Source organism: Podarcis melisellensis, assembly GCF_964234715.1.
Source record: "Podarcis melisellensis genome assembly, chromosome: 15".
In the NCBI taxonomy this organism is placed as follows: domain Eukaryota; kingdom Metazoa; phylum Chordata; class Lepidosauria; order Squamata; family Lacertidae; genus Podarcis; species Podarcis melisellensis.
The window spans coordinates 37,709,108-37,780,487 of NC_138532.1; the positions used below are offsets into that span (position 1 = coordinate 37,709,108).

Genomic DNA, 71,380 nt, shown 5'->3' on the forward strand with positions numbered 1-71,380 from the left:
AAATATGGGGGGAGGGGTGGCACCAAATTTGGCCTTGCTCAGGGAACCAGATTACCAAAATCGGAAGATACCTCTGCATGATGCCCTGGGAAACCACTGCCAGTAAGGACAATTGTGGAACCTTCAATGTGGGGTTCCCTAGGGCTCAATCCTATCCCGTAGGTTGTTTAACATCTACATGAAACCACTGGGTGGGGTTATCCAGAGGTTTGGAGTACATTGTCAGCAGTATGCTGATGACACTCGGCTCTGTTTCTGCTTTACATCTGCAGTGGAAGCGCTGGACCAGTGTCTTGCCTTGGTAATGGACTGGATGGGAGCCAACAAACTGAAACTCAATCCAGAAAGACTGAAGCCCCGTTCCTGGATGGTTCCCTAGATTGGATGGGTGGGAGATTGCCTGCTCTTGATAGGGTTACACTTCCTCTGAAGGAGCAGGTTCGTAGCTTGCAGGTACTCCTGGATCCTTTGCTGTTTGCTCGAAGCTCAGGCGGCCTCAGTGGCCTGGAGTGCCTTTCATTAGCTTCGGCTGGTGGCCCAGCTGCGCCCCTTTCTGGACAGGGATAGCCTAACTTTTGTTGTCTTTGCTCTGGCAACCTCAAGGTTAGATTACTGCAGTGCATTATACGTAGGGCTGCCTCTGGAGACGGTTTGGAAACTTCAGCTAGTGAAGACCGCACTGGATACCAATTAGCTTCCGGGTCCAATTCAAAGTGCTGGTTTTGACCTATAAAGCCTTAAATGGCTCCGGACCACAATACCTCAAGGACTTCTTTTCATATGAACCTACCTTAGATCCTATCTTCTGAGGCCCTTCTTCGTGTGCCAGAGGGTGCAACATGAGAACAGGGCCTTCTCTGCAGTGGCTCCCCCTCTGTGGAATGTTCTCCCCAGGGAAGTTCGCCTGGCACCTTCATTATACACCTTTAGGTACCAGGCAAAAATGTTCCTTTTTAACCAGGTCTTTGGTTGATTTGATTGACATCCTATGCCCTTTTAAAATGTGGGCGGGATATTTTGGTGGGGGTGATTGGGTTGTTTTATTTTGATTATGTCTTTCGTGGGTTTATATTTCGATTTTATTCTGTGAACCACCCTGAGACCTGCCTCTATAGGGTGGTATATTATATTATATTATATTATATATTATGAATTAGTTCTGTTCCTATTAACAGGCAGCCTGTAGTCAAGAGGACAGGAAGGGGCTTACTTTTAACGATGGAGGGAACATTTCTCTGTAGTTAAAAGTGCAGCTTTGCATCTCCAGGCATCCTGGGAAAGCATCCTTGCCTGAAATTCTGGAAAGTTGCTCCCAGCTCTAGGCAAGAGCCAGGTCTGCTGTGTGCCTCTGCAAGAGCAACTGAGCGATCCAATCCCGTGCGCCACAGAGGGGGGGTCCAGAGTTCCATGCCTCTAGAGCAAGAAATGGGAGAGCCACCCATTTTTCTGAGAGGCAGCAGGCTACCTCTTCTGTGGGTACACAGATTTCCAATATTTATTTCATGCCATTCACCTCCAGTGCTCCCCGCAGCACGTTCAGCAGGCAGGAATGATGGCACATCGCCACACTGCAGCCCGAGACGCAACGGGATTCCAATCTGCATGCTCTGCGAGTGCCTGAAGAGTTCTTGGAAAGAAAAAGGGCCTGTTTGAAAAGGGCCTACCATTGTTGGAATCAAGTACTATGTGTAGGCTGCTCCAATAGAAAGCAGGCATTTGCTCAGAAATTTAAAAGCATAAACAGAGTGACTTATGAAGGAACAATGGTGGGTGGATGGGGAAATGGCCCTGACAGACCTTAAAAGAAAAAAACAAGAAAAAACCAGGATGGAATCTAAGGAGCAGTTGTTTTAATTCATAGCACATTCCTATATTCCTAAGTTGGAAGCAGAGGTAGAAGAGTAAGAATGCAAGCAAATGTGGACTTGGTTTTAAAACTTGTTTTTTCTAAGACCCGAAAGCAACTTCCACTGAAATCCACACACAATATATGCATCTTAGCATTCATGTGTGCACACATGCACAAGGCTTGGCCCAGGTTTTGAAGGAACCCACACAAATGCCCTCCTTGCTACATCAGTGTGCCTCTGGTCTTTTCTTAGAATGCAGGCAAGATGTAGCAGCAAGTTAGTGGGGCAGTTTTAAAATTCACAACAATGCCCTGAGCAATGCTATGCTATGCTGGTTCTTAGGGGAAATTTACCAGATCACTGTTTAAAGGACAGCTCAGGGGAAGCATCAGTCTTGAAGCTGCCTGGGGAGGCAGAGTAGTCTTGTCTGCTTTCCAGCAGACAGCGGTACAATCATTGTCTTACCTTCTGGCTCATGTTCCAAGATAACTGTCACAAAATGCAGCTGCACCACTGAGCAGCTGCAGCATACTTCTTTGCAATTGGAAAGTATCATCTTGTCTACACCACTTTAAAGTGGTGCCTTCCCAGAAACTTCCCTGCAAGTAGGAAGGCTAGCACATCAGGGTTAAAGGTTGTGGTTCAGCCTGCTCTGCTGCGAAAGCAAGTTATTTGCGGTATTTCCGTAGGTTCATACATTCCTCCCAATGTTGAAAAAGTTCTCAGCATATCTTGTTGATTCTAACAAACTGCCCTTAAAAAAACACCCCTCCTGTTCCGAAAATGGTTTCCATATGTGCCGTTGGAGACCCATTGAGGAACATGTTTGCTTGGGGTGCAAGAAACTGGTTGTGATGTTAGGGGCAGTGACGACCATCTGATTTGCAGACACACCCCTGCTTCAGTTGCCAGTATCTCTAAGATGGGGAGAGAAGCCTGCCTTCAATCCTGGCGAGCCAAACAATACTGAGCTACATGGGCCATTGGTCTGACCTCAGTGTAAGGCAGCTTTCTGCAGTCATGGGTTCTTTGGATCCTTGAATCAGAATTCAGGGTGCAAGCAATGTTACAGAACATCGCACTCTTTTCAGAACTAAGGTCAGGTGTCCCTGCATTGCACTCAGTTCCTCAGCAGTGCAGCTATTAAATTGGCATGGAGCCCGTATGTTAAGCAAGAACCAAGGGGGAGTAATTCATCCAGTACACACGTGCAGAAGTCACTAGAAATTAAGCCATTTCTCATTTTTGCAGGAGTCATGGCTTGCAAAGAGTGAAAAAGGATTGCCAGAAAGGATGATTTAGCACCATGGGAATGTGAACGCGATCTCAAGAGTCCAATGGCACAGCTCATTAAGAGCAGTTTTAGAGCATTTTTCCAAATCTTTGAGTTGTGCTCCTATTCAAAATATGTTGTTTTAGGGCCCCAGTGATTTTTACTTAATTCAGTTGCTGTACTATTTTCAACGGACTAGTTCCACAAGCTAAATGACCATAGCTGGGGAAGAGGAAGTATTTGGTCCTTGTTTGTGACATGGATGAAATTCTGGTGCATTGCACTGTCCTTTAAGAAATGCTTTAAATACAGTTATTTCGGACCTCCAATACATGGGCCTTATGACCCAGAGTTGCAAAGGAAATCAAGAGCCACAAGTATGGTAGTAATGGAAGTAAATTCAACTTTTATAAATGCTTCAGATCACAAGATTTATGAGTTGCGAGGGGGCATAGAAAACAAGAACTGGACATGGATTTTAGGAGTCCTGTGTTCAAGTCCTGTCTCTGCCAAATTCTGTATGTGACCTCTGACCAAGTATTTGTATTCAGTAGGTTCAGCAGTATGCTGAATTTCCCTTGCCTTACTTGAGTGTGTGCATGTCTGGAATGGTGGACATGCATAACAAGTTGCACCCTGTCAGGCAAGGAGCACAAGGTTGTGACTAGTTGAGTCTGAGTACATTGGAGTGCCTGGGTGCTGAGAGATCTGGTGTTGCTTATGTCGTTTGTATGCTGCTTACTGGCTACAGAGATGGCTCTTGAACAAAAATGCCAGCAGCCATTGGCAATTTGAGGTCTCTATGAAAATGCTAATGCCAACTACATTCGAAAATCACCATGGGCCAGTCAAAAAAGGCCAATCTGCACCCACCCCATTTTGAGAGGAATCGCATCCAGCAGGGTTCAACAGTCCTCAGTCGCTGCAATGCCTAATGCCCTCTTCCCCTTTGGTGGATATGGACTCCAGGAAACACAATGGCAGTGATGCTGAAGGAATTCTATGCTAAAGCTTGCCAGGCCGTGATCCAGCAAACAAAAACGGGTCTCCTCCTCTCCCGTGCACTGCTGAACTGTTCTGCAAGGGCCTGAAAACATTCAAGGAGGAAAAGGGTTGTCTTTTGGATAGGCAAGCCTCTAGGAATCCTCTCCTGGCTCCAAGTTCAAATCATCCACCAGCAGGGCTCCAAGTCTGCATGCCTCAGTCATCTGTTAACAGAAACGATATGCAAACTAATTGCAGCCAGAGAGTTCACGTTTCATTTCCTGGTTTTACCAATTTATTTTTTTCTACATTTTTCTGAGCAGCAAGCAGAAAACAGAATCAAAGAGATTACCAAAAAGCAACACACATTTTAAAAAGCAAGAGGGCAATCCTGGAGTCCATTTAACTCTAGCGCACACAATTTTATTCTCTGAACTGAAAAAGGGGCAGATTATACACTAACATTTAATGCACTTAAAAAGCTAATGTAACCATGTTGGTTCGTAAAAACCAGTTCAGCCATACCTTTATTGGCACCTATGAAAATGTGGCAGAAGCGAGGCTTTTGAGCTCTCCTGACGAAGAGTCTTGGACATCTTGAAAGCTTGTCACATTTTTGCAGGTCCCAATAAAAAGCATTGCTCAACCGCGGATTCTGAAGTTTCGTGCTGGGGGGGCGGCGACACCTGTGGCCCTCCAGATGTTGGACTTCAGATCCCACCAGCCCCAGCCGGCATGGGTCAGGAATGGGAGTTGCAGCCATGGCAACATCTGGAGGGTCACAGGTCTTCTCCACCTCAAGTTTAACAAACTGCTTCACAAGCCTGTTAAAACCTTCCCACTGCACCCTTCCCACACTTTCCAACTGCAGCAACCAAAGGATTACTTGCCCAACCCAGGTGCCAATCACATTGCTGATACTAGTCAAATCTCTGTCCCTCTTTCCTTTCTCCTGATGCCCTCTAGAGCCCCAGCCTCCCAAATACTTGCACAGCTGTTAGTTGCAGTAGCCCTGGCTATAAGCTCCGCAGGCACTGGGTGGAGGCAGCTCAGAGACCAGGGGCGGCAGGAGTAGCTGCCCGGAGAACTCCCAAGGAGAGGGGAGAGAGGAGGCTAAGGGGTGACATAACTGGGCTCCTGGGCCCCACAAGGGTGCTACAGAAAGAATGTAGTTGCTTAAGAGAGCCGTGAACTCAGAAAGTTTGAAAACCTCTGACTTATGACCAAAGGTCTTCACAAGGATATTCTGTGGTCAGGATCTGGCAAATAATCTGACACTGCAACCCCCTGGTTGTACCAGATGCAATTATGCATGTCGCTGAGAGGTTCATCCGCGGCCATTGGAGTGGTATTATATACTCCCGTTTATACTCTTTGAACTATTTATTTATTTATTTTACCATCAGGTTCCAGGGTGGATGAAAATTTAAAATACAATGCAAGTTCTGCTTGCATTAATAAGACTCTGTCTCCTACCCATGCTCACCCCAAAATCTGCTAGTCTCTCCCAGCCCCCTGGAGATTTTGAGGCTGAACAGGCTGCTCAGCGGAGGAAAAGTTAAGCTGCAAAGGCAGAACGGCAGCATTGGATTTAACTGAAAGGCGTTTCCTTTCCATCCTACGTAAATGAAAATTCTGATCGCTACCTACGAATTACTGCTTCTGACAACTGGGCCCTTTGTCACCCCACATGTGCAGACACATTACTGCAAGAGATAAGTTTCTGGAGGGCAGGTGGGATTCAGGCAAGAGCTGAACTTGAAGTATACCCTCCTACAGAGTGCAAGGGCTCTATGCAAGTGTTTTAGCTGGCTAAATTAACTGATTAAGTGTGCAGAATTGTATTCCTTAAACCAGGAATAACCGATAAGGTGCCCTTCAGTTGTGGGGATCCACTTCCCATCAGCCCCAGCTAACATGGTCAGAAGAAAGGGATAATGGAGTAGGCCAGCAACTTCTGGAAGGCTAGGAGCTCCCCATTCCTGTTTTACTTGGCTGCAAGGCCCCCAACTGCTAATCCCAACTATATACATACATTCAGGAGCATTAACCTTTTTATTTTTTGCTTCCAAGTAGTTTCTTGAGAAAAGTGTAGATTCTCTAGTAGTGAATCATGAGAAGTAGCTCCAATAATGGCTAAGAGAAGCCAGAGGCTTCCCCCTACCACAGTATCACTTTGTTTTCCACGAAGCAACTTGATCATATGCCAATTATTGAAGGATCATGTGCCAATTATTGAAGGCTATAATTTGCATTATTATGCAGCAAGTGCCGTACTCTAGGGTGTTTGATCCAGCACCAGAAACCTTATGAGGCTGACAATCTTTTGCCTCAAGCTAAGACCCAGGTGTTTTATTATGCAAAGGCAAGTCACATGTTAATTACAGGTCTGGCTCCCCCCCCCCCCGATGAATATTTACCTTTTTCCTTTGTCTTGTTTGTGCCTTTTTAGCCATTACTAAACAAGCGTAGACCTTTTATCATTAGAATCCTGTTTACCTCAGCAAGGCTCAAAGTCTCATCATGCAGCAGTTACCCAAGAAGCTATTTTCAGTTTACATTTCTGAGGAAGCTCACTGTCCCTCAGTCATTACAGTTCAAGAGGACTTTACTGGACTTTGAAAAAGCAGCTGTGATTCACAGGGCCTCCCCAGCACCAGTGAAGGCAAAAACCTAAGCCCTGCAAATAGGGCACTCCCTCTCCCTCAATAGCTGTGAGGAAGGTGGAGATACTGACTGGCCCTGACCCAGTAAACTCTATGGCTAAGAGATCTGAACCCAGCCTTTCAGGATCCAATCTTCATCCAATGAGCTACACAATTAAACAGGGGTGAAGAACCACACAAAGGATCCAGTGTCATTCCAGGGCCCTTTGTGTTTGCCTGCTGAAAGGTAACTTTCAGCATTTGATGCATGGCCAAAGAACTTGTTTATACCCTCAGAACTCCCAAGAGACTGGTGCTTATTCTACCTTAAATGGCTTCATCACAATGTAGCCTATCGGATGATTTTGCTGGCACTATTCCTGCCACACTAGTTAGTATGAACTAGCTGCAAGCACTACATCTTAAGGCACACAGCTTTATAGCAGCTGACGTAGCAAGTACTGGACAACAATAAGGACATCCTCATCACTTCCAGATTAGCAGGAACCAGAGATTGTGTGGTTCACATTGTAACACAATGGCTCTTCCTCACCTTACTTAAAAATGCACCCCCTACTCAAGTCAGCTAATCAGACTTTTATAGCTGTTAGGTTGCAATACCTTAGTTTTTGAGCATGTGTGTGGAGCGATGGGTGCATCGCTTTACTTGCATACAGGATGTGTCAAGAGGGATGAGAAGTGCTGCCTAGCACAGGGGACGGGTGCTACAGCCCACCACATTTGGAACTGGACTTAATGGCCAGCAAAGTGCAGGGTTGACCGTGTTGAGCCTGGGAGACCAGGATCCATGAGGTGGCCTCAGGCAGATGCTGCCATTTATCTTTCAGGAAAGTACTTTCTCTGGATTAACTTTTAACCCACAAGTGTGGCCTTTCAAGAGCTCTGAAGTAGGAAGGTAAGGCAATGGAACAGTGAGTCAGCCCACAGGCAGTTCACATTCCAAGGTCTATTTACACGAAACTAAAGCACTGGCTTGATAAACTTGTCTTGCCCAATACAGAAGTCAAATAGTCTTACCTTGTTCTCCAAAATCTGCACTCACCAACAGTTGTGAGAGCCCTTGAACAATGTTTTCTATCACACTAGAGGAGCAGACTATTTTGCTTGAACTCCAGCTGCATGACCAAGTAGGATCCACGATGCTCAACTTCCAAGAGGGGTCAAACTCAACCCTCTTCACGGCTCACCACTGTTCCCATGGGGTGACAGGGATCCAATGCAAACAAACGGGCCACAAATACCCATTCAGTTCCCAGGCCAAGGACAGAGGAGCTTAAAGGCTGAATTCATTCATCATGGCACAAGACAATGTAAGAGGGCATTATTTAATACAACAGAACCACCATGCACTTTTTTATAAAATTTTATTTTGTCAAAAGAAAAAAAAAGGCAATAGCCAATTGAAAACCTACTTAATCTTAAGACTCCAATTTCTTTGTCTTTAAATTTAGATAAATGACTTATTGGTTTAACGTTTTTAAACAAACCCCCCTTTTCCCGTTTAACATTTACCATCTACTCGTGCTGAATCCTTCCAAGGAGAATGCTCCAGCGTACCTCTCCAGGTCCTTGCTTTGCTCCTTTTACCAAAAAATGAAAACTCCATCGTGCATCTTAAGGGCTCCAATCGTCAAAAATAGGAAAAATCTTTGGAATAGCCAATTGAGTTGAATAAAAATCCACACGAATGCGGTTTGGTTGGGGCAGGAATCCACTCCTATGTTCCTGGTAATTTGATCCCGCTCCATGAATCCTTGCAATTGATCCTCCCTATCCTATCCACATTATGATTTGAATCCAATGATCCAGCTCCAAGGATTGGGATCCAGTGAGCCCTCTCCAATCCAAACCTTTATAACCAGCAAAACCAAAAAAAAGGAGGCAAAAAGTTAGATACTGTAATGAAAAATAGGATTTAGGAGAATGATAAGTTATGTCTGCTATTGAATAATAAAGATTGGCATTCATAACTATCAATTCCCCAAGACAAGCTTTTGAATTGTGAAGCTTAGATTTTAGCAATGTTAATTATCTGGAGGAAACATTCTAGTATTTACACAGGGTAACTGATAATGCCAACATATCAATTCCTATATGGCGCTTTACAGGTTTGGTGGTTGAAAAAAGTTTTCTATGAAGTTGCAAAAACTTGCTGCTAAAGCTATCCACCTACTGCATATCTAAACTAAAAGCTCATTATTGTACTATCTGGGAGGTAACAAATTTAATTGATGCAAGTCAACTCTCGACTTATCCTGAAGGGGAAGACGTGGATTTAAAAAGAATCCCCCATGTTTAAAAAACCCTCCTATAATTGCTTTCATTCTGTTACTTTTAAGATGAAACAGCAATGCTATATCAGTCACACAGAGGACATGCAGATTTTAGCAGTATTGAGGTTATACTTACAGGTTTGAAACAACCTGTACTTTACAGGTGCACTAATGGTTTGCACCTGCAATCAAATGATACATTGCAGTCACTCAGCATACGCCCCCCACCCCCAGAGACTGGAAGAGTTACATGGGTACATTTAGCATTCATTGCATCATGGAAGTTAGAAGATTACAGCTAACTAATGGAACAATGGAGGTGTTGTGTACTAGGCTAGTTTCAGTATAAGGTCAATACTGCCAATTTAATCTGTGACAATAGCACTTGGAGTCATACCATTGCCTCCATTATTGATCTGATCCTCCTCAATCCTCCTTTTGACAATCCTAAAATGATTGACATGTGTTCCACAATCCTTTAATCCAAAGCATTCTTAATCCATCTCTTCAGATATGTCTACAGAAAGACACATGAAAAGGCAAGATAAAAATGTAAACTCCCCCAGAAGAGACAAGTTAAACCACAATTTCCCCCCAACATTCCCAGCTTGTAGAAACCATAGTTGAACAAAGACATTTTATACAGCAATACCATATTGGAAGAGAATATGGGCAGCAAACTACCTAACTAGAGAGAACCCTGCCTAGGACATGGTAAAATACAATTCATCAAAGACATGAGGGAATGTTGATGTTAAGGAGCAAATACTCACTAGGGATATTATACAAGAATGCAATTCAACACTTTAACCAATTTTGAGTAAAACAGCTTGAATTTTTTTTAAAAAAAGAAAGACTGTACTGAGTAAAGGAAAACTGCGTACAACATGGAGGGGTTTTCTACAAAAAGGAGCACCATTAAAGATCATTTATGTACGGGAACGTGATCTGCTGTGACGGGGAGAGTAGCGTGGAGATCCTCTGCTTCTTCTCGGGGAATAACTGCGACTTCTGCTGTTGCTTCGGCTACGGCTTCTGCTACGACTACGGCTGCGAGAGCGAGATCTTCCGTAACTCGGACTTCTTGGGCCATCAACTTTAACACGGATGTAGGCAGTTTCTCCCTATCAAATAGACACAACTTTCGATTGAAAGGTCTACGCTTTTGAGCTGTCTTTGCAGGCATGCTGACAGACTGAAGGTCTTTTTACAAGAACCAAGAGGAGTTTCATCACATCTCCCTGCACACCATTCTTAACATGGGATGTCCCAACATGTTTTCAGTATTTGTTAACGCTGCAAACAGAGACTGCGCCTCCTTACCTTCCATCCTATTGCATCCAACTGTAACCCTGTGCATCCAATTCTGGTCAAAACATTAAGTGGAAAACCTACCTCATGAGATCTAAACTTAGTGTTATCCAGTTTTCGTACTGCGTAGGTCATATCTTCTTTCCGTACAAACTCCACGACACCAGTTCCATCTCGGAAAACATCAGCATAACATACATCACCTGCTTCACGCATGTGATCCTTTAAATCCTGCCAGCTTCCACTGGGAGGTAGTCCTGAACAAGAGACAGTTACTTTCAGTTAAATGCTATTAAGCAGAGATTGATGCCATCAGACCTTCATATACTCAAGAAAGAACTGTCTTTGGAGAGGGTCACAAGTACATACATCCAGGTTTCAGGATTTTTGGAAAGTACAAAGGCTTATTGTTGTTTTGAAAAGGCAATAGAAACAGGAAGCTCTATAAGGCATTAGGGCCCCAAATAACCATTGCAAGCTTGCTTTTGATTTTTTTTTAACAAGACCAAACAACCACTTTAAGAAAAGAAAATGAAAACTAAGCTTTGCAGCATGCCAAATTCTCAGAACTCACTAAATACCTGCCCAAAGTTGCAAGCAGAAATACATCTGATACATGCATATGTGGATGATCAAGCTGTATTTGAACAAAGAAAGCTGCTTTTCCCAAGTGCACAAATGACTTACCTGATACTATCACTCTGTACTCTGATCGCCTGGATGGGGGTCCATATCTGCCCCTTGGGGCCCCACCACCTCCACCGCCTCCTCCTCCCCTGCCAGTGCCCCGTCCACTTCGAGGAAACTCCACACGTAGACGATACCCATCATAATCATATCCATCCCGTCCGTAGACTGCATCCTCCGCATCCCTGCAAAAATGGAAGAGGACCACACTGAAGATAGATCAAAGGTTCCTGAGAGCTGGCAGCGCATTGTGCGTTTGTTACTGGGCAGCATGTCACTGCCCCTCCCTTGTTAAGCAAATGACACTAGAAGCACAGGTCACTATCCTATATAGGCTTGCAGTTGCAAGGGGAGAAACCAACAGTCCTGAGTGACAAAACTTTTCACCTGAGCACAAGTTAGGTTGTAATGGTGTAGCACTAGATCAGTGTTTCCCAAACTTTTGCCTCCAGCTGTTTGGACCACAACTCCCATCATCCCTAGCTACCAGGACCAGTGGCCTGGGATGATGGGAGTTGTACACCAAAAACAGATGGAGACCCAAGTTTGGAAAACCCTGAGCTAGAACTGGGGAACAAGTAACAGAGCTGTACCCTGTGTCATGTCAAGCATGGAATTTGACCCACCTGTGGGGGTTTGGGAGGGAAAAGCAAAGCAAAGATAGGTGGAACGAGGAAGCAACTCATACAAGGGATCCCGGCCTAAACACACAGTGGTATATAGAAAGCTAGAGGGAAAGGCTGGATAAAATCAATATCATAGAATTGGAAGAGACCACAAGGGCCATCGAGTCCAACCCTCTGCCAAGCAGGAAACACCATCAGAGCACTCCTGACATATGGTTGTCAAGCCTCTGCTTAAAGACCTCCAAAGAAGGAGACTCCACCACATTCCTTGGCAGCAAATTCCTCTGTCAAACAGCTCTTACTGTCAGGAAGTTCTTCCTAATGTTTAGGTGGAATCTTCTTTCTTGTAGTTTGGATCCATTGCTCCGTGTCCGCTTCTCTGGAGCAGCAGAAAACAACCTTTCTCCCTCCTCTATGTGACATCCTTTTATATATTTGAACATGGCTATCATATCACCCCTTAACCTCCTCTAGTGCCTGAGTTTGTGCATTGTGGAGCCTTTTATATTTGCATGTGCTACGCCAATGCATGAAGGAACCAGACCACCACAACAGAACAGGAACAAAAACCTTGTTAATTACTTAAAAGAATGTTACTTTTATGTAAAACAAAGACATGATTTTAAGTCATTAACAATATTTTAGTAACATGTACTGAGCTGTATCCCAACTAAATCACTGTGAACTTTTCCTTCCCTCCCTCCCTGCCCCCTTCTCTGGCACAGTCCCAAATCTGCTCTGAATCATTAGGGGAAGCCACAGAGCAGATGGGAGAGCATGTGGGGTGAGAAAATGGGAGGGGAGGTTTGTCCACAATGATTAGTTGAATACTAGCCACTACTTTTATACGAAAACTACTTGCCATTTATGCATGCTCTTGTTAAAAAACCAGAACAGTACAAAAAATAATAAATGAACTTTTGAAGTTCTGCAACTCTATGTACACTTACAAGTTAGTAAACTGAACTCCACAGTCCTACATACACAGAATGAACTGAAAGAATTCTGAGCTGACCACTAGACTTCAAGTGAGGTATATACAGAGACTGCTTATAGTTAAAGTAGCACCTCAGGAAGATGGTCACTCTAATCCTCTCTTCAGTGTTAAAGATAATTCAAGTTGTGGTATGAAATGCTAGTTTGGAATTCTTCTACTGCATTGTGCACAACTTGTAGATCAGCTCTCTCTGTCTTACGATTCTGCTGTATAGCCATGTTGGGATGTGTGTACAAAAGCCTTGAGTTGTGGGATTCCATGTAGAAAAATCAACAAAACTATAAAAGTTCTCGAGTCTCAAGAGAGAGGCAGTAAATGATGTCTGCCTACACCAGGACCCAGGGCTTGCACCACTCTTGGGGAATTTCCAGGTCCCTCCCCTAAATTTTTATTCATAAGAAAAATATTTTACCCCTTTACACATAGAGATGCACAGGAAAGCATGCAAATGGTTTTTTTTTTTACCAAACTGCTCACAAATATGTAATATGTTGTAATCTTCTATGCATTCAAAAGCATTGGGACAATTGATAAAAACAGGAGAAAACAGAGGCAATGAAGAACAGCCCCACAAATTCTGAAAAGTTGTGAAAGTGGAAATTTCCACAGGCATAGTTTCTCCCAAATAAAATCTCATTTTATACACACAAAGTGCAGTATAGAGGTTCTGTCTGCCCTTGAGACATAAGAAGCAATACAAAATTGATTTTAAAAATGGGTGGGCCCTACTTTTAAGTTGTAGTTTGTGTCTTTAGCAAAAATCTACTCTGCATTTCAGCAGAAGCTTCTAAGGTGGCTAGCAATAAAGTTTAAGAATAATTGTGATGACATTTGGCTGTAAGCCAACACAAGCTTTTGTAACATTGTTTTAAAAAGAGCAATTAATTAACACAATGCTACACATACACAGTGAAGCATGAAATTTCATCCACTAAAAGCCTGGGAGTTAAACATGAATTTTGGGGCAAAAAGGCTTGAAGACAACTGGCTTAGGAAAACATGCTTCCAAGCAAGCACTCACAGGATCATTCCATTTTTATTTCATTTAATACCTGCAACCCACCTTCCTTTCCTGAAGCAACAAACAAGAAAATAAACAACAGTGTCAAATCCTATGAATGCATAGTAAAGATTTATATGGGACTGCATATTACTACATTTTAATTCCTTCATATCTCTAAGGCTCTCTGAGCATTGCACAACAACCCTGTGAGGCAGGTCAGGCTGAGTAATAGTAAAAAAAAGCTGATAGTGATAGACCAGTGGGCTTCATGGGGTTGTGTGGGGATATAAATCATTTATCCTTTACAACCACCCTGCAAGGTACACCAAGCTGACAGCATGTGACTAGCTCAAGGATCTTGGGAGCCAGTCACTGTATATCAGCAGAGCCTCCTAGCAGGGCTACTACAAGAAAATGATTCAAAGTCCTCAACCTTTAGAGCATATGAAGTGGCCTTTGGCACTCTCATTTTCTCTGCCTAACTTATCTAACAGGGTTGGTGCAAGAACTGACAAAGAGGTATGGGTTTTGGATTGGTTAGATATGCAGAGCACTTGTGAAGGCCAGGATAAATTATCTAGAAGTAGTAAACGTTTTCTAAGTACAGCTCTGCTAGCTATAAACACTCTCTCCCCATCACCCAAAGCCTTAGGGTCCTTGGGCCAGTGTGTTTATCTCAGCCTGACCTACTCCACAGGATTGTTGTGAAGACAAAAAGATATATAAAAACCTTTGAGTTTGAGCCAAGAAAGTAGGGGGAAAGAAACAACCACCACAGGCTGCAACTCTAACTTCACTTACCTGAAGGTAAGCCCTACTGAATTCAACTGTTTGTTACTTTCTGAAAAGTAATGATTTAGGATCCTGTTTTTAAACAAGTACACAAAATTGGCTATGCCCAATTTTAGTCCTACTCAAAGAGTAGACCTACTGGTTTGTATCCTCAGAGTGGATCCATTGAAAATAAAGGTCACAACTTGTTTATTTAAAAGCATTTAAAATCCGTTCAATATTTCAAAAAAACTCTAAGAGGTGTGTACCCCATAAACAAACAATACATCATTAAAACGTTAAACAAAAACACAGCCTAACACAAATAAAACAGCTGTATTAAAAACATACATATAAAAAGCATGTAAAACAGAAATCCCAAGGATTCAAACATGTAAAGAAACAGAGCCCAATCTTGTGGACTCATGCCTCCAGGTTTCAATTCTACTCTTGAATAAAAGTGTGATACAACCCATCTGCCTCCCAGTCCTACTCAAGAGCAGACTATTGAAATCAGTGGCCTTTACGCTGGATTTTTATAAAACATTGGGGGAAATCGCTTTGCGCCCCCCCCCCTTAAAAATAGCCACCACCTAGCCAAAAACCACGTAGAAAAATGTGGCCTTGTAGGAAAAACCCGCACCGGAGTGCTCATCCATTTCCACGGCGCATTTCCAATTGCGGGTGGCACCCAACGCCCAGCCCTACTCTCGAGTTGGCCCGCTGAAGTTAACGGGATATAACCCAGGGCGGCTGTTTTTCTTTACATGACGTCGAGATTCCTTCGCCCCGAGCGTGCAACACGAGGCAGAGGCGGCGTGTTAAGAGGAACGTGCGCACGAGGCAGGATTCGCGCTAAGGAAGCCGTTCCGAGTTTCGCATTCCGCAGCTGCGGGCGGCATGCAAGCGCCAAATCCCCCCCCCCCGGAGTCAACGATGGCAGCCGATGGATTTCGTCGGGCCTACTCTCGAGTGGAGCCCCGGCGGGTTCCTGAAGACGAGGCCCTGCTCGGCTGCGGCGGATCTCTTCAGCCGACACTCTCCCTCCCCTCCTCCTTCCGCCCCCGAAGCAGCAGCCCCTCGCCCGCCCTTCCCACCTGGGGTCCTCGAACTCGACGAAGGCGAACGGCGGGCCCCCGCGGCGGTTCTTGAGGTCGATGTCCCGGATGGCGCCGTACTTGTAGAAGACGTCCTCGATGTCCTTGGTGCGGATGTCCGGCGGCAGGTTCCCCACGTAGATGCGGCAGTCGTTGTTCCCGGCCGGGCCGCGGATCACGCCGCCACCAGACATAGCGAGGTCGGCAATGGTTGCGGTTGGGTGGTGGGCGCGTGTGAGGGGAGAAAAATGGAAGACGGAGCCGACGAGAGGAGGCCCGGGAGCGGGTGGGGAAAGGGCAGGAGGAGATTTATAGGGGCATATATTTTAAAAAGGAGCTGAGGTAAAATTGTTTTTTAAAAAAGGAGAGAAGGGAGGAAAAGGCGGGAGAGGAAAAGCAAGGAAGGTGGTGGCGGCGGCGGCGTTAGTCGTGGCGGCAGCAGCGGTAGTAGCAGCAGCGAGGCGCCTCCTCCTCTTTTCGTCCCCACTCTTTGCAGCCGCCACAAAATGGCGCCCGCCTCACGCGGCCCTACCTGCCCTGCGCAAGGATCCTCCCGCGCCGCCTCGACGTCACACTGCTGGCTGGGAGGCGGGACATGGAGACATTCACGTTTATGCTTGCCGTTCGCTACATCCGCCTTCGATGGACGCATGCGCCGAACTAACCCCCCCTTTCGAGTAAGGTAAAAAAGTAGTCCCGACTTATTTCTGCTGGAGGCTACGAGGAGAGGTTGGCGCACATTTGTTTTAACGAGGCGGTGAGGGAAAAGCGGGACGACTTGTTACTTTTTAAGCCGTGCGGAGCGAAGGCGCTTCCGTTAGCTCTCAAGCGGTGCGGACCGTTAAAAGTACTTGCGAAGAAGATCCGGAGGGAGATGAGCTTCCCCCACAATGCAACACGCGTGAGAAGGCCTTGGCGCCAAGGAAAGGAACAGTCCCACAATGCCGAGCGGTTGGCCAATGGGGCGTGAGGGCAGAGGAGAATAGACGGCAAACAAAAAACAAACCCGCCCCAGTAGACCTAACAGGAAAACTGTTAGATGTAAGACTAAGGTCAGGTGCATCTATTACCATAGTCCCCGCCCCGTCCCTTTCATGTAGACCTTTATATTGAAGTTGTACACCACACATGTAACGTGTGAATGAGATAAACCAGTGTTCGAATGCCCACTTATCAGTGGCACTGCGAGTGCTCCAGCTGGAGCCTCTACCAAAGGCGCCATAGGCTATGAAGAAGCACAAACGCAGGACGAAAGGGAGAAACGTGCTAAGAAGAAGGCAGGTTTGGCAAATCCTCACTGTGATCAACTCTCGCCTGGAAACCTATGTCCCCACTGTGGAAGGACCTGCGGATCCAGAATTGACCTCCGCAGTCACTTAAAGGACACACCGTGAAGACCATATTCATGGAAGACAATCTTACTCAGCTAGGAGGGATCTCCAAAGAAGAGAAGATCAGTTGTTGCAAATAGATTGTCGCTTCCTCGTGCTGCAGGGGTTTTGTGACTAACCCCGAGTTTTCAGCCTTCTTTTATTATTTATTTATTAAATTTGTATATCACCCTATACCTGCAGATTTCAGGGTGGTTCACAATATGAAACTACAATATAAAAAACACAATATGGTGCCCTGCGGATGTTTCGGACTCGCATCAGCTGCTGGCATAGCCAATGGTCAGGGATGTGAGTTGTAGTGTAAAACTTCTGGCGGCAACAGGTTAGGGGAGCGTATTTATTTTATTTATTTATCACCTTTATATACCACCTTCTCCTCCAAGGAATTCAAGGTGGTGTACATGGTTCTCCCCTCCCTGAGAAGTAGGTTAAGCTGAGAGCAGTGACTGGCCCAAAGTCACCCACTGAGCTTGGGAGGGGAGGCTATATGTTTATTATTGTTATTATTATGATGATGTATTTTGTATTCCTATTTTATATTTTTCTGTTGTGAAGGTATATTTATTTATTTATTTTGAATAGCTAAATTAAATTACTCTTAAGGCAGCTTGCAAGCAGATGGTAATACTGCATAGAGAATTTGTAACCACACAGTTTATGGTTGATGGAAGGGTCAGAGTACGGTTTCCCTTCTAATCTAGAGTCCCTTGACAAGAAACCTAAATTTCTGGTGTGCGTTTGAATCCTTCCTACAGAATAGTGACTGGAGGCACCGTTCATTGCTGGTAATGAGCCAGAGAGCTGCTCTGATGCTGATCTTAAAGCCCAGGTTAGGTCCATACGGATGAAGGTGGCCCTTAAATCTCGGACAAGGGAGGCTATAGGAACAGGAAGGAGTATAAAAAGGCTTAAGTATCTGTAGGCTGTATGCAGAAGGCTCTCTCCGCTATAGCAAGGACTCTTGCGCTAGTGGGTGGGTGAGTTTTAATGTTATGTAACAGATGAATCCCAATGCAGCACTTGCACCAGTAGAAACTTGGTGAGCAACAGGTTGCACATCTATTATGTCACAAAGTTACCAGCAGCCTGCTTATTGCATTCTCTGTTGCACGCTACAGTGTTCTGCTGGCACATTTTTTTTTGCTGGCAGAATAAGTATACCACCTGGCGACTTCAACTTTGGGTTGTATCCAGCTAGGTTTTACTCAAAAGTAGACCCACTGAAATGAATGCACCTAAGTTAGGCATGTTGGCAACTTTCAATAGGTCTGCTCTGAGTAGGACTAACATTGTTTTCCTGAGCACCCGTGCATTCCTGTATTCTTTTGTTGTCCTTTAGCTCACCTTCGTTTTTCTCCTTTGTTCTGCCTCTTGTTTTTTTGGTCCTAACTATGCGACTTTCTAGGGATGCAGGTGGCGCTGTGGGTTAAAGCCTCAGCGCCTAGGACTTGCCGATCGAAAGGTCGGCGGTTCGAATCCCTGCGGCAGGGTGCGCTCCCGCTGCTCGGTCCCAGCGCCTGCCAACCTAGCAGTTCGAAAGCACCTCCGGGTGCAAGTAGATAAATAGGGACCGCTTACCAGCGGGAAGGTAAACGGTGTTTCCGTGTGCGGCTCTGGCTCACCAGAGCAGCGATGTCACGCTGGCCACGTGACCCGGAAGTGTCTTCGGACAGCGCTGGCCCCTGGCCTCTTAAGTGAGATGGGCGCACAACCCCAGAGTCTGTCAAGACTGGCCCGTACGGGCAGGGGTACCTTTACCTTTACCTATGCGACTTTCTCCATGGCTCCTGCGTCACTACTACCCATGCCCCCGCCCTGCCACCAGAAATTCTCAGCAAATTTCTCAGCAGAGCAGTGAGGCTGCCAGCCAGCATTTAAAACTCATTGAAGCACTTTTATTTCAGAATGTCACTTAGCCATCTGTGGTTGATGAATCCTGCAAGTGAACGGTGCTGAGGAAATCAAAGCAGGCTTACGGGCCGGAAACAGCACCACCAATCATTATGCCTGTGGTGTCAGTACTTTAACAGAGTGATCCTTCTGTCCCATATCTCAGGTTCATTCCTCATCACAATCCTATCGGATATCACCACAATGCCCCTTGTCATGGACCCTGTGTTGCTGAAACTGTTTTGTGACCTTTTATCTTACTTGTTGTGCAGACTAGCAACTGCACTGTAATTTGTGATAAATTAGGAGCTTATTTGGTTGTCAGAAGATTGCCAAATGCATAGCCTCTGTGTCTCCGATCTATAGGTGTGGGTTCTCTTTAGACACACATAGTGTAAATTAGACACACTTAGGTTTCAATTAATAAGATGTGCAAAACAATGGAAGCTCATTTCTGGTGTTCTGTAAGATCAGGAAACAATATACAAAGGACTTATTTACAGAGGGGTAATCCTATCTAAGTATGGTTAACTACCTACATGCAGTCATGACCTTTCAGGTAAATGCTCAGTTTTCTTGCAAAGTCTCCTCTAATCCCATTAAGACCACCCATGTATACAACATCACCCCACTGCTCTGACATCATTAAACACCTCCTTAGTACACACCCACCTTTAAAACTGGAAAACCTACTTAAAACCTTTTCTCACTACTGCCATGTTTTGCTAGCTAACTCCATAAATTTTCTTGTGCCCTCTGTGTCATGCTCAAAGATCAGCCCTATCATCTTCCATTGCTACAGCACCACTCTTTCAAGAGCTAGAATAGGTAAAAACTTTGCTCCCATCTTCTAGGGTTCTCATGACACACGATTATTCTCAGACTCAAACCACTTAATTTAATTTTATAGCGCAGGGCTTCTTATTCTTTTCAGTTAAGGCTATGTACACATACACAGCAAGGTAATTTTCACCCTGCTGAGTTTTAAGTCACCTTTTTATGCTACTTGTAGACACCAGAAAGGGGGCAGGGATGCCTTCACCAAGTGCGCATCACCTGATTCAGTGGAGCTGTCACCTGCGCATGTGCAACAGCTGTCTCAATGTACACACCTCAGCCTAACAGCAGCGTATGCTTTCAGATCATATGGAAGCTGGTTTGAGGGGAAATGCATCAAACAGCAGCATGCCTCAAGAAACTACAAGTCTCTACCACAGTGTGGTGTAGTGGTTAAGAGCGGTAGTCTCGTAATCTGGGGAACCGGGTTCGCGTCTCCGCTCCTCCACATGCAGCTGCTGGGTGACCTTGGGCCAGTCACACCTCTTTGAAGTCTCTCAGCCCCACTCACCTCACAGAGTGTTTGTTGTGGGGGGAGAAGGGAAAGGAGAATGTTAGCCGCTTTGAGACTCCTTAAAGGGAGTGAAATGCAGGATATCAAATCCAAATTCCTCTTCTTCAGACTCTTCTCACTCACAGCCGTGTTACCTCTTCAGCTCCTGACACCTCCCCCCAGGCTTCTCCCTCTGTGACCACTCATTGTCATCCCACCAACAATCCCCTGGCTCTTCCCTTGGGGGTCCTCCAGCTGGTTCCTCCCACCACTCTGCATCCAAACAGTCAGTGGCAAGCAGCCTATATTTCCTCATCATCTGCGTCTTCCTCAGGGGAATGTGACAGCACATGTCAATTACTTGCTTAATGGCTTTTTCTGGCTAGCAGCCACTGTGCACCCTTGACCTGCCTTGGGGATGGAGAGCTGAAGGGGGCAGTTTGAGTGTGCTAGGAAACGAGAGAAGTCTTGAGAATTTGGAAATGGCTAGCAGGAAGCAATCATGGAGGGATAGAGTGAGGAAATCCTATTGTCTAGCTTTTCAGGAACAAGTGCTGCATAAAACCCACTGCCTGTCTGGATTCTGACCCCTCCCTCCGCAGCTCAACATGTGTATTTGTAAATGAAGAGATAACGAAATACCCAAAAATTCCAGTGATGGTTTCCTCGCAAGGGAACCAGACTTGCAGATAGGTCAATATGCGGGAGCACAAATCAATATAATGAGGAGACATCACAACACTATAAACGCTGCCTGGGAAGTGTTTGTTCTTAAATTCCAACAACGGATTCCAACACCAGGGGACAGCAGCAGGATGGCCTAGTTAGGAGGATGATTCAAAAACACAGCCTAAAGAATGATGGAGCATATTGATGTTACGTTGAAGGGCCCTGGGCTATTGGGAGATGCTGTGCTTTAACCATGCAAAAGGAAAACGAAGAGAAGATGAAGGCAGCATCCTGACCATTGGTTTCCTGCTGCAAAAATCCATTTCAATTATTTAATATTCTTCCTTGGATCTCTGTTCATCAGTATGTAATGTTATGTAACATCCCACAATTACATGCTTGCAGATAAATTTTGCCAAAACACAGGGAGGCTTTTCTTCTTCTCCAGGCAGCAGTCTCAGACAGATGGGGTTCTAGCTGAAGATGGATGTGTTTGCGCTAGGCACAAGTTCAGCTTTCTGGGAAGGGAAGCCAGGCAAAGTCATGCAAGCGCAAGTTCAGGTTTCCAGTAAGGCAATGTCAGCAAGGACCTGATGAGTCCAAACAGATTAGAGGGCACTTTCCAGTAAGGCAAAAGTCAAGCAAAGAATTGGTCAGGTTCCAATAAGGCAAAGTTAAGCAAAGTTGGTAGCACCCTGGACAGCTTCATGTGAAGCTCAGGCTCAAATGTTGTTTCAGCAAGAAGCAAACCTTATTCAGAATGTATTTAGAACTACAACTCCGTCTGAGTTGCTAGCTCTTTCTCTGGTAATAAAAACTTCTACAATTAAGGGGTCTAGCATGGTACAGTAGTTCCCTGCATCCTAGGTCCTAAAAGAGAAAACTGCATCCTCTGAATTCAGTTTTCCCCTAGTACTTTCAAGCATATAATTATATGATTCTTTGATATCACTACGGGGCTCCCCACCCACTCCATGGAAAAGTAGAAATTCCCCCAAGAACACAGCTCTTTACTCCAGGTCACATCCCTTGCCCACACCCTCTTTGGGTGCTTTTGTCGTGTGAATGTGTCTTTGGACTGTCATAACGCCTCTTGCTCACCTAGGTTTAGGGTTGGAACACAGGAAGCTGATTGACACTAAGTCTAACCATTGGCCCATCATGCTCAGTCTTGTCTTGCTACCTGGAGATGCCAAGAACCTGGGACCTTCTGCATTTGATGCAGACACTATCACTGAGCTGTGTTACTTCCGTAAATGGACACAGAGAGGTTTGTGTGTGTAGAACCTGCTGGGCAGTTGAAATGTAGCTTGCCGTAAAAAGGTAATCACATCCATTGCTCCCTCACTTCCCTTCCACTTGGCCCCAAACACCCCTGGAAGGTGGCCCCTGGCTGAACACCCGCTACCATCCCTGTCCTAGGCCATTCATAAGGGCTTTTCTTCTCTTGTGTATAGACTTGGAGCAATCTTAAAGGTAAAGGTAAAGGGACCCCTGACCATTAGGTCCAGTTGTGGCCGACTCTGGGGTTGCTGTGCTCATCTCGCTTTATTGGTTGAGGGAGTTGGTGTACAGCTAAGCTGCTTCTGGCGAACCAGAGCAGCACATGGAAATGCCTTTTACCTTCCTGCCGGAGCAGTACCTATTTGTCTACTTGCACTTTGATGTTCTTTTCGAACTGCAGGAGCAGGGACCGAGCAACGGGAGCTCACCCCGTCGTGGGGATTCGAACCACTGACCTGATCGGCATGTTCTAGGCCACCCGCGTCCCTGGAGCAATCTTAAGCTCGCCTTAAAAATCCTAGGCTCTCTCATAACAGCTGCAGCTAAGGTCTCCAGATCCGTGTCCTCTATATTCATGAAATTGCTTTGTACTGAGTCGTGCTCAGCCAGCTCTGTCCCTGATTTCCAGTGAACCTTGCTACACACACACACACACACACACCATTCACATTAATTATTTGCTTATTCTTCCTTGAACTTAACCTTGCCTTGCTCTTTCTTTCTTGTCTTCTCAGGGCTGGTGTGCATGATGGAGCCACCCAGTGGCTTCTGCTCAAAATTGCACAAAACAAGGCATCTCTGCGAAGTTGCTTACCACACTGGGGTGTACGGCTGTGTGCTGGGTTTTTGCACACAGGCATTTTTGACACAGAAGGGAGAGTTTTCAGAAATTCCAAAATATGGTAAGATCCAGTCCCCGAACCTCACCTTTTCAACTCCTGCTTGATATGCTACTTGTCAGCTGCTTTGGTAGCATTAAAAAAAGGAACAGCTTATTATGCCGTCCATGTGAATAATGTCACATCCTGGATGGTTAGAAGGATGATAAGGAATAAAAGGAATGTTGACAACATATTATTGTTAAGGGCTCTTGACTAGGGGGTGGGCAATTCTGCCACTTTCGGTTTCTTGTTTTTTTCAGTCTTAAATTCAGTTCTCCACATTTCTGCAGCAATTTGTGATTTTTTATTTTTTTAAAAAAAACTAATCTCATGAAACTCAGCATTTGAGTGTGCATTTCTCCCAATCTACATATTTTTGCATGCAATCTTGTCCAATATATACATTTTTTTTTTTGCAAAGCCACTTCCCCTAGTATAATGCAGTTTCCTATGTTATTTTCACCAATATATGCATTTTCATGTACACTTTTCATGAATATCTCTATCTATCCATCTATCTACCTATTTTTGTGCACGTTACTTGACTTTCCTTGCATGCAATGACAGCCTCTGGTGGGTTGAGCGGACGAGACCATTTGTGGGTCCAACAGTCAAGAAGGTGGTTTCTGCACATGCTGCAGAGGGAAGCGAGGGGTAGGTGGGGCTCATCAACCTGGGAAGGTAACCCACCTAGGAGAAGGAAAATTTATTCAGGAGAGGAAAAGTCTTAGGAGTAAGCCCTACCCAGATCCAGAGTGGAGTCCCTAAGACAGTGCCTCCTTCTGGCAACTCCTGCAGCCAAGCTGGTCCCAAATCCATTGCTCTGCTTTCCTTTGGAACACATCAGCGAGACCATGACTGGTCCAGGACTGGTCCAGGACCTCCATGCACACCAGGCTTGTACCCTGGGGAGGTCACTTGGGTGCTGCTAATGCAGCAGTTTGACTTCACACCTGCAGGGTGTACTTCACATGTAACATTTAAGCACACACGCAAAAGAAGGATTTTTTTAACACGGGTCGACCAGACACTGCCCAGTCCAGCATATGGAAACTAAAAATGGGCTGCATGTTACAGTGACTAATTCTTCTTCTTTGGCGATCACTCGTAGCCAAGTAAGATTGTCTTCCATAAACACGGTTTTAACAATGAGTCCGTAAGTGACTGTGGAGGCCAATTCTGGATCCACACATCTTTCCACAGTGGGGACATTGGTTTCCGGGCGGGAGTTGATCACGGTGTGGACTTGCCAAGCGTGCCTTCCTCTTAGCACATTTCTCCCTTGCGTCCTGAGTTCGAGTGTCTTCAAAGCCCATGACACCTTTGGTAAAGGATGTTCTCCAACTGGAGCGCTCACAGGCCAGTGTTCCCCAGTTGTCAGTGTTTTTACTACATTTTTTAAGATTTGCCTTCAGACGGTCTTTAAACCTCTTTTGTTAACCACCAGCATTACGCTTTCCATTTTTAAATTCGGAATGGAGGGAGTTGCTTTGAAAGACGATCATCAGGCACCCGCACAACATGACTAGTGCAACGAAGTAGATGTTGAAGAATCATTGCTTCAACACTAGTGATCTTTGCTTCTTCCAGTACACTGATATTAGTTTGCCTGTCTTCTCAAGTGATGTGTGGAATTTTTCGGAGACACCGTTGATGGAATCTTTTGAGGAGCTGGAGATGGTGTTTATAAGTGGTCCATGTTTCACAAGCATATAGTAAGGTTGGTAGTACAATAGCTTTGTAAACAAGCATTTTGGTTTCCCTGCAAATGTCCCGGTCCTCAAACACTCTGCACTTCAATCGGGAGAAAGCTGCACTCGCAGAGCTCAGGCGATGCTGGATTTCGGCATCAATGTTGGCCCTTGTGGAAAGATAACTGCCTAGGCAGCAGAAGTGATTGACATTTCCCAACGTTACACCATTGAGTTGGATTTGTGATGCTGCAGAGGGGTTAATACCCTCCTCCAAGATACCCTCCTCTGAAATTGGAATGATTAGCCTTCACTGACACCTCCTTATCGCAGTTGGCTATTGACATAACAAGAGTCTAATTTCCTTCTTATTACTCCTAATTGCTCATGGATAGATTGTGCTGTTCTGGCAATCAGGAGAGCCTCGTTCTCTGCAAAGTTGGCAATTTAATCATTGGATAGTGTGGCTGCATTTGGCTGTGGAAGGTTGGGAGTCCAATATGCATTAACAATGGTTTTGTCGTGGTTCAAAGCATTGGGTATATCTGTATATCTGTGACGACAAATTAGTTCTTGCCTTTATTCCCCCCCCCCCCAAGATTGCTAGTTTTCCTCCATGAATTCATCCATAAAAGGAGGAGTACTGCAGCGGCAGGTTTTGAACTCACAGCCCTGGGGTCGTTAACACCATGCTCTTAGGGCCCAGCATCAGCAGGTAGCATTTCTGTTAAGATTGCTTTTGGGTGTGTCTGTGCCATGCCTAGCCCTGACCTTGTATTAGACATGCAGTCCTCTTAGGATGAGCCAGACAAACCACAGAACAAGGACCTTGAGGAGCAGGCAGATCTCCCTGAATCCAATGGTGAGGATCCTCTTGAAGGCTCTCCAGGTTGTTACCTCTGGAACTGTCAGAGAAGGAGCTGGAGCTGCCTAGGTCCCATCCTCAAGGACACCAGCAGTGAAAGCATCAGGCTCTGGTGGAAGAGGGATGCCACAGCAGGCAGTTACGGGTCCAGAGTTGTTCTTCGGCACATGAGTAAGGGGTCTACTCATGAGTAAGTGGAGGCAGGATGCCTCTGAATGCCAGTTGTTGAAAATAGCAAGAGAGGAGAGTGTTGCTGTACTCAGGCATCTGGCCAGCTGCCGTAAGGACAGGTTACTGGTCTAAAATGGTGGCTGGGGCAACCGAGTTCAATGAGCAGGGTACAAATAATAATATTATTATCGTTATCATCATTATTTGTTAAATTTGTATACCACCCTTCATCCAGAGATCCCAGGGCTGTTCACAACAGAAAAATACAAAATACAGAGCCACAGAATTGTAGAGTTGGCAGGACCCACAAGGATCATCTAGTGCAGGAATCTTTTCGCTCAGTGTGGGGTTTATTTATTTATTTGGTGCTTCATTTTACAGAAACTTCCCTCTAGAGGGCAGCAGGGAATACTCACTTTTCAGTTCATCCTCCATCTAGGGAGCCCTTTCGAATAATTCCACCACTGCAATGAAGCCAAGCGATTGTCTTTGAACTGACTTGCACCGGTGCTTGCTTCCCGCCACAGGTCGCCCTTTCCTGACAACCCCAAAGCTAGGCATTCCCAGTCCTTTCCCTCCTCTGAACACAATAAATCAAATTTTCTGTGCTACACTTCTAGTTCATGGCCCAGCGGGGTTCTTGTAACAAACATTTTTCCAAAAGACCCAACTCAGTGGCCTTGGCTGTTAAGAGGGGAGGCAGATAGTATTTTCTGTTCATTGATTTATTGCCGCTCACACTAACTTCAATAAACCAGGAGTGCTGGTCTTTACTCTTCTTTTCTTTTCTTTTCCTATACAGTGGTACCTTGGTTTAAGAACAGTCCTCTTTAAGAACGATTCAGTTTACGAAGTCCGCAAAACCGGAAGTAGTGTCCTGGTTTGTGAACTTGACCTCAGTCAAAGAATGGAATCAGAATGGTGGAAGGGCACTGGCAGTGGGAGGCCTCATTAGGGACAACACGCCTTGGTTTAAGAACAGTTTCAGTATAAGAACGGACTTCTGGAATGGACTTCCAGAACACTGTATTAGTAACCTCCCCTTTCTCCCAAAGCTGACCATGGCAGTAACCGTCAAAACATTACAGTGGTACAATTTAAAATTAAGCAAATCATATTTGAAACATTTAAAGATCCTCACAGTTACTAATTCCAAGGTTGCCATGGAATCAGCCATCAAATGCCTGGAAAATTGGGGTGTCCTTATATATTTATCCTGAAATGCAATAACCAGGGAGACACAAGCACTTCTCCAAGGAGGGCGTTCCACAAATGGGGAGCCACCACCAAGAAGACCCTGGTCAATGCCAACCAGCCACGAAAACAGGGCCCCATCTGTTCATGATAGGACATGGGATGGTTGATACCATTTTCTTTTCGCAACCAAGTCTAATCAGTGGTCTATTGTGGAACATGGGAAGCTATGTAAAGCAGATGCTCTGCTGATGAGCTATGGTCCTTTCTGCAACATGCCTGTGATGCAGTAACGGTAGATCAGCGGTGAAGTTATACCAGACTTGGGGTGAAATCTTGTCCTGTGACATATCACAAGCAGCAGTCTGAGGTGGAGCAGGAGCCACAGGACCAGCCAGTAGTTGAGACCCAATCATAATTCAGGACCAGAAGCTCAAACCAGGAGGAGGTAGGGTCAAGGAGCGAGCCTGCAGTCAGAACTTGAAACAAACCCAAGGCTTAGCTGGACCAGGAAGCCCTCTTTTCTACTCCTTCCTGTCCTTGTTAAAGAATACAGTGGTACCTCAGGTTACATACGCTTCAGGTTACATACGCTTCATGTTACAGACTCCGCTAACACAGAAATAGTGCTTCAGGTTAAGAACTTTGCTTCAGGATGAGAACAGAAATCGTGCTCCGGCGGCACAGCAGCAGCAGCAGGCCCCATTAGCTAAAGTGGTGCTCCAGGTTAAGAACAGTTTCAGGTTAAGAATGGACCTCCGGAACGAATTAAGTACTTAACCCGAGGTACCACTGTATTAAAAACAGTTTAAAGCAACCTAAAATTTCAAAAGTGAGGTGGGTCCTAAAAGTATACATATGTGGAAGTTAGACTATATACAGTCTTTATTTGCAGAGTTCGTTGCAGGGACGTTCTATGCACATCTTCTGCATTAATCGTCCCATCAGTTTCGTAACAGGAAAATATCACTTTATATATGTGTGTGTGTGTGTTTAAGTGGATTTGTTGTGTCAGGGTAACAAAGTGCTTTAAAGCAGGGCACTTCCTAAGAGTGTGGTGGCCCCACCTCACATTTCAAGTGTTGCCCTTGCTCCTAACCGCTATGCCTGCCAGCCCAGACACAGAGAGGGACATTAACTGCACATTTTCACCCCGCTGCTTCATGTTAAAGCCAGTTTGGCCTTTCCCCTTCTTTTGCCTCACTCCTACAGCCTAATTGTCAGCAGAAAAAAATAAAGAACACTGGGCAACACAAGCAGTCAGCACCCTGACAATAGCATCAGCATATGGCATTCAGTTGGAGCATTGAGTGAACAGTGCCTCTGTGTTTATGTGGGAAGAGGTGGACGGATTCCTGCCAACTTTTAATAAATAAATCAGTTTTGCCTAGATGAGTGTGTGTGCTAAGTTCTTCTTCTTTGGCTGGGGAGAGGAGGGGATGTCTGCAGCAAGGGATCAAGCCAAGCCTATGGAGAAGTTGATTTATTCAAATGGCTTTCTGGCTGCATTCAGAAAGGTCCCCGGCCACCCAGCCCCCAACAGCCTGCCTTTTGTTGATTGTGTTCCTTATTCACAAATGGGATGCAGCCAGATGCACATCTCTCCAAACCATGGCTTAGTGAAAATGCACCGGCTCCCATGGCCACTGGTCCCATCACCTCCTGGCAAATAGAAGGGGAAGAAATGGAGGCAGTGAGAGATTTTACTTTCTTGGGCTCCATGATCACTGCAGATGGTGGCAGCAGCCACGAAATTAAAAGCCCCCTGCTTCTTGGGAGAAAAGCAATGACAAACCTAGACAGCATCTTAAAAAGCAGAGATATGCCTTGCCAACAAAGGTCCGTATAGTTAAAGCTATGGTTTTCCCAGTAGTGATGTATGGAAGTGAGAGCTGGACCATAAAGAAGGCTGATCGCCGAAGAATTGATGCTTTTGAATTATGGTGCTGGAGGAGACTCTTGAGAGTCCCATGGAAGATCAAGGAGAACATTATGAAAATGGTGTATAGATGGTATATTACACCGGTTAAGTTAGCAAAAATGTATAAAACATGTAATAAGTGTTGGAAATGTAAAGAAAAAGAAGGATCATTTTATCATATGTGGTGGGAATGTAAGAAAGTGAAGGGTTTCTGGGAAATGATATATAATGAATTGAAGATGTTGAAATATACATTTGTAAAGAAATCAGAAGCCTTTCTGTTAGGAATAATAGGAAGAGAAATAAATAGAAGGGATAATAAACTTTTTCAATACGCAGTAACAGCAGCAAGAAAATTAATGGCCCAAAAATGGAAACAGGAGGAACTACCGACTCTTGAAGAATGGAGAATGAAACTTATCGACTATGCAGAATTGGACAAACTAACTGGGAAGATTAGGTATCAACAGGACCACAAGTTCATCGAGGACTGGGGAAAATTTGTAGAATATCTGAAAAGTATATGTGATGATCAAACAACGCTAGTGGGATTTAAAGAGGCTTTGTGAAAGGCAGAGGAATATTGTTAAACAGAAAGAGGACAGTAAAGGTAATATCAAAATGCAATATCAAATTTAGAAAATGTGTAAAAATGGCAAAATATGGATGATTGGCAGAGAAGCTGATGGAAGTCCGAAAAGTTGAAATTTGTGAAAAATGTTTGATATTGGAATTTGTATAATGGACAAATTTTAATAAAAATTATTTTTAAAAAAGAGAGAGTCCCATGGAAGATCAAACCTATCCATTCTGAAGGAAATCAGCCCTGAGTGCTCACTGGAAGGACAGATCCTGAAGCTGAGGCTCCAAGACTTTGGCCACCTCATGAGAAGAGAAGACTCCCTGGAAAAGACCCTGATGTTGGGAAAGATGGAGGGCACAAGGAGAAGGGGACGACAGAGGACGAGATGGCTGGACAGTGTTCTTGAAGCTACCAGCATGAGTTTGACCAAACTGCAGGAGGCAGTGGAAGACAGGAGTTCCCGGCTTGCTCTGCTCCATGGGGTCACGAAGAGTCGGACACGACTAAACGACTAAACAACAACAAACCAAGGCTTGGCTTAGAGTGCTGTCCAAACATAGTATTGTGTTCTCTGACTGGCAGCAGCGTTCCAGGGTTTTCAAGCAGGAGCTTTTCCAAGCCTTACCTGGAGATGCCAGGTATTGAACCTCGGACCTTTGCAAGGCTCCTTCCTGGGATCATGGCTAAGTTCCTTTCCTCTTATCCACAACGTGTAGCTAGAGATGTGCCCTATGGTTACAGGTTGTGGTTAAAGAGGAGAGACTTTGGCCAGGGGACATACTAAGGCAAAGCCAAGCAGGTATGAACTCATCTCTCTGGGAGTCAGCATGTTGACAGGGTGCAGAGAACATGGAGAGAGAGAGAGAGAGAGGTTTTTCTCCTCTCAAAACAGAAGTACCTGGGGGTCATCCGTTGATGCTGAATGTTAGGAGAGTCATGTATATGAAAACATATGCAGAGCCCTGCTGGATCCGGTGAAAGGATCAGTTACTTTGGCATCCCATTCTGTGGCATGGGAGTAGCTAGGATTTATTTTAGGGAGGCAGGCTTTATGTTGGGGGAGGCAGAACCTCAGTTAGCTCAGTATTTGTATTGATTTACTTGGGGAAAACAGCTGCCCCTCTGCCCCACCTTGGCTTCACCCATGTTCAGTGCTGTTGGGAACCCCACACTCAGATAGCTCAGTCAGTAGAGCATGAGACTCTTAGGGCGGATCTACACACAGGAAGAAAATGCTATAAATAAATCATTATAACAAAAGAAAAAAAACGCTATGTAAAAATCGCTTAGAATTTCCTTTGCTCTCTGGCGCCATCTGGTGTTGCATGTTCATAATGAATTCAAAACTTTTTTTTTTACTAATGTAGCTTAGGGCTGTGTGTTTGAGTCCCACATCGAGGGAAAAGATTCCTGTATTGGGTGGGAGTGGACTGGATGATCCTTCTATGATTCTGCATATGTGAGGGGAGAACCTGCAGCCTAAGCTCATGCAAGTGTCAAGGAGGGGAAATAAATGGGTGAATGGGAAATGGGTGCCCGAGAAAGAGAGACAAGGGGTGGGGCACAGCTCTCCTTAAGATGGGGAGACAAATAGTTTCTCTTAACAGTGCTCCCACAAGCCAGGGGTCTCTGCAGCAGTCCGAAATAGCAGGCGCTCTCTGTCCCATTTTATTTCTTTTGGGTTTTTTTTGCCAGGAGCCTTCATCAAAAGCCTAACACATCATTGTCTCTTGAGCCAGGGATTCAATCCCCCAATTTGTCAGCGAAAGAACAGGCAATCCTACTTGCTGCAGGTCGCCTGCTATTCACGACTTGCCACAACAAACTCCACTTCCAGGCGTCCCCGCAGCGAGCGTGAACTGACATGTAATCTGCGATTTTTGTTTTCTTTTTTGCTTGCCGTTGCTTTCATCCCCTGCGAGGTGTTGCTAGTAGCAGCTGAAAAGACCTGCCAATTTGGAGAAGGAAACAAAGCAGCTCCAGGAATTGAGGAGGACGAGGAGGCGAGGCTGCCTCTTGTCTCTAGGGAGAGCAGAGAGAGATGTGCATTGGAGTGTCAGCATTCAGATCCATCCCAAGCACATTTCACACCAGAAATTAGGAATCTTGGGACTCTCCTCAGGCCACACCCCCTCCGAAAGGCAACGCCTTCCTCAAGTGTTTTTGCCTGGCTGGAATATGGCCTTGAACCCTGCAGATGTTTAGCTGCATCCTCCCACTTGCGAGGGGGGTTACGTTCTGGACCCCCTTGCGCATAAGTGAAATTGCATAAAGTGGGGAGCACCCTCTAAAAAGCCTCTAAGTGCCTGTTTTTGCTCCTCTCCTGCTCTCTCTCCTATCCAGACCAAAATATCTAGAGCTGAAGCTCTGGGGCTGGCTGGAGACTGGAGGACATGCAGGAAAGCAGCTGCTGCAACAGCTAGGCAGGGAGACTGAGCAGCCTAAACAAAGCCCCGCTGCACCTCCAGTCTCTTTGGGGCTTCCTCCACCCTCACTGATGGTTCTGGGGAGGGTCTCGTGAGCCACAAGGTCTCTCCTGTCATTCTGTGGCATGACTCTGTTTATTTACTTATTTCCCAGTGCTGTGCACATATGTGGTCATGCACGAGTAGAACGTGCAAGGGGGGTACCTGTAAATAATAATAATAATTGTTATGTACTGAAGTTTTCACCCTGGGCCAGCAGGGGGATACTGTAGATAGTTTTCACTCAGGTCCACATATGCAAATAAGGGATTGAAAGTGATGTTCAGTGATTGGATAGTTACAGAAAATGGTTACTGTTGCATTGTAGTGGAGCTCTATATAAGCAGGCTGGCTGAACCCTTCAGTTCAGTTCTGTTCTGGCCAGTGAATAAACAAGAGCTGTTTGAAGAATCGCTGTGTCGTCTTATATGTTCAGCCACAACTTAACAATAATTATTTTTATTTTATTTTATTATTATTATTTGTACCATGCCCATCTGACTGGGTTGCCCTAGCCACTTTGGGCAGCTTCCAGCATATATAATAAACATAATAAAACACTAAAAAAATTCCGTCCAGTAGCACCTTAAAGACCAACTAAGTCAGTTCTTGGTATGAGCTTTCGTGTGCATGCACACTTCAAATACAGATACAGTGTGTATCTGAAGAAGTGTGCATGCACACGAAAGCTCATACCAAGAACTGACTTAGTTGGTCTTTAAGGTGCTACTGGAAGGAATTTTTTTTGTTTTGACTATGGCAGACCAACACGGCTACCTATCTGTAACTATAATAAAACACTATAAACTTCCCTATACAGGGCTGCCTTCAGATGTCTTCTAAAAGTCAGATAGCTGCTTATTTCCCTGACATCTGACAGGAGGGCGTTCCACTGGGCGGGTGCCACTACCGAGAAGGCCCTCTGCCTGGTTTCCTGTAGCTTCCCTTCTCGCATTGAGGGAACCTTCAGAAGGCCCTCAGAGGAGGACCTCAGTTTCCAGGTTGAACAATGGGGGTGGAGACACTCCTTCGGGTATACAGGGCCGAGGCCGTTTAGGACTTTAAAGGTCAACACCAACACTTTGAATTGTGCTCGGAATCGTACTGTATCTGTGTTTGGTGTGTGCATGTCGAAATCTCTGACATCTTCGTAGCTGAAATACAGCCTAAGGAAGAGTCCTAGTCATTTGCTCCTCCCATTTTTCTCCAGAGGCTCCTCCTACTGCTGGCATGCCCCCCTCAGAAGGTTACCCATGAGGGAACGAATAAGATCCCCTCATAGGCCGCATATGCACTATGTCTTTAAAGCACATTCCGTTCCCTCAAAGAATTCTGGGCACTGCGGTTTGTTGCTGGGACTTGTAACTCTGTGAGGTGCAAACTACAGTGCCCAGAATTCTTTGCGGGAAATGAATGTACAGTCATACCTCAGGTTACAGACACTTCAGGTTGCGTTTTTTTTGGGTTTCGGTGGTCACGCATGCGCAGAAGCACCGAATCGCAACCCGCGCGTGTGCAGATGCACCACTGTGGGTTGTGAACGCTGCGAATGTGCATCCCGTACGGCTCACGTTCGCAACCCGAGCATCCACTGTATTCCGAATGTGCTTTGAAGGTACCTCACATGTACACAGCCCTAGACTAAGGAAAACAGCAAAGTGGGCAATTTCTTTATCTATTTTTTTAATTGCCGGGCTTGTTTGTAATGGTTTGGGCCTGCCTTAGCCGACAATCTCCTCATTAGGGGGATGGCAAGCTATTAAACCCTAACTCAACCCCAAGCAGCATCACCCGCCCCCGTTATGAGTCAAGTTTCACAAGTCGAGACAGAGCAAAGGCATGGGAATGATTCCAAGGTCTCAGGAGATGCTGAAGATGTAGCTGATTAATTTGCCCCAAACAATGTCTGTCTGTCCCCCAAACTGCCTGAACTGAGTGGACCTGGGGAATATGAATGGAGGTTCTTGCTGCTCTGTTTTGTCCAAAAGGGTTGAGAATTTACTTTTGTTTTCTCCTAAGGGAAGCTTTCAGTCTGCTGTACAGGCTCACATTTTTGTGTGTGGATAAATTGCCAACAGTTTAATTTGGGCTGGTTCCACAGTGTAAACCTGCCCCAAGATCTAAAGTAGTGTGACACAGTGGCTTCCTGATGGCAGGCCGCAATCAAGAATATATAATTTAGCAAAGCTTTGGGGTTGTCATCCCACCACACACCCAATGCCCAGCACTCATCACTCAGCAGGGACCTTCTGAGGTTGCCATAAAACTGCAGGCAGTGTGGCTACCTGCACTCTGCTAGAAACAAGAGCCCAATGATAGCATCTCATGTTCACTTTCAGGAAGTGCTGCTGTGATCCTCAGGAAGAGCCATAGCTTAGTGGTATAGCACTTGTTTTGCAGTTAAAAGGTAAAGGGACCCCTGACCATTAGGTCCAGTCGTGGCCGACTCTGGGGTTGCGGCGCTCATCTTGCTTTACTGGCCGAGGGAGCCGGCGTACAGCTTCCGGGTCATGTGGCCAGCATGCCTAAGCCTCTTCTGGCGAATCAGAGCAGTGCACGGAAACGCCGTTTACCTTCCTGCCGGAGTGGTACCTATTTATCTACTTACACTTTGACGTGCTTTGAAACTGCTAGGTTGGCAGGCACAGGGACTGAGCAACAGGAGCTCACCCCATCGCGGGGATTCGAACCGCCGACCTTCTGATCAGCAAGCCCTAGGCTCTGTGGTTTAACCCACAGCGCCACCCGCATCCCTGTTTTGCAGTTAGGGGTGGCTGAATCCATCCGTTCTGGTTTCTCTTAGTTTCTATACATTACAGCCTTCAATTCTCCACATTTCTGCAGAAATTTGCCTTTTTAAAAATTAAATCCTCATGGAAATTCACCAGCATTTTAGCATACATTTATCCTAACAGACACATTTTTGTATGCACCAGTTTGCCTGCTGCACACTTTTTTTGCAAGAAATTTCTCCTAACCTAAAGTATTTTTGCATGCTATTTTTACTAATGCATTGTTTTCTTATACACACTCCCCCCACCCCCAGCAACACATTGTTGGGTTGGAAAGCTTCACAGAGAAATTTGGACCGTTCAGAATTTCAAACGATAGCTGTGTTTCAGTTCTCGCATTATATTGGAAAGTGCAAATTTGATAGATTTGCCATTAAATGTCAACTGATTGAATTTATCCTCCATCCCCAGGTAGCAGTTGATTGGAAAGGCCAGTGCTTGAGACCCAGGAAGACACTGGAGCCAGCCAGGGGAGGCAGCACAGGATAATTCTGGTGTCTTTGTAATAATCATTCCCACTAACACCAAGCTTGGCTGCTGAGTGCTTTTGGAACTGTAGCCCAAACAGGGCCGCTGAATAACAAGAGGGTGGTCTCGGTATGTCTGGGGAAACACCAAGGTGTCAGGAGCGTGGCTCACCTGAGCACAGGGGAAGAGTCAGACTCAGAAATTGAGCTAAGGGAGAGAGATGCTGACTCTGCAGAGAAAGCTGGCTGACAGAGCCTGGAACGGGTAGTTCGACCCTCCTTCCTGAAGAAGATACTGTTAGCTCTCAAGAAGCGGGAGAGTTAGGAGGCAGCCAGAGTGTTGCTAGGCAATCAGCAGATAAGCAGAGACTGAGAGTGTGTTGAGTGGAAGTGGGGAGGGGGCAGCTCAATGAAGGTTGAACATGCTTGGCAGTCACAACACTGAGCTGCTGTAGGGGTAATGGAAAGGAGGACGTCAGTTGGCTAGTTGGAAAGTGGTTGGGAAATGCATTGAAATGTGTGGGGTGAACACAAGATGGGTGCTCATTGCCATATAACCTCCCTGCAGACGAATCAGAACAGATGCTCAATAAAAACTGGACATACTGCAAATATTGTGGGATTTTGGCTTTGTCCTGCTTTGCTTGCGCTACAGTGCCTTAGGGAATCATCACAGAACAACCAATAAAGCAGAATGATGCGTGGATGGTCCAGTATAAATCCACTACTAAGGCACCAGGTTCAATGACAGGTTGCAGAATTTATCCTCCAAAACACTGACACTCCCCCCCCCCTCATCCCTTCTACTGCAGGCCTGTCTTACAGAGTCTGTCTAATGGGTTCCAATTATATTAATCCCCTTCTCACAGAAGGTTGGAGACACCGTTACCCACCTTGCAATACTAAGGGAATTGTTTGCTCAGTGACAAATGAGAATTCTCTTTATCTATTAATGAGAAGGTGTATTGATTATAATGCAGCTCTTTCCCCCAGTCTTCTCAGGGAGTGGCTGAGCACAGCACAGAAACCCCAAGTTTCCAAATATTGTAGCGGGAGCAGTTTTTGCCTGTAGCTCTGTTGCTCATCCACCCACCATGCCTGTTTTTCCTGCTCTGGTTGAGAGGGATATCTGCATTTTGCTTCACGGAGGCTGTTACAACTTTCCTCTGTGTTGCTCTGGCAGCCCTGGAGATGGAGCAGAAATATTGGGTTGTGTCTTGTGTTAGCTGTACTCAGAATACAGTAGATCTATTTAAACTTAACAGACAAGACTTGACATGGCTCCATTAATTTCAGTGGGTCTAGGGCTGCCATACCTCCAGAATTTCCCGGAGATATCCAGGATTCATCCATCGGAAAAAGCAGAATTTCTGAAAATTGGTAAAAATGTCCAGGAAAACCTGGGCATATAGAAACCCATGTTGGAATATATTTTTTCTTTTATTTTCTTTCTTTCGGTTTTTTGTTTTTGTTTTTTTGAGATTTTGCAACAAAAGCTCAACAACTTTTGTGTCTGAATTTCCACTTATTGAAATATGGCAATCCTAAATGGGTCTACAATGAGAATAACTTAATTGGATACAACCTGCAGTTCTCAGTTTTTCTGTGAATTAGGGCCTGGTTTGTGGGTTTTGTTTCTTGTTTTAAATGAAAAAAATACTTGGTTTGTTGATGCAGTGAGAGAAGTTGTGTTAGTACTGGCAGCTAAATTGGAGATTGGTTGATTATTATTATTTTGATTTACTTATTGTAGTTTGCTTGCCCCATTAACATAAGATTAGAAAAGCTGCACCAAACCACTGTATCTCTTGGAAAGCAGTTTGTTTCCTCTGCATTTGGACAGCTCCTATGATATTGTAACTAAATTTTGCTTGATGGTTCCTGACATCAAGGAGCAGGTCTCCTTCTGTGTTTGGATACAACTGGGCGCCATTTTGAATCAAGACGGTGGACCAAATATTTCGAAAGTGAGCAGATTTTAACCACCGATTTCAAAACTGCGCTGAGTTTTTGCTGTCTTTGAATTCGTGAGCAACATCAGGAATAAGGCTGTTCCTACGCTGTAAAACAGACCTGGGAAACAGCACTGAAAACTTCAGGAGTGCTAATATATCAATATCATCAAACTGGACGACCTTTGTGCCCCTTCTCACTCTATACAATTCTATCATTTTATATAGCTAGTGCCCACCCACCCTAAAACATTTGGCAGTGGAGGCTGGCCCACTGGGGCAAGTGGGGAACGGCCCCACCACACTGAAACACCCTTCCACCTTCCTGTCTACTTACTTATAAACTGGCCCAGCGGTTGGCCTGGCCTAACATCTTCCTCCTTAGTCTCAGGGTTAACCTTGTAGAGCTCAGCAAGGAAAAGGATGGGGACAAAACTAATTGACTCTGGCTACCATTGGCCTCCTTGTCATCTGCCCCACTGGCCCCAATGGGCACCAGCCTGCTGCCGCCTCTTGGATTTAGTGGGAAGGAAATATAGGTAGTACGTGAACTATGCTGCAGATGGAGACCTGGCTTTGACGTTTTGACGGAGGCTCTTCCAAGGAAAGCTGGCCAACGCAGCCTTCGCCTCAGCCCCCTTTCCTTAACATTGCTGGCTGGACGTGTTTATTTTGCGAGGGAGTTTGGCTGTCATAAATTACCGTCAAAGTTCTGAGACAACTCCCGCAGAGTTAATAAGGCTTCCCGTAATTGCTCTGCTGGAGTGGCTCCATCCCATAATTCGTTCTTCCAACCTGCCTGGGTGCTCCTCACCACCAGCTTTGCATCATTTGAAGTGTAAGTTTTTGGGGAACAGGAAGTGAATGACATTCATGGGCAGTGCCGGATTTACGTATAATAAGTTTACCAGGTTTTTTCCAATGAATCCGGGGACTCTTTTCCATTTCAATGGATTTTGTATGGGGACTGATTTGTAAATCTGGGGACTGTCCCTGGGAAACGGGGACGTCTGGTAACCTTAAATAAGCTAAACAAGCTATAGCTTAGGGCCCCACTCTCTTGGGGGCCCCAAAAATGTTAAAGGGAAAAAAACCTGGATGTACCTTTCCAAAATGTAAGATGAAATAAATATTACTTTGATAAAATACATATTTTGTTATGTGCAAATGGCTTTAGATACCTATTAGGTCCATAAATTACCATATAACATATATTCAACACACAAAAAGCGACAATTTGTTATTGACAAAGGACAGCTGGACATATAAAGGACTCCATTACCTTTAGTAGCTTAGGGCTTCACCAAACCTAAATCTGGCCATTTACATGGGAGGGGGTTAGCGGGGGGGGGGGATGCTGCTCAAGAGAGGCAACAGAAAAGTTACTGGGAAACCAGAGATGAACCAGAACGTTGCCGTATTTTCTTCTGATAGGGCTCTTGCACCTCACCAAAGGAAATCAGGGGTGGACGGGAGGTGGGGGGGGGGAGGAAATTAAGCTTTAACTGCATCAAAAGGTGTACCTACCTACCATATTTTTCGTTCGATAAGACACACTTTTTCCCTCCTAAAAAGTAAGGGGAAATGTGTGTGCGTCTTATGGAGCGAATGCAGGCTGCACAGCTATCCCAGTAGCCAGAACAGCAAGAGGGATTGCTGCTTTCGCTGCGCAGCGATCCCTCTTGCTCTTCCGGCTTCTGGGATTCAGAATATTTTTTTTTTGTTTTCCTCCTCCAAAAACTAGGTGCGTCTTATGGTCTGGTGCATCTTAGAGTGAAAAATACGGTAATTCACACTTTCTGGAGCAACAGTGAGAACTGAAACACACCCATCCTATGAAATTTGCCATCGTCTGAATTTTGCAATACAGTTCTCCAGCCAAATAATGCCTAGAAATATTAATACATAGACTGGGGTAAAGTGTGCCTAATAATGTAGTGTTGTGAGTTGAGGTGGATGGGTAGGCTTTATGCCTGAGTCCAACCTAATTCCCGGATCCAGCAAATATTCAGTTGCTCAAATAGCCAGGCCAGCTTCCTGATAATGGCCTAAATAGAGGTCATTAAAGTAACAAAGGGAGTGGCTCTGCCTCCGCCCTCTGGTAGTCAGAAAGACAAAAGCCTGAGTTGTGTGTGTGACCTAAAAGACAGGAGCAGGCAGAAGCCAGAGAGAGGGAGAGAGATGCTTGATTTCTGTTTGCATCCAAGGCTGTGGCTGTGCTGTGGAAGAAGCAAGGCCTTCTTGAAGGTGTTAATGCTGCGAGCCCCTCCATTGTGGGCTCAGGTTGTATAGACAGTGGTACCTTGGGTTACAAATGCTTTAGGTTACAAACTCCGCTAACCCAGAAGTAGTTGCCCCGGGTTGTGAACTTTGCTCCAGGATGAGAACGGAAATCGTGTGCTGGTGGCGTGGCGGCAGTGGGAGGCCCCATTAGCGAAAGCGCGCCTCAGGTTAAGAACGGTTTTGGGTTAAGAATGGACCTCCAGAATGAATTACCATATTTTATGCTCTATAGGACACACTTTTCCCCCTCCAAAAATTAAGGGGAAATGTGTGTGCGCCCTATGGAGCGAATGCAGGCTCCTTGGCTTTAGCGATAGCAACGCGAAGCCTCCGAAGCACAGAGGGAGCGCTCCCACTGCGCTCCGCAGGCTTCAGGTTCCTTTTGCTGAAGTCGGGAGAGCAAGACTTAACGAATTAAGTACTTAACCCGAGGTACCACTGTATTTATCTATGCCACTACTGCAGCCTGTGTTTTGTTAGCCCCAAAATAGAAAACGAGTGAGGTCCCAATGAAAGAAGAATGGCAACTTAGGTTGAAAGAATATGCGCAGAAGAGGAGAACAAGAAGAAAATATCTTTAGAGAGGATTGGAAAACGTTTATTGAATATATGGGAAATAATTGTGCACAGCTGAAAACGTTGCAGCATTAAGATAAATTCAACAGTGTAAATAAGTTTTGATGGATGTAATAATGGAATACTGAAAGGTATAGTTTTTGTAAAATATGCAGGGATTTATCATATGCAAAATGAACCATGGAAAGAAAAGAAGGGAAGTCATTGATAAATCTTAAGGATGTAAAAATGAGTACTTAAAATTGTAAAACAGAAAATTGTATACACACACACACACAGAGAGAGGGAGGGAGGGACGGAGGGAGAATCGCTTTGTTTGTCATGAGTAAGAAATCTTACCCTTTCTTTATTATTTCAACCTTATCAGATTATTTTTGTGCTCCCCTGAAATATATTCTCTCTCTCTCTCTCTCTCTCTCTCTCTCTCTCTCTCTCTCTCTCTCTCTCTCTCTCTCTGTGTGTGTGTGTGAGAGAGAGAGAGAGACTCTAACACTCTAACAGGGATGGCCTATATTTTGAAAGTGGGGTTCTGATTTTCTCCAAAAACATCACCATGAGCCACAGCTTATCCTGAGCATGCCTCTCCCCACCCTGCCCTCACTGCTGACGTTGCAATATGCCACCTCCTCCTCCTCTGCTGCTGCCACCAGATGTGCGCACCCCTGCATTCCACACACATCAGAGCGGCATGCTTTTATTTATGCCTCTTGCGTAAGGGAGCACACCACAAGTCACTTGCAAATATATGTATATTAAAATCACACAAAGCATATGACCCGGATACATATTAATAAGACTCCAGAGTTATTTAATACCAGAGAACTTTTATTTTGTTTCTTAGTTTTTAATTTTTGGGTATGCAAAAAAAAAAAAATAATTAAAGGGCAATCACACTAAATCTGGAAAGGAGGTCTTTGGAAACAGACTGTCCTGACTGTTCGCAGCCCTTAATATTTATGAAATAACCATCCTGTTGGTGGAATAAAAATTGAGCTACTGCAGGCAGCTAATCCTATGGGTGTTTATTTGGAATGAACCACACAACCCTTCCTAAAATTACTCGGAAGTATTTTCAAAGTCTGCTTCAGTTTTAAATAGCACCTCTCTCTCTCTCTCTCTCTCTCTCTCTCTCTCTCTCTCTCTCTCTCTCTCCTGTTGTGCAGAGAAGTAGAGATTAATTCTTTCTTCCCCGTGTCACTGTTTTGAGGAAGATTCCTCTGGCACCTTCCCTCCTGCAGCAAACAGCAGGGCCGGCCTGAGACATTTTTGCCACTGGAGGTAAAGGTGAAGATAGCACCTCCTCCCATTCATATACAACAACATTCGCCAACCTGGTGCTCTCCAGATGTTTCAGACTCCAACTCAGCCCCAGACAGTGCCAATTCCATTTGCATCTAAAGGCGAACCCACCTAAACCACACTTTTTGAAACAATAGGTAAAATAAAACACAGCCGTCCTTTGAAAGTCACAATTCCCCAAAGTTTGCAGCGCACTTCTCTGGCCAAGCAATGTGCCCCAAAACACATGAATAAGCAGTATATACACCTGTCAGGAGTAAGCATGGACCAATGATATCAAATCGTACGGAAAACTGCCTTACTAGGAAAACTAACCAATAAACTGAAACTGACACGGGGACAATAGAAGAAGACGCCCTCACCCCGGTATGGCTCCCTTTTATCATATCACAGCCCAACAAGACAACGACAAGAATCCACCAACACCATACGAATCAGTATGGCTAACCTGATACAAAAACACTCACCCACCCCACTCACACATGAAAACAAAGTTCACCACAGCCAATCACAAACAAAAAACCACACCCTAGGCCAGGGGTCTGCAACCTTTAAGACAAAAAGAGCCACTTGGACCCATTTCCGAAGAAAAAAAAACTGGGAGCCGCAAAACTCGTCATTATAAAAATAACTTTTTTGTCACTTTTTTATTATTTCTTGTTTGACCCCTCAGAATTACTCCTCCTCATAGAAATAAACGTTAAATTAACAAGTTACCTTTTTGTGTGTGTGTGTTCTTCACTCCCCTTCAAAACAGTGACCAGCGTACATGCCCCCTTTCAATGCAATGACCAGCGTACATGCCCCTTACAATGTAGCGGGTGGGCAGGCGGGAAGGTGACGTCGGGACGGTGCGTGACTAACGCACGCACCGCCCCCATGCGACATCACAGCAGTACAGCGCCCGCCACATTGGGGAGTGTCGGGGCGCACAATGCGCCTCCTCCCCTCGCTAGTATTCGCTCCGGAGCCGCGGCAAAGGTGTGAAAGAGCCACATGCGGCTCCGGAGCCACGGGTTGCAGACCCCTGCCCTAGGCCAACCCCCAACCCCTCTCACCACCAAAGGAACACAAGCAAATAGTAAAGAACCCGCACAAGCAACACTGACACAAAATCTCACACATACATTAAGTAAAATAGAAACATCGCCACCCGACTCCACCCTCACTCACCATGGCCCCCTCCACATCTTTCCCCCTTTTCTTCCTAATGTAACATTAATGTCTCAACAAATGAAACTGATTGGTAGAAAATGTAACTTGAAAAAAGAGACATTGCACATACTTTTGTAAACCAAGAAATCTTTAATAAAAATATGTTTTTAAAAAGCAGTGTATGAATTGTTCAAATACAGTCATACCTTGGGTTACAGCCGCTTCAGGTTGTGTTTTTTTTTGGGTTACGCACCCGCCGAAACCTGGAAGTACCGGAACGGGTTACTTCCGGGTTCTGGCAGTTGCGCATGTGCAGAAGCGCTAAATTGCAACCCACACGTGCGAAGACGCGGGTTGCGAACGCTGCAGGTTGTGAACGTGCATTGCGCACGGATCACATTCGCAACCCGAGCGACCACTGTAAATAAATGAAGCATGTTTTCAAAGGCAGATGCAGTGGTACCTCAGGTTACATACGCTTCAGGTTACATACGCTTCAGGTTACAGACTCCACTAACCCAGAAATAGTGCTTCAGGTTAAGAACTTTATTTCAGGATGAGAACAGAAATTGTGCTCCGGCAGCGCGGCAGCAGCAGCAGGCCCCATTAGCTAAAGTGGTGCTTCAGGTTAAGAACAGTTTCAGATTAAGAACGGACCTCCGGAACGAATTAAGTACGTAACCAGAGGTACCACTGTAATTTAAATGAAATTAACATGCTCCTGGCACCTACATGGAGGCTTAGCTCATTATCCTCAGAACAACCCTGCAAAGTTGGCCAGTCCGAGAGATACTGAGCAGCCCAATGCCACCCAGTGATCTTCACCCTTGTTTGCTCTCCACCCTCAAGCACGCTGCCCCATTCCTGGCTGCGTCTCTGGGAACAAACCGGTGGAAATGGACCCTCAAGCAAAGCAACGTCTTCCGAGCTGAGTGCCATCCACTTAGCTCACACAGCCCAGCTGTTCTTGCTTGCTCCCTGTTTATGTGGCAGCCGAGAAAGAAAGAAAAATTGCTTATGGGAGGCGAGGGCTTATTGAAAAGGAGATGCACTTCCTCTCGCCCAGATGGGACCGTTGCAAAGGCTTTCTGCTGGTTCACCGGAGGGCATGGCAACCCATGTGCACCGGGAGAAAAGGAAAGCTTCTTTTGAATGGGCCATGTGACTGTACACTAAAGAATGGGAGGCCTTGTGGGTTAGTGCCCCCTTCCAACAACTTGTAAGGATGTAGCTGGGCATCTGCCAGGGCCAAGACACCAGCAAAGGGGCCCACCTCTGACCTTTAAATTGACCACTGTCACAGGGACATCATCACCATCATCATGATTATTAATATTATTATTATGGATTGCTTCCCATGAGACATCCAGAAGCGATTTACAATATGATAGCGTACATAAAACAGTCACCTATATAAAAACAGCTTAAACAGTTGCCTATATCAGTTGCATCTGCACATATATATCTTTGTAAACCACTGTGAGGTTTTGTTTCTTTTACAATCAGTGTATACATTTTAAGAAACACACACACACTCAGAGAGAGAGAGAGATAGTTTTAAAAAAATCTTATAAGTATAAAAAAGTTTAAACAACCGTACATAAATAAAAACAATTTGATTCCAACTGGGATAAAGATTTCTGAAGGCCTGTTGAAAGGAGAACACCTTTTGTTGTTGTTTAGTCATTTAGTCGTGCCCGACTCTTCGTGACCCCATGGACCAGGGCACACCAGGCACTCCTGTCTTCCACTGCCTCCCGCAGTTTGGTCAAACTCATGTTTGTAGCTTCGAGAACACTGTCCAAAGGGAACACCTTTAGCAGGTGTCAAAAAGACAACAGAGGAGACGTCTGCCTGATATGCAGTGGGAGGGAGTTCCAAAGGGTCGGTTCATTCTTACATCATGTGAAATGGGCCTCCTGATTAGATGGTATCTGCAGGGTGCCCTCTGCTGCAGAATGCAGGGATCCAGTTGGGTATGCAGAGGATAAAGGAATATTTTTGGTATCCTGGTCTGAAGCTGCATAGGGCTTTATACACCTTGAACTAGTCTGGTAGCTAACTGGCAGCCAGTGCGATTCTTTCCGCATTGTGAGGCAAGTGAGAAATGTCCCCATTTCCATCTGGGGAATGTTGGAGGGTAAGGGCTCCGTCATCTCTTGGCTTCCAATGTCTCTCAAGACGATGGGGGCCAGTTCAATTCCATTCCTTTGCAGTAAAGCCTGAGCTCTAATTCCACCCGCCCCCATTGGACCTTTTGCGTTAAGGAAAGTGATGGGCAAATGCCCTGGGGAAGTGTGGGGTAACAAATGCTTGACAGATGTCATATAACTTCTATGTAAACAAACCAGGATGGATGCTCAATAAACTGTCAATGTCATCTATTCTAACCTCCTTGCAATTGTTTTGGAAACAAATCAGGGTGATTGCTCATTAAACAGGCTGCCCAGAAGCGAGCTAAGCTCTGTTTGCATCCACAGCCACAACTCACCAGGACTCTGCACCTGTTTCAGCTGTGGTGTAAACCCACAACCTCTTTGCGTCTTTGCAAGAAGGCACTAAATCTCCCAGCATCTGAGTAAATGCAGCTTGCTGATTAAAAAGGAGCTAATTGATGGCACTGAAATGCCATCATAAGGTGATTTCTTTCACACCTTTGAATTCTGTTTTAATTAAACAGGTGATCGCTGGCAGAGCAGAGAATCCCCACTTCCCCCATTAAGCGTGAAATGAAAATATAGGTCAAGGGGGCAGGGAAAACAGTGTTACTCTTTCCCTTTTCTTATCTGTGCATGCAACCATGCAGCTGAAGTAACAACAACAACAACAGACCAGCCTCAAAGTAACTTGCATGGTAAAAATAAAATAATAAAGACATTAAAAACAGGTTTAAAAACACAGCAATAAAAAACTAAAATGCAGACCAGACAAGGTATCTCAAGATACATTAGAGAAGATATATCAAAGGAACAATATATTTAAAAGGAGGAAAATGAAAGGCGTATGGGACTCCTCAACCGGGGAAGGGAGCCCAACTAGGAGAAGGAAAACTCTGATCCCAAATCAGATATCTTCGATAGAAGAAAAGGCTAAGGAATAAACCCTAGACAAATCCGGAGTGGAGTCCCTAAGGCAGTTGGCCAGTGCCTTGTAGGTCTCATTCTGGCAACTCCTGCAGCCGAACTGGTGCCAAAGGTATTGCTGTGCTTTCCTTTGGACCACCTCAGCAAGACCACAACTGGGCAGCCCAGGACCTCCATACACAAGGCCCAGGCTTGCACCTCAGAGAGGTCACTTTGGTGCTGCAAATGAAGCAAAACCAAGCAAAGGCCGCTGACATATCTAACTACCCTGCCAATAAAACAACACCAGCTTGGCTAGCGAATAATGTTTTCGCCTGGCACCTAAAAAGAGACAGCGGTGGCATCAGGCTCCCTTCCCTGTGTTAAAAATAACTAATCTGTCCTCACTGCAGGATGCCAGGCCTGCACCCTCCCCACAAGACTCTGAGGAGTTAGCATTTCCGGATTCATTCAAGGAGAGCGACCCCTGTGTGCCCATGAATTTTCAGCCATTGGTTATTCAAATGCCACCGGCTCCTCACTGTCCTCTCGCTTCGTTTGCTGAACTGCAGCCATCGGTGTGAGTAATGTTCATGGCTTTTCCTTGAAGGCAAGGACCCCCACCATCTAACCTGAACCCGGACAAATGGGAAGGTCGTGGGAATGGAAGAGTGAGCAAGATTCCCATTCCACTTTTGCTGAACTTTCTCATCCAAGGAAAGCAGGGCCATGTTCTTCCTTGAGAGGTGATAAGAGTGGGGCTGCCTTTGCAGAGCAAGCTTCCTTCCAGATGAGACAATGCTGAAGACTGGAGACTGGTGGGACAGAAGGGGGCACCAGAGCCAATGAAGGGGGTGGGAAGCCAACTAATTCAAGCCTTGTCTCCATGTTCCTCCTCACTGAGTTGTACAAGGGCAATGCTGAGAGTGAGAAGGAGGAAGGAGACAGCCAAGGCTACCCAAAGGGTTGGTTGCAAGTAGAAAGGCAGGCAAGTGGGTGGGGACAGGATGAGATTGGTGGGGTAGTGTCATGGACTGGTTGGATGCAAAGGAATGGTGGGAGGAGCCAGCTGGAAAACTCCCAAGTGAAGGAGGTCCAGAGCCCAGGGATTGGTGGTAGGATGACGATGAACGGTCAGAGGGAGAAGAGGGAGCAGACTGGGAGGAGGTGGTGTCAGAAGCTGAAGAGGCAACATGGCTTAGTGAGCTGGGGGAGTCCGTGGCAGAGAGAAGCCCAGAATCAGAGGCAGAGGCTTAAGTTGGAGAGGAGGGAGGCCAAGAGGCAGAGATGAGTCTGGCTGGTGAAGAGGCGTGGGTGTCTCCCCCTCTTGCTACAAAAAACTCCCCTCCCCACCATCTCCCTGGACCAAGAGAGACATGAAAAGGGTGGAGGAGAGGTTGGCTGCATGTGGCTTAGTCTCTGACTGCTTGGGAAATGCCTTGGAGAAGAGGGAACTTAGGTGGCTGTTGGGAGACAGGGTGCCTAGTGGTCATGGAATGTTGGGTGTCTGTTGGGGAGAAATGGAAAGCTAAGGAGAAGGGGAGTGGAATAACCTGGAGGCAGGCTGGAGCCCTGAGCCAGAGAACTCGATGCTGCAACATTTTATTGCAGCCCCCACTTGCAACCTGCTTATTTGCAAATGTGCAGGTTGAGCAATGGCCTGGCCCCCCAACATAGTAGAAGAAGGGGGGAACTGGTGTCTGAATGTTACAGCAAGTTTAAAAACAAAAAATGTTGGCCTTCACCAGAATATGTATGAGGGTTTGCATCAATTACAGTTTATCTCAGATTCTTCTTTTTCCAGGCTTAAGTTCAATTCCCCACACTTCCACACCAGTCTGCAAGCTGTGTTTTTAAAAAGTCCTTATGAAAACCCATTATGTACACACACAAGATTGTATGCAATTTTGCCTAATATAGAAGTTTTATTGCAGAGCGCTTCCTCCCAACATAATGCCTTTTAATATGTTGGTTTCATGGATGTACAGTGGCAACTCGGGTTAAGAACTTAGTTCGTCCTGGAGGTCCGTTTTTAACCTGAAACTGTTCTTAACCTGAGGTACCACTTTAGCTAATGAGGCCGCCGCGCCGCCAGAGCACGATTTATGTTCTCATCCTGAAGCAAAGTTCTTAACTCAAGGTACTATTTCTGGGTTAGTGGAGTCTGTAACCTGAAGCGTATGTAACCTGAAGCATCTGTAGCCCGAGGTACCACTGTATATATACAATATATGCCATTTCATGCACACCTTACAGCAGCATATGTTTTTTGCGCACAATGCTTGGCTGGAGAACTTCACTGCAAAATTGAAAAGTGCAGATTTTGAAGGATAGCTGCTCTTCAGATCTTGCCTTGTAAGTGAGAATCAGGAGATTTTGCTTTTAAGGGTGCGCAGAACCAAACTGAATCAAATCTCTCCCCCATCCCTAGAGAGAGGCTGGGATGGTGGCAGTTACAACCCTGCCTGCAAAAAGGACGCTTGCCCGAAACCAAAATGCATCTGCTTTTCACTTTGCCATCCCCCTCTCCTCCCTCAGGGCCCTTCTGACAGTTCTGAACTCCTCCGGCTGCCCTCTTGCTCTGTTCAAAAAGCCTCCCTCTCTCTTTGATGCAATGTTTGGGTTGCAGCTGTGCAGAATGCTGATGAGCACACTGCTCAATGCAGCCGCAGCTCCTCAACCCTCCAATGGGCGATATATCTTGCCGGCCTGCCGGTGGCATCTTGACCCAATCCTCCCTCAGCTTTTCTGCTTATTTATGGGGCTGGGTATTTTGGAAATGCAGCTTAATTGTGCCATGGGTTACATCCCTGCGATTGAAACCCTGGCAGGTTTGTGGAGGAGGATGGAGATGAAGGCTTCACCAACCCGATGCCCTCCAGATCTTCAGGCGAAGGGCGGAATGCTAAACAAACAGACAGACAGACAGACAGACAGACAGACAGACAGACAGACAACAAACAAGACTATAACTCCCATCAGCCCCAGCCAGCATAGGGTGGGATATCAGTTTGGCAAAGGCCGTTCTACCCTATCAGTGCAAAGACCCTGGGAGAACTGACGGGCAGTAGGATCCTTTTAAAAATAAAACTTCGCAAAGTGCAGACTGCGATCCTATGCACCAGGAACTAAGCCGTGTTGAGCAACTTAACGCAACTGAATAACTTAAACACACCACTCTGCCTGCATTGGGAAAAAGTCAAATTTTCAGAGGAGAATATTCTTTTGAACTATATACCTATTGTGTGGAAGTTGACAACTGGACAAGGAAAATGGATTCTACGAGCCCTGACTGTGGCCAAGAGACTGCTTCAGATGAACTGGAAGAATGAAGATAAGATTCCCTTTAACCAATGGATCGACAATATGAAACACTCGCAACTTAAGAACGGATTGCTTGCAGACATAGACTTTGGACAAATATAGTGATATTGGAATGAGTTTATGAAGAATGTAGGAGGTTATGAATAAGTACATTTGTATCAGGAGTATAACATCATTTAATTCTATAGAACAATGCATGGAAGTGTATCGATTTTACCTATTGCATTATTTTTGCACCTTTCTTTCTCGCACATTTTTCCGCTTTTCGCTTTATCACTTGCTTCTTTATAAATAAAAACAATGGCCGCCAGTACAGAAAACATGGCCACCACTGCTATTATTATTTTTTACCCACAATACACCAGAACCAGAAATCTCAGAGTTTTGTATTTGGAGAGAAATGCAAATACAGTGGTACCTCGGGTTACAGATGCTTCAGGTTACAGACTCCGCTAACCCAGAAATAGTACCTCAGGTTAAGAACTTTGCTTCAGGATGAGAACAGAAATTGTACAGCAGCAGCGGGAGGCCCCATTAACTAAAGTGGTACCTCAGGTTAAGAACAGTTTCAGGTTAAGAACGGACCTCCAGAATGAATTAAGTTCTTAACCCAACGTACCACTGTAATGGGCTGCAGTTGCAGACAATGAAGAGAACATCCCTTCTCCCTGGTGCCCAGATAGGAGAGGACCCTAGGACCGCATCCTGCCAAGGGTCTGCAAAATCCCTGGCGCGGATCTCTTTGTGAGGAAACCGAGGTGCCTCTCCCTGTTCTTTGTTGCTTCAAAATTGCCAAAGCGTCATAACGACACTCCATGGAGGGACTGAAGATTCGTCTGCAGAGCTAATGGCAATCATTGGCTTTCCAGACAGTCCTTGAAAAGGATGGCTTTTGTGCTCATCCTGCAAAGTGGGTAGGTTTTTCGTTGTTGTTTTTTGGTGCCAATTTCATGAGCTGCACTCTCTCTCAGGAACTGGACTATAAAGCGCTCACAAAGTTACTGCACTTAACATCATTCCTGCCGTATTTGAAGACTGAACACTCTCAAGAAGCCCAGAAGCAAAATGTGTGTGTGTGTGTGTGTGTTTATGAGAGAGAGTGGGGTGGGGGAAGAGAGAGATATAATGCTTTTATTAAGAGGGATGGATTCAACCCAGAGAAAGTGAAAGCTTCTGGGTGACTGTAAACAGTTTCTAATCTGTTGAGTGGTGGTGTTATTTTGGGACGTCTTCAGACCTTTATTTTTATTTATTTTTTTGCTTTGTGAGTGTATCCTAACTTGACACAATAAAAGTCCATTAGTGTTGGATTTATGCTACACTGTCCAAACATCATTCCACTTTATTATTTGTTCTGTGGTGCTTCCCCTATGTTACTGCATTATTGTCATCTGGAGGGGAGCTCTTGCCCTATAGCACAGCAGAAGTGGGAGAAAATTTAAAACACAACACACATGCCCTGGAACGTTTGGGATACAGAAAGTTACAGGAAACTATGGGACATGCACTGATTGGGAATAAAAGCAGTCTGTCCGCCCCCAAAAGCAATAATAAATGAAATCACAGAGAGCAATCATTTTTATCAAACGAAAGCATCACTCCAAAGGTCTGCAGAGTCTGTGTTCATTCAGGGTTGCCTATGGGATGAAGTCATGGCACGTGGCATAAAAAAGACTTGGATTTTTTGGCTGCTCTCCTTTCTTGTGAATGAGTTGTTTGCTTGTCCATTACTATCAGGTCCCACAACTGAGAAAGCCATGCTTCACACAGGTCTAGTCGTAAATTCAGTTCACCACATTTTGCAGCAATTTTACAAAATAAAATAAAATTACATCTTCGTGAAAATTCACCAGCATTTCAGTATGAATTTCTCCAGAAAAACCCCTATGTATAAGTGTTCACATTTTCCCAAGCAATTTCCTCTGGTATGATGCATTTTTTACATATTACTTTCTCTAATATATTCATTTTTATGCATGTTCTCCCCAGATATATGTGTTGTCTGGCTGGCGAACTGCATCACAACATTCAGATAAGTGTGAATTTTGCAGGACAGCCGCGCTTTGGTTTGCAACGCACAGGTCTGATCATTTTGGCTTTAAAATGCGTCCTGCATCAAATTTCCCCTTCATCCCTAATCCAGGGCAAGAATGTATTTTCCTGATCATATTCAGAAGGATGCAGCGCTGAATTCCCTGACGCAAATGCAACTGTAAACAGAGCTAGCTCTGCCCCAGATACCGAGGCCTTAAAGGGATGCCACGTTTCATCAGATGCTCCCATCTACTTTGGCAGGAGAAACATTAAATTTTCCTTTTAATTTTTCTCTGATTTCTGTAGCATATTGAAAGTGTAATAAAATAAACCAAAATAATAATAATAAAGACGCATGGACTGAATCTCTGACCTGATGCCTATGAAATGACCAAAAGAAGCTCAGCTAACAGAGAAATCAACAGAGGGAGAGGATCAGTTAGTTTTAGAGGGATGGAAGGCAATAAATGTCCGGTTTTTTAATACTAGCATGGCAGATCTGGAAAGAGGAAGCCAGATATCCTTTCATCATAACGTTGATTTAATTTGCAAAAGCCTTAGCTCCCCAGCCCAGGATAGTTGGCAGTTGTTCTGCAATGGATTTTCAGAGATTTGCCATGTAAACAGCTAAGGAGTTCAGGAGGGAAGAACCCCCCCTCCCATCAAATCTGATTTAAGCAGTTTTAAGATTATCCTCAGGAGTTCTGGGGATATATTTTTTTTAAGTCAAGGAAGCACGGTACAATTAAGGTTTTGCAACCAGCTTTGGATGAGACACGAGGCAGGACATGAAAGCTCAAACTCCATTAGGAATCAGTTATGTACTAAGCTTGGATCCTAGAACAATAGGCAAGTAGGATTCTAGAATGCAACAACTGATTGGCTTGCAGGAAAAGACCAATCAAGCTCCAGGAGGAAGTTAATCAGCCTATTAGGCTGGTAGGGTTGTAGAATGCAACAACTGATTGGCCTACAGGAAAGACCAATCAGGCTCCAGGAGGGAAGCAGAATCAGCCAATCAGATGGGACTCATCGTGTAAATAATGTATATAAAAGCCTGATGTTTGGGGGGCAATTCAATCACTGTTTCACAAGCTGCAATAAAGAGCATGAAATCACTACAGGACTCCGGGTATATTTCAGAATTCAAACCTCCTGTTCTCAGCTCCTGACTCTCACTGCTGTTGGCTATCCATTCATCTTGACTCGTTTGATCCATAGCTGAGAACTGCTACCTTTTCGAAGCCTGTGTAGCACATGCACAAGGGCATTGACTGTTTACACTAGGACACTGCTAGATCAGCTGCTGTCAAGCTTGCTGCATGGAGAGAGCCCTTTCTGCCAAGGTGTGTGTCAAGACCCTGATACTAGATTCCCTTTCTTTAGGGAATTTGATTGGAGGGAAATCCCCAGAAGCAGGACCCTGTTATAGGAATTCTAAGGTCATAAAAGGTAAAGGTAAAGGACCCCTGACAGTTAAGTCCAGTCACAGACAACTCTGGGGTTGCGGTGCTCATCTCGCTTTACAGGCCAAGGGAGCTGACGTTTGTCTGCAGACAGTTTTTCCAGGTCATGTGGCCAGCATGACTAAGTGAACCAGAGCAGCTCACGGAAACGCCATTTACCTTCCTGCCAGAGAGGTACCTATTAATCTACTTGCACTTTGATGTGCTTTTGAACTGCTAGGTTGGCAGCAGCAGGGACTGAGCAACAGGAGCTCACCCTGTCGCGGGGATTTGAACAGCCGACCTTCTGATCGGCAAGTCCTAGGCTCTGTGGTAGAGGGAGCCTAAGCCAATGACAGCCAGAGGCCACTATTTTGCGTTTTGTTCCCCACTTCCTCCCTGCTGAATTCTACAATGCTGAGATTGAGGAAGAAGAAGCTGTCAGCCCAGATAACTCCCAGACTGATGGTCTGTAATGAGGCAGGCAGGTGGGGTGGCGGGTTGGCTGAAGGCAGACTGCTCAGGTGGTCTTTCAAATATCCTGGACTCAGGTTGTTAAGAGCCTTGCAAATGAATGCATGCACCTCGAACTCAGCCCTGTAGTGTACCTTGTATGGGCAGTTAGTGAAGACTCTTGAGCACCAGAGTTATGTGCTGGCCGTAGTCTGTCCCCGTCAGCAGTCTAGCTGCAGCATTTTGCACCAGCTGGCAGCTCTGGACCAGGTCCAAGGGTAGCCCCACACAGAGAGCATTGCAATAATGGAGCAAGGAGGTTGCCGGCGCATGAATCACAGCGCAAGAGCCGTTTGTCGTTTGTGAAGCAGGCCTAGCTGGTAAAAGGCACTCCTATTATGTTCCCTTCAGAGGAGAGGAGCTCCTCCTTCAAACACACCAGGCAGCCTGCCGACTGAAGAATTTCTTCATTCATGCCTTTATCCAAAAAGGCAGCTCTCTCCACCTTTGCCAAACTGCCCCGCCGAGAGGAAGTCGTTTTCTCGGCCCCTCTATTTGAAACCCCATTCACAGATGAACGGAGGAGCAGCAGGGAAGTTTCGTTTTGATTGCGTTCTGAATTTCGGGAGTGAGTCGGCGCCAGTGAAGTCCCTGTGTCCAGATTGCCCATCAGCTAATTGGCCCTCTGGAAGGCATTTCGTACCAATGTGCCTGAAAACGGGCAATCCCACGCTGCCCTTCCTTTCACTTAATTCACTGCCACTTCTATTTTCTGTGTGATGTGTTATTGGAGAGCTGCATCAACCACAATGCAGAGTGAGATCCCAAACAGGTTGGAATGCATCCTGGAGGTCAATGGTCTAGGATTTGTAAGTTTCATTCCCAAGAATTTTGAAGGCTGGTTTTTTTGGGTTTTTTTAAGAATAAAAATCAAATACTATGACTCACAGTAAGAAGTCCCCGAAGCAAATTAAGCAGTTGATAGTATTAAATAAGATACAGATAAGATTTATAATTGTTTGCTATTACAAATTGGGCATTGCTGGGGACTTTTTTTCCAGTACATAATAAAATATTAGTAAATAAAATATAATAAAAACTTTATTTTTAAAAATGGTACGTGTTCATCAGACCATTTTTTAAAATCAAGTACAGTGGTACCTCGGGTTAAGAACTTAATTCATTCCGGAGGTCTGTTCTTAACCTGAAAGCTGTTCTTAACCTGAAGCACCACTTTAGCTAATGGGGCCTCCTGCCGCTGCTGCTGCACTATTTCTGTTCTCATCCTGAAGCAAAGTTCTTAACCCGAGGTAATATTTCTGGGTTAGCGGAGTCTGTAACCTGAAGCGTCTGTAACCCGAGGTACCACTGTACTGTAGTTTATTTTGGGGTCTGTCCTGTGAGATTCAGTGAAGTGTTGTTTCCAATGTCATGCTATGCAACTGCTCCAAACAGCACAAGGTTTTCTGCTTGAGCGATGGCACAGTTGCCCCCTCTTCTCCCCCTCCACCCCCAAATCTGTTCTAGAGGTTCCCCAACCCTCTGGAGCAGATCTGGAGAGTGGGGGGGGGCAGTCCCACTTTGCAAGAAAAACTCATGGTGCTGACAGGATGCCGTAGTCAAACCCTGCCCATATGAGCCCCCTCCCACATTCGGAACATCCCAACAAATTGATGATCTCAAGCCTCCTTATTTCCCTATGGGGCTAATTGCCACTCAGCTGCCACTAGAAAATAGATAAGCATCTCTCTTTCATATTTTGGCACCTTGGGCAGCATTCAGCTAAGTTTTATTCAGAGTAGACCCGTTAAATGAATAGGATTAAATTAGGTCCACTGATTTCCAGTAGGCCTACTCTGTGTAAAGACACAGCCACCCGCCTTTGTGTTTTTACATTGCCAAATAATGCAAGGAAGAGGGTCAAATTTCAGACTGCATCCTGCCATTTCTCAGATGCCATCCAGGAATACTTCCCAATATCTCTTGATAGTCAGCGATCAATAAATCACACACTATCTGATCTAGTGCTTCGGGATCTCAAGATTCTAAGGCAGAGATGGGGGAACCTTAGGCCCAGGTCCAGGCCCTCCACCTGACCCTTTGAACTCTTCCCAGGTCATATCCCTCTACACAGACTTGCATCCTGGTCTTTACCTGTACTGGAAAGTGTGCTGTGTGCCCCCTAATGTTTTCCTGATGCAACCCTGTTTTAACTTCCCAGTGGACCAATCAGAATGAACACTCAGCCAACAGCTGATGCGGCAATCAAATCAGGATGAAGGCTGAATAATCAGGTGGTCTGGAAGCAACCAGGGTGGTCTTTGGGTGCTAGCAGATGCACAAATTAATTATCACTAACAAGTGTCGCAATTTGATGAAAATGGGCTGCAAGCAGAAAGTACCCTTCCAGCTCATTGAAGGTGGCACGGCAAGGGCATCACTGTCCGTGGTATTTATTCATCTCTGTGTGGTCTCAGGTCAAAGAGGTTCAGCAGATTTTCAGTGTGGTTAGCAACCTTCGTAATGAAAGGGGACAGAGTTGGGCTTTGGTAGGGCTGCCACGTGTCTGGAATTCTCCAGATTCGCCCACCGAAAATCAGTTAAAATATCCGGGGAAATCCGGGCGTATGGCAGCCCATATGGGAAGTGTTGATACTTTGGCAAATTTCCTTTAAAAAAGCTCAAAAACAAAACAAAACAAACAAAATCTCAACAACTCTTCTTTTGACATTTTGAAATATGGCAACCTGAGCTTTGGGCTATAATGTGTTCTACAATCTGTTGTTATGCAATAATCGTGCATTAGTATTTGATTTACACTGGGCTGTCCGTATATTGTTCTGCATTATTTGTTTGCAATGCTTTGTGGATGTTGCCTTGTTATCAGGGCCGGCCCACCCATGAGGTGAGGCGAGGCAGTTGCCTTGGGTGGCAGATCTGGCCTCTGGGGAGAGAGCCATGGATGCCTCCTCTACAGGTGTTCTTCCTCCTCACCCACCACCAGCCGCCTGCCTGCCTCGTCTTCTGTACCTGCCTGCATCCACCCACAGCTGCCTCCTCTGTGTCTGCCCCACAGCCGCCAGCACCTGTGCCACCACTCACTCCAAGGGGGCTGCAAAGGAAGAGGTTAGGGTTAGGGTGCAGGCTGCAGAAGAGGAAATGGTGGCACAGAGGCAGATTTAGTGTGACTACTTCCGCTGCGTTGGAGCCAGGCCTAGGAGGTGCCGCAGAGCATGGCAACTTGTTCTTGTTGTTGTTTAGTCGTTTAGTCGTGTCTGACTCTTCGTGACCCCATGGACCAGAGCATGCCAGGCACTCCTGTCTTCCACTGCCTCCCGCAGTTTGGTCAAACTCATGTCCGTAGCTTCGAGAACACTATCCAACCACCTCGACAGAGGTCATCCCCTTCTCCTTGTGCCCTCCATCTTTCCCAGCATCAGGGTCTTTTCCAGGGAGTCTTCTCTTCTCATGAGGTGGCCAAAGTATTGGAGCCTCAGCTTCACGATCTGTCCTTCCAGTGAGCACTCAGGGCTGATTTCCTTCAGAATGGATGGGTTTGATCTTCTTGCAGTCCATGGGACTCTCAAGAGTCTCCTCCAGCACCATCACTCAAAAGCATCCATTCTTCGGCGATCAGCCTTCTTTATGGTCCAGCTCTCACTTCCATACATCACTACTGGGAAGACCATAGCTTTAACTATACGGACCTTTGTTGGCAAGGTGATGTCTCTGCATGGCAAGTAAGTCATAGTAAATTGAGAAGAATGGAAGGCGAGAGGCAGGGGGCTCCAAATTTTGACCTCGCAAAGGGTGCTGCTGAAATTTGAAAGACCGAAGTCCACCCCGGCTGGTGGCTGGCTAGGCGGGGGGCAGGGCTAGGATTTTGTTTTGCCTGAAGCAGCAACATGTCCAGGGCTAGCCCCACACATCATTGCCATTGGGAGGGGTACTCTTGCAGTAAAGCACAGCAATAAAAATAAAAACAACCTACACAACCTAGAACATTAGTGATATTAAAAATTACAGGAATTCAGCAGGAAGCTGTGGGAGATGCGTTGACTGGAAACAAAAGCAGTATGTCTGCCTTGAAATGTTTGCAGCTGTAAATAGTATTGAAAGCGGGATCATGTGTCACCGCCAAAACACCCTTCATGAGATCAAACCATCATGAACACACCATAAAAACGATGTCAGAGAAACGAGATTGGCGGGGCAGTGCCCCATTTGCCCTAATGGAGCAGCCTCTATTGACTTGTCCCAAATAAATAAATATGTGTTCATAGCCACTGCAAATTCTTCTCTTTCTCTGTCTGTCTGTCTGTCTGTCCTATCAGGCTGCCAGCAGAGGGGATTCTGCAGCCCAGCATTCCATCCCTCGCCTTCAGATCTCGAGTTTCATTCCTCCTTCAGTCTCCCCCACTGCCCATTAATTAAGATGAATTAGATGGTGCGCGTACCACATTTCAGCTTTCCTGCGTGTTGGCAGTCGTGACACCTTTGTTTAATGAGTGAGTCAGCGAAGCTCAGGTGTTGCTTATACATATTTTTAGAGACGTGTAGTAAGTTTAACGTTTTGCCTTCTTTCATCCATATCCTCGTTCATCCTCCCCCAGGCCCTCTTTTAATAATGGCACTGGAATGAGCGTAAGAGACCATCTGGATCCAGCCTCTTGGCCGTGACAGGTACCTGTTCAGCTCTACTGTACTTTGAAAACATCTCCAGACGGGGAAGGAACAGCAGTGATGGCAAATATTCATCTAGCTCACGGTTTCCCAAACTTGGGTCTCCAGCTGTTTTGGGACTACAATTCCCATCATCCCTGACCACTGGTCCTGCTGCCAGCTAGGGATGATGGGAGTTGTAGTCCAAAAACATCTGGAGACCCAAGTTTGGGGAACCCTGAGCTAGCTCAATATTGTTTACATCAGGTGTGGGGAACCCTTGACCCTCCAGATGTGGCAGAAATACAGCTCCCATCATTCCTTGGCATTGGACGTGCTTGCTAGGGTTGAAAGGTGTTGTAGTTCAGCAACATCTGAAGGGTCAAAGGTTCCCCACACCTGAGTTACACTGAAAAGCAGTGATTCTCCAGGGTTGCAGACTCTCCCTCAGCTCTGCCTGGAGATGTTGAGGGTTGAACCCAGTACCTTCTGCATGCGGCTCAGAAGCTTTAACCACTGAGCTATATCCCTTCTGCCTTCTGGAAGGATAACTCCTAGAATCACCCAGGGGCCATCTAGTCCTGCCCCCTGCAATGCAGGAATCCTCTGGTGCTCTCCAGATGTTGCTGGACCCCAAATCCCATCAGTCCCAATGAGGACTGCTGTGTTCCTGAGGAAATCCTGTCCTTTGCACCCCAGTGTGCAAAGCCAGTGTCCTGTAGTGGTTAAGAGCGGTGGACTCGTAATCTGGTGAACCGGGTTCGCATCTCCGCTCCTCCACACGCAGCTGCTGGGTGACCTTGGGCCAGTCACACTTCTCTGAAGTCTCTCAGCCCCACTCACCTCACAGAGTGTTTGTTGTGGGGGAGGAAGGGAAAGGAGAATGTTAGCCACTTTGAGACTCCTTCGGGTAGTGATAAAGCGGGATATCAAATCCAAACTCCTCTTCTTCTTCTGTTTCCTGTAAAGGGAGAAGCGACACTGTATAAAATCTCCCCTTCTGTGCCTTACACAAATCCTTGCAGGCCTGGAACTTGGCCAAACTTTGTTGACACCCACACCACACATTTAAAGCCCCTCTCCGACCAGGAATCCTGGGAACTGTAGTTTACACTTCCCGGAGCTACAATTCCCAGCACCCTTAACAAACTACAGCTTCCAGGATCCTTTCGGGGAGGGGGAAAGCCATTTGCTTTAAATGTATGCTCTGCAGGTGATCTTTGTCCAGCAAATGAAATGTTCATAGAGAAAGTGTTTCACTCATCGAATTCTAAGATACAGGAGTGGGGAGGGCAGGTGGTTGGCATAAGCATGTATTGTCCTCAGTGGACGGGGGGATAATTGTCCCTCTGTTTTCTGATCTCCGCATATATAGGTTGAGGGACCTCAGGCCTGAGGTCTGAATTAGGCCCTCCAGGTCTCTCTCTGGCCCTCGCCATCCTCCCTGGCCCCCTGCCCAAGCCACACCCAGTCTCCCCAGGCCACACCCCTCACTAGCCCTGCTTCATACCCCCCTTGAGCACTTATGAAGTTGGAAGGGACCATAAGGGTCATCTAGTCCAGCCCCAATGTGGGGATTGAACCCACAACCCTGAGATGAAGAATCTCATACTCTACCAGTTGAGCCATTATGCCTGGCTGGAATTTTCTCATTATATGATAATGCCTCTTGCTTGCCTGGATGGTAGACAGACTGATATTTACGGGGCGGTGGGTGCACATATGGAAACCACTGACTATTCCATAGCTGGAATGTAGCCAGCTGCACCAAGGTGAAGATTATTACCACTGGTCTATGCCATTTTTACCTCTGGTCATGCAGCCCCCAGGATCAAAAGACACAGCTTTTTCTTAAACAATCAATTTAAGAACCGTATAAATGGGGGGGGGGTGTTACATTCTGTTTTTCCTTGCTCCAAGGAAGTCCCACCTCACCTCCCATTCAAACAATATTTGCAAATAACACCCAAGCCAGTGTGACTTCCAGTGCAACTCTATGGGCATCTACTCAGAAATACAGTGGTACCTCGGGTTACATTCGCTTCAGGTTACATAGGCTTCAGGTTACAGACTCCGCTAACCCAGAAATAGTACCTCGGGTTAAGAACTTTGCTTCAGGGTGAGAACAGAGACCGTGCTCCAGTGGCACCGCAGCAGCAGGAGGCCCCATTAGCTAAAGTGGTGCTTCAGGTTAAGAACAGTTTCAGGTTAAGAACGGACCTCCGGAACGAATTAAGTACTTGACCCGAGGTACCACTGTAAGTCCCACTGAGTTCCATTGGGCTTATTCCCACCTAAGCAAGTGGACGTTGTATTCTCTGTTACCTAACCCAAAGGCTTCTACCTACAGGCAAACTATCTCTCCCCCTCCACCAGCTGCATTTCCTCATTCCAGCGCTCCTTTGAAAGGCAGCAATGCAACAGGTGTAGCTTCAAACACCCCCCCCCCCAGTGATGCTGAGATAAAGCTACACCTGTTGCAGTTCTGCCTGGCGATGCAGCTGTTCCAAGCTGCTCCCTGCCAGGAAAGAGAGAGAGAGAGAGAGAGAGAGAGAGAGAGAGAGAGAGAAAAGAAGGAGGAAGCGGAGAGAGAAGACCCAGATCCTGAGCAGGGAAAATAATAATAATAACGCCCGCTTCTTCATTGGCTCATTTATCGACGCTGTGTTTTAATAACAAACAAACAAAAAGCGAGAAACTCCACTCCAGCCCCACCCCTAGTCTCTCTCCACCCCCCCCACCCACCCATACAAAAAAATTGGTTCTGCAATTTCCTCGTGGCATTATGGGATGAAATAAGATGTAGACAGAGAACAGCGAGAGGAGAACGCTACGTCGCTGTGGGCCGAGGCTCTGCGGCAGCCAATGGAGGCGCAGCGTGGCTGAGCTACTGCAAGGGGAGGGGCGCCTATTTCAGCCCAGGGGGGGCCAGGGCAGGCAGCCAGAGGAGGCTCGCGGGGGGAAGAGAGCGGAGGGCGCCGGCGCTGCTGCTGCTGCGCTGAGTAAGCGAGCGACGCTCCAACCACCTTCGCCGACAGCAGCATCGGACGCTTCGCTGGTGCTTTCACCCTTTTTTCTTTTTGCAAAGGGGGCAGGAACGCGCATTGGAGCCCGGGCGTCGGGAGGCTATAGAAAGCCTTTGCAGCGTTGCCTTTCGACGTGCCGTGGGGGGAAAGAGCGCGCCCTCATTTATTATTATTATTTTTTAATATATATATATATATAAATAATCGGAGGCTTTGCCTAACACTGTGAAGGTAAGCGGTTGCAAACGGGTGACTTATTCATTCGTTTTATTTGCTTTTTTCCCCATTGCAGAATTGGATGGGGCGGAGGGGTTGATGGGGGGGGGGGCGCTCAAATAGTTGCGCGAGCAGCGAGGGGTTCTGGCCATTGGAAGTGATGGGGATGCTTGATTTTGGCCGCCCCTCCTTCCTCCCTTCTTATTTTTCATTTTTTCCCCCTGTTTTAGTCCACGCCCCTTAGGCTCCTGCGCCTAGTGCAATCTCATGCATGCCTACTCGGAAGTAAACCCCCTTGAGTTCAGAAAGCCCCAGTGGGACTTTTATATATTTTTTTACACAATTATTCAAAGGTAAGGGTGCAGAGGATTGCAACCCAGGCTGCTCCCCCCCCCCCAATCCACTCTCCCCCCAAAGCGGGCAGAGCTGCTGGGTATTGAGTGTACAATCTACCTTCCTTTGTACCAAACTTGGCAGACGCGGTTTCTGTGGATCTACCTCTTTCTGCTAACTCTGAGCTATACCCTCCCAATATATATATATATATATATATATATATATATATATATATATAGTGTGTCTGTGTATGCAAACTGTCCATCCGCTTGGCTTTCTTGCTCACCTCTGCAGTAGTTGTGCGAGTGTTGATTGGGATGCAGCTGGTATTATAACATTTCATTCTGGAATCAAGTAGCCAGTTCTTTCTCTCTCCCCCCCCCCCCCAATATATTGATTTTTAAAATCGGATAAATTAAATATTAATACTATGCCCCCCCTCCCAAAAAAAACCCCAAGGTCAAGCCTGAAATCAGACTGGAGACTTTTGGGAGTGCTGGTGAAAAAATAAGATTCCTAAAGCCTTGCTAGGAAGCCCCTTTGTGACATAGGAGCTGGAAGAAGGATTGTTTAGATCCCCATGGGGGGGGAGGGAAACCCCCCTTGCAAAGGACAGGTTCAGGTCTGTGATGGTTGCCTTTAAGGGTGGGACAAACTTAAAAAGCTGCCTTTGCTCTTCCTAGGAGGGTTGCAGCAGAGCCAATGGGATTCTGTCGGTGCTGCCCTTGGCTTCGAGGTCCAGTGACGTCCCTGTCAGGGATGGAGGGAGCCGAGATCATGGGATTGAGCATGGATCCTTCTAGAGTAGGGACTTGGAAGGCTTTAAGAAAAAAAAAAGGGAGGGGAAAAAACATTGCCGAGGCCTTTTTCTAGCTGGGGAGGCTGTTGCCACCTTTGGAACCTGCAGGTGGAGCTGAACTTGGGCACGATCCAAGGAAGATTGTATGTGTGGTGTGGCCTCTGGGGCTTACTCTACAAGCCACCCTCTCCTTGCTTCTCACCCCCCCCCCAAAAAAGAGATAGAGGCTGTATTAAAGGGAAACTCCCCATTGCAGCAGCATCATAGTAAGGGAGGATGCTCGCCGGAGGAAAGAGAATCGCCGCCTCCCAAGTGCCGTTTTATTTACTATTGTGTTTTTACGCCCCACTTTTTCTGCCAAGGACCTCGGAGTGGCACCCGCCGCTCTCTTGCTTCCTTCGCCCTCCCGCCAACCCCGCCAGGCTGCTCAGACTGGCACTATCCCTGCAAGAGTAAAAGGGACTGGGTTTTAAATGGCTGATGTTGTAAACAAGCCTTTTGTGGCATTTGTGTTTGGCTGGGCAGGTGATAACGGCGCACACACCTTCCCCACCCCCATGCATGCGTGAACATGAGTCAGGACATTGGTCCAGCATTGTTGACGCCGCCTGGCAGTGGATCTCTAGGGATCCAGGCAGAGATCCTTTCCTGGCCCTACCCAGAGATGCTGGGGATCAAACCTGCATGCTCTGTTTTTGAGCTGCATCCCTTTCTGCAACCCAGGCTTGTGGTCCTCCAATTACTGTCCTCCTTGTGACTTGGCTGTTGGGGGATCGGAGCAGAACTCCCATCACTGAGACATGAGGATGGTGTATATTGCAAGGATTCTGGGGGACGCGCCCTGGGGTAATGTGCCTGCCCACTATGAGCATAGCCAGGATTTTTGTTGGGGGGCGGGCAGGACGCCCACCCCATTGCATTCTCCTCCAAAGTTTCCCTGTCATTGCAGGGGGGGGGGGTCCTGGCCAAGGAGAAGACAGCTTCCTTTATGATAGGGCTTTTGAATAAATCCCTTCTCTCCCCTCCCAGCCCATGCCACACAAATTATTGAATTGTCCTCACTGTTCTAGAAGTGATGTCCATAGCAAGGGCAGGGGGCAGATGGTGCACAGGGACTCCCTTTGTCCTGAGTCGGTCTGTCTAGCTCAGGCACCCCCAAACTCGGCCCCCCCAGATGTTTTGGGACTACAACTCCCATCATCCCTAGCTAACAGCACCAGTGGTCAGGGATGGTGGGAATTGTAGTCCCAAAGCATCTGGAGGGCCGACTTTGGGGGTGCGTGGTCCAGCTCACTGCTGCCTGCACTGACTGGCCGATGTCTCTCCCAGCTCTACCTTAGCATTGAACATGGGACCTTCTGCAAGCACGGCAGGTGCACTAACCACTGAGCCACAGCCCTTTTCCCCGGTGCTGTTGCAAGGGGCCTGCATGCATGTATCCAATGTAAGGTCCTTTGGGGGTTCTACCCCTGCACCCCCCATATTCATGCTGTAAATATTTTGCGGAGAGACTGGCTTACCCTATTAGAAGAAACTACGTAAATGCCTTCCCTGGTTTTTGTGTTGTTGTTTTTTTAAGTTCATCTTAGCCGAGACGGGTACTGATAAGCTTGGTGTTGAGTTCAAGTGGAACTAATACGCTGCTGGAAGACGGGTGACCCCAGGACACGACTGGCTGGCGGGACGGTTTGGCCCTTCAACCTGTTCTGGCAACATCCCTGGCTCTGCAGCAAGTGTTCCCCTGAGGACGGTGCTTTGAATTTCTTACAGGCCGGACTTTTAGAGGAGAGGGTAAAGCGACAGCATTGCCATGCGCAGGTCCCAGGTGCAGTAGTAGGCTATATGGACTGCGTTGTTTGATTCAGTATATAATGCAGCTTCCTCAATGGAGGAAAATAAAAACGAATTAACTTGCTGGGGGGAAGTGTGCACTTTGGGACCCCAGTGGAGGGGGGGGGGCTAATCTCTTTGCTTCCCTCGGTGCCCCTCGATCTTTCAAAATCGAGTTGGTTTTCATTTGGGCTTCTGTTTCCAAGAGCATGGTGGGACACCATCGGCCTCGCCTTGGATGCTGTTCCTAAACTTCCAGGGTGCTTTCCGCTCCTCCTGCAGGGAAGGCCTCTCTTTACCTCACCTGTGAAATGGGAGCAAGTGGAAGCCGAAGAACGTGGCTGCTGGGTTGAATCAATTCCCTGCATCGGTGCCAAGAGGCCTTGCAGGCTAGCAATGACAGGCTGGCTCTTCTGTCTAGGACAGGTGAGGGGAACCTGTGGCCCCGCAGATGTTGCTGACATGCTTCGCCCCATCAGCCAGGCTTGCTGGGGCTGATGGGAGTTGTAGTTCATCAACATCTGGAGGGCCACTGGTTCCTTGCGGCTGGTTTAGGACTGTAGCAAACCCCATATCCTTTCAAAGTTTTTTTTGTGTGTGCAAAGTGGGAGTCTTCCTCTTGTTACAGTTCCAGTAAATGTAGCAGCTCCTTCATGGTAAATGCAATAATGTTGTTTTTTAGGCAGAGAGGGATGCACAGGGTAGTCTTCAAACTGGTGGGCAGGGAGGATAACAAAGGTTTGGATAATTGTAACCTTGGCCATGGCTATTATGTAACGGGTTCCGGGTTCCTTCCTCGCTCTTGGATAGCGATGTTTTAACGGCTGCAACAAAGCTATTCCTTCTGTCCCTTTTGAGGTCCTGCCAAGAGACGGGAATCACTCTCAGCATGCAGTCTCAGTGCTTCCAGACGGAAAAACTCTTCCTCTTCTTCTTCTTCTTTTTTTTAAGTAATTGTTCATTTGTGGCAGTTATACCCCAGACTTAATGCGCAAAAAAAAGAAAAAGGCTTTATGGAGCAGCTTGCAGAAATCTGTATTAAGACAGCCCCTGCCCTCAGGCTTACAACAGAAAAGTCATGACACACGAGGGAAAAGAATGGGGAGGGAGGAGGGGAAAGCAAGCTCAAGCACATGTTCTTAGTAGTGGTTGGCCTATAAGGAAGCTGGCTTGCTTGCCTTAGTTGCCAGTGGGTGGTGCAGCGTGTAAAAAGCTGGATAAGCTGCTGACAATATAGTTGAAAATTTTCCCAGTAGCTCTTTCATAGAAGGACTGTGTATGTGTGCAGGGGTGGGGTCAGTTAATCAGCTTGCTGTTCACACCCTTTGTTTCTTGAGTATCATCTTGCTGGCTGATTGCCCCAGCCACATCTCTGCCACGAATGCAGGGAGCTGCTTTATATCAGGTTAAGACCACTTGTCCATCGACCTCAGTGTTGTCTGCTCTGGCTGGCAGCAGCTACCTGATCCTCCGCCTAATGGGAGATGTCGTGGCCCAGGTGCACACCCAGCTTTGGGTGCTCTTCTGCTGAGCTGGGCCCCCTTCCCAAATCTTTGAATTTGGTAGTTACGGTTATTTCGAGAGCAAAGGGTGGGGAATTTTTTTACCCTTTTACAGGACCTTCCAGAGGCCACATGGCAGTGGTGGGCGGGGCTGGAGGAAAAGTGGGTGGGGCCAAGCATATAAATGTTGACTTTGTAGTTTGTACATCAGGGCTGGTTTCTACACACGCGCGCGCACACACCTGTTCTCCATTCATGCAGGCAAGAGGAAGCATCAGAGTTCCAGGGCACATTCCAACCTGCTGTTCTTCACTCCTGTTCAAGAGATTCCTGCAAACTGTGGTTCTGGGAAGGCTCAGGGCTTCTTGTTAACACCACCCTGCCTTCCACTTTGCAACCATTCTGGCATTAACACTGCAGGGGGCTGGGGAACGCTTATGATTCTGGGTGGATAAGGTTTGGTACTGTATTTGCAAAGTCAGTTGAACTCCTCCTGCAGGCAGGGGAATCTGGATTGGTGTCCTCTGAGTAAACTCTGGCTCGCTCATTGCTTGCTAAATGGCTGTGGATTAGAGAATCTCAGGAACTGTCATTCTGCATGGTTGCTGGGGAATGTCCTGATTGCGATGAGCTTATGCCAGAGTGAAAGCTCTTCCAAAAACCTGCTTTTGAAGAGCAGCAGAAAGACCCGCTAGTCAGTGTCCTGTTCTCGCAGTGACCAATGGGAAGCCCGTAAGCAGGGTCCCCCCTCCCCCATGGATCCCCCTACACCTGGTATTCTCACCTGGTCTTCTGCCTCTGACAGTAGAGCTAGAATTTACCTACGGCTACCAGCCAAAACGGCTATCTATTTGCTTATGCTAAGTGGAACTAGTTGCCTGTGACCAAGGCACAGAGGCTGTTGAAACTTGCACATGTTGTGTGGCACAAATTAACAGGCTGTGGATCGGCAGGCGGGCAGCGTGTCAATCGTGTGGACTAGTAACTTAGGTTTAAAAGTCTGGCTTAACTGTCACGGCTTCTACTCTCTGTCATGGGAATTAACTGTTGGGCGGTTTCTAATGTTCCTAAAAGATGTCAGTTGGGAAGGGGTGTGAGTGACGTGATTGAGCAGCCTTTATAAAACAACCACAACCACAGCCCTGGTTATTAAATTGGTCATGTGGACATGGCCACAGAGACAGACCTCGCTTCTTCTTCCTTGTAGCGTTTGCATCTGTGGCTCAACCCTTTCGCGGCTCTGCATTGTTTGTGGTTAAGGCAGCTGAGTAGAGAGACTCTCCACCCACCCCAGTGAAAGTCTGTGGGTGATTGGCTATGTAAACTGCCATTTATGAAGCTCATGTATGGCCAAGTTATTTCAGTGGGTGGTGGCTGCATGCATTAGTGTGGGCATTGAAAGCTTTGGGAACTGCAGCTCTTGGGATCTGTTGGTGGAGGCTTGCAAGAAAATGCTGACCTTCAGCCTTTGAATGTTGGCTAGGGAGGGTTAAGGGTCCTGTTTATTCCGTGCCAGTGTGGGGTGTGGTCTGCAATGGGTGGGGAACCTTTTGGCTCCCTGGGCCAGATTCTTTTGGGATCGGCCTTGCTGGCCAAGTTTGACAGGCGGGCAGAGTTGCCAGCCTGCCAATTACCTGGCGTCAGATGCAAAGTTCTTTGAAGCTGGGGTTTCAAAGCACCTTGCAAGGAGCTGCTAGAACCAGAGGTCCCTTCATTTTAGCAGGGGGTTCCATACAAACTCCTTGAATCGGGAAGACCTTTGCATGGAATCCTGAAGAACTGAGCAGGATTTAACTCCCCGGGCATCTGCTGGTGAGCAGGAAGTTAAATCCTGTTTGCTTTGTCTGCCCATGCCTGTTCCCTGCTGAGTGTGCAGCCAATGCAGGATTTAACTCATGAGATGGGTGGGCAGTTGTGGCCTTGAGGAGCTTACAAATCTAGCATTGCCCATAAGAGATGGAAATGGAGGTGAGAGCCAAAAATGGAAAAGTCTATATACGTTTCTGTTACATGTACTTATAGCTCAGTGATAGTGGAGTAATGGAGATGGGGGGTTTTGATACGAGAGAGAGATATATGAAGGGAAGAGATGGCATTGTTCTGATTTGTTGTCCTCAGAACAGTACCAAGCAGAGTTTAAGGTGCTCCATATGCACACGACCCTATAGGCCTTGGGATCAGGAGGCCTTAAAAACTGTCTCACCCCTTGTATACTCAGCTGATCACTGTGCTCTGAAGGAGAGAATGTCTCTTGCAGAGACCGTTTGAACAGAAGGTCTGTTCTGCACAGAGCAGGAATTGGACCTTTAGGGTGGATTCCGCTACCCTTTGGGATTCCATCTTGTTGTGTATCAGACGGGCGCCATCTCTGTTGTTATCTTTGGTGCCTGCTGGTCCCTCTTCCTCTTTCAAAGAGCCTTCTAAATGGAGATTTTTGTCCCAGGTACATGTTTTGGATATTTAAATGGTGTTCACACATGCGGTTTTAACTGTATGCTGGTAGGTAAGAAAGGGGTTGAATCTGCCTGCTTGAGGGAGGCCAGGACGGGGAATCTGAGGCCCTCTCAATAATCCCCAACCAGTATGGCCAGAATTGGTCAGGGAGGGTGGGAACTGGCAACATATGGTAGTCCCACCTGCAGAGGTTAGATCCTTCACCAGGTTCCCCAAACTCGCACCCTCAAGGAGGTATATGTGGTTCTCCCCCTCCCCATTTTATCCTTTCAATGACCTTGGAGGTAGTTTAGGCTGATGGCCCAAGGTCACCCAGTGACTTGCTTGACTGGGTGAGGATTTGAACGTCCTGGTCTCCCAGGTTTTATTTGAACACTCTTTAACCACTGCACCATACTGCCTGTCATCCCTGGCTATCTGCCATCCTGGCTGGTGGGAGTCCCAGTGACATCTAGAGGACATCAGGTTGGGGAACTCTTCCTATTTTTATAAAAGAGGCCCAGTGTGGCAGTACAAATCTGCATTAAAACGTCAAGGATTTCAGCCGTGGTGTCCGGTTCAAAAAAGATGCAGAACAGGGGCTTGCTGAACCGTTGCATCTGAGGCTGCCAGTGGACTGTTGCCTTCTCGTTTTCCTTTTCTCCCTACCTGGTAAAGCCGGATCTTGATTGCACTAATGTCCCATCTGCACTATACGTTTAAAGCAGTATCATACCACTTTAAACAGTTGCAGCTTCCCCCAAAGAATCCTGGGAACTGTTGCTTGGTTCAGGGTCCTGGGAGTTGTGAAGAGTTTCCCTCACAGAGCTGCACTTCCCCGTCATTCTTCCCAAGGGATTCTGGGAATTCTAGCTCTGGGAATAGGAATTTTTTGGGGGGAAGCCACGACTGTTTAAGGTGGTAGGATACTGTTTTAAATGTACAGTTCCGTTGGGACCTAGCTCTCTAGAAGGGTCTGATAGAAGGGAACAGCTTATTCACCCCCTCCGGGCATATTTTGGACATGTTAGCCCTTCCTTGCCACCTGAAACAGCTTTACAACTTGACGTCTGCTGACCGGGTGCACTGGGCCCGATTCTGAGGCCCTATCCAAAAGCATCTTAGGCCCATAGGAAGCAGCCTTAATAGTGAGTCATAGCATTGGTCCTGTCTTGTTCACTATTGTCTAAAAACCAGGCACCCCAAACCTCTGCCCTCCAGATGTTTTGGGACTACAATTCCCATCATCCCTGACCACTGGTCCTGTTAGCTAGGGATGATGGGAGTTGTAGTCCAAAAACATATGGAGGGCCGAGTTTGGGGATGCCTGGTCAAAACTGACTGGCAGTGACTCTCCAGGGTTTGGGGCAGGGAATCTTTCCAAGTCCCACCTGGAGAGGCCAGGGATTGGACCTGAGACCTTCTGCATCATTGGCCTGAAATCTTGCTGGTCTGGCAATTACAGAGCATGTGGGTTCAGCATAAGGTGGTACAGGTCTGACTCCGTGGTTGTAGGTTTGCTGGCTAGGTAGAAATAGTAGTTTTGCAAGCAACAGCCTGACTTAACCAGATCAAGAGTTAAGGTGCCTGCAGCCCTCTAGATACTGCTGGACTACAACTCTGGCCATCCCTGACCACTGGCCATGCTAGCTGGGGCTGATGGGAGTTGTAGTCTTAGCAACACCAGGTACCCTATCCTTGCTATAGAGTGAACAATACAGTGGTACCTCGGGTTAAGTACTCAATTCATTCCGGAGGTCCGTTCTTAACCTGAAACTGTTCTTAACCTGAAGCACCACTTTAGCTAATGGGGCCTCCTGCTGCTGCCGGAGCCCGATTTCTGTTCTCATCCTGAAGCAAAGTTATTAACCTGAAGCACTATTTCTGGGTTAGCGGAGTGTGTAACCTGAAGCGTATGAACCTGAAGCCTATGTAACCCGAGTTAACCACTGCAGATGATTTCTCCAAGAACTCTAGCATCTACTAATGGCAGTGGAAGTGAGAGCAGTGGAGGTGTGTTTGCAGTGTTCAGTCCTTGCGTTGAGAGTGCATTTGCGTGGAAGCCCAGTGCTGATAGATCAGGCCTCCACAAAATGCAACACACCAAACTGCCCCTTTCCCCAGTCACAAAGGGAGGGCCACTTGCTTAAAAACACACATTTTCTCAATCAGGTTGGACTGAAACAGATGGAGGGAGGGTCGCTGGCACACCAGAATAAATGGCTGCCGATCAAGCAAACAAGCTATCCCACTGCTTTTACAGTGCAAGGTGTGCTTTTCTTGTGGACTAGCCCCATGCGTGAACCTGTTTTGAAAGCTGATAGAGAAGCAGCCATGGCGGCTCATTCATTGTATTGGACGCAGCACAGGTTCAGTCTGCCCCTCAACCCAGCCCTGCCTCCTTGCAAGCCGCCATTCCAAGGGGTGGCGCCGTGGCAGATCCCGTGGTGATCTGCAATGTGACTTGACCTTCCTCTCTGGCTTCCTCCCGGCAGGTCCATCATGTCTGACAGAAAGGCAGTGATCAAGAATGCGGACATGTCCGAGGACATGCAGCAAGATGCTGTCGATTGCGCCACTCAGGCCATGGAGAAGTACAACATAGAAAAGGACATAGCGGCATACATCAAAAAGGTATTGTGGCACCCGCACTTGGGAGAGAGGAAAAAGAGCCTTGATTTAAGGTTTAAGGCGCTGGTTTTAACCTTTAAAGCCCTATACGGCCTAGGACCCTCGTACCTATGGGACTGCCTCTCCTTGTATGTCCCACAGAGGACCTTACGGTCTTAAAACAAAGACGTCTTGGAGATCCCGGGCCACAGAGAGGTTAGGCTGGCCTCAACCAGAGCCAGGGCTTTTTCGGCTGTGGCTCTGATCTGGTGGAACGCTCTGCCACAAGAGACTAGGGCCCTGCGGGACTTGACATCTTTCCGCAGGGACTGCAAGACAGAGCTGTTCCACCAGGCCTTTGGCCAGGGCACAGCCTGACTCCCTCCTTTGGCAATCTTCACAGAACTCTAGCCCAGTGGTTGCCATCAATTTGATTTGAATTAATTTTATAATGAAATGATTTGAGAATGTTGTATTATTTTATTGTTGTTAGCCGCTCTGAGCCCGGCTTCGGCTGGGGAGGGCGGGATATAAATAAAAATTTATTATTATTATTTATTATGGATTGGGTCATCTCAGGGTTTCATCAGTCGCATTCTGCCATGACAAGACAGAATCTCCAAGGAAGTGACTGGGGCATGTGGTCACCAGCCCTCCATTCCTGTTCTTCTTGGCCAACCCCTTTCTTGGCAGCTGGCAAGTTCTGAACCAGTGCAATGTAGGTTCGGATCCCCACTTGGTCTTGAAGCTTACTGGGCCAGTTGCTGCCTCTCTCAGCTGAACCTACATTAATTGGCTGTTGTGGGGATTGAATGAGGAGGGGGAGAAACATCTGCCACCTTGAGCTCTTTGGAGCGAAGGTAGGATGCAAATGCAGTAGAATAATAAATATGGTGGTACCTCGGTTTACGAACTTAACCCGTTCTGGAAGTCTGTTCTTAAACCGAAACCTTTCTTAAACCGAGGCGCATTTTCCCTAATGAAGCCTCCTGCCGCCAGTGCCCTTCCACCATTCGACTTCTGTTCCTAGACTGAGGTAAAGTTCGCAAACCAGGACACTACTTCCGGTTTTGCGGAGTCCGTAAACCAAATAGGGGCTGTTCTTAAACCAAGGTACCGCTGTAAAAATAAATCATGCTATTTTTTAATTTATACCCCGCCCATCTGGCTGGGTTGCCTCAGCCACTCTGGGCGGCTTCCAGCACATATAAAAATAATAAAACATCAAACATTAATAGTAACAATCTG

General features: G+C 46.4%; 2 protein-coding genes across 8 annotated transcripts in view; one reads left to right on the plus strand and one right to left on the minus strand.

Moving 5' to 3' along the window:
• Positions 1-360: 360 nt before the first annotated feature.
• On the minus strand, positions 361-17,080 carry SRSF1 (serine and arginine rich splicing factor 1). Of its 6 annotated transcripts, none has more exons than XR_014163155.1 (5): positions 15,539-16,982; positions 11,045-11,229; positions 10,442-10,614; positions 8,286-10,170; positions 3,507-4,331 (listed from the first exon to the last, which is right to left on the minus strand). XR_014163155.1 is itself a non-coding variant. In XM_081889684.1 (4 exons), the coding sequence occupies exons 1-4, from the start codon at positions 15,730-15,732 to the stop codon at positions 9,525-9,527; spliced, it is 591 nt and encodes a 196-aa protein (XP_081745810.1). In that variant the 5' UTR covers positions 15,733-16,995; the 3' UTR covers positions 8,121-9,524. The 6 variants fall into 6 exon arrangements, 3 of the variants coding, with proteins under 3 accessions (XP_081745811.1, XP_081745810.1, XP_081745809.1); XR_014163156.1 differs by lacking the exon at positions 3,507-4,331 and having other exon boundaries at positions 8,121-8,623; positions 9,444-9,563; positions 15,539-16,994; XR_014163157.1 differs by lacking the exon at positions 3,507-4,331 and having other exon boundaries at positions 8,121-8,623; positions 9,444-10,170.
• Positions 17,081-60,314: 43,234 nt separating this feature from the next.
• Positions 60,315-71,380, plus strand: part of DYNLL2 (dynein light chain LC8-type 2) — a 14,520-nt gene continuing 3,454 nt past the window's right edge. Inside the window, exons 1-2 of one of the 2 annotated variants that reach the window (XM_081890767.1) lie at positions 60,315-60,637; positions 70,018-70,156. In XM_081890767.1, the coding sequence (XP_081746893.1) occupies positions 70,025-70,156 (132 nt within the window). In that variant the 5' untranslated portion in view covers positions 60,315-60,637; positions 70,018-70,024. The remainder of the gene's footprint in view (positions 60,638-70,017; positions 70,157-71,380) is intronic. The other variant, XM_081890768.1, reaches the window with a different exon arrangement.

What these genes read in the sequence shown, in the direction of transcription:
- SRSF1 (XM_081889683.1), bottom strand. Translation starts at nt 15,732, where the DNA reads ATGTCTGGTGGCGGCGTGATCCGCGGCCCGGCCGGGAACAACGACTGC. An exon ending in GTCGAGTTCGAGGACCCCAG is followed by an intron (nt 11,230 to 15,538) that starts GTGGGAAGGGCG and finishes CCATTTTTGCAG; the next exon opens with GGATGCGGAGGATGCAGTCT. An exon ending in GTACAGAGTGATAGTATCAG is followed by an intron (nt 10,615 to 11,044) that starts GTAAGTCATTTG and finishes TCTCTTGTTCAG; the next exon opens with GACTACCTCCCAGTGGAAGC.